The following is a 72,089-nucleotide window of genomic DNA, read 5'->3' as shown; positions in this document are numbered from 1 at the left end:
AACTACCACAAAGAGCAGCATGACAACTGTATCCAGCTGCTAAGTGGTTTTAATCTTTAAAATCTGTGTGATCCTCTCGAAGCAATCACAGATGGGCAATGAAGTCACATCCTTACGATCCTGCGATGCTCAAACAGCTGGTGTCACTTTTCGTTTTGCAGTTTAATTCTTTAAATATTGTGAATTATTTTGGTGGGTCGTTGCTTAATGCTGCATGGAGGGAATCTAACAACTACATTTCTTATTGGCTTCTTCAGTATTAAATACATGTGCTGTGAAAATGTATTTCATTGCCCAAAAAATCATATGTTGAAATTTAGCTTCTGCTGATATTTTAGCAAGAACTTGGCTGGAATGTTTAATTTTGATTCAACCTTTTTTTGCCTAAGAATTCTATCAAACAAGCATACGCAAGACATTTACAGTACATACAATGGGGAACATAAATATTTGATACACTGCCGATTTTGCAAGTTTTCCACTTACAAAGAATTTGAAAAGTCTGTAATTTTATCATAGGTACACTTAAACTGTGAGAGTCGGAATCTAAAAATATTAAACTGAAAATCGCATTGTATGATTTTTGAATAATTAAATTGCATTTTATTTAATTAAATAAGTATTTGATACAATTGAAAAAAGAACTTAACTTCTTAACGACCAGAGGCATTTTTGGTTTTGCATTTTCAATTTTTGCTCCCTTTCTTCCCAGAGCCATAACATTTTTATTTTTTTGGTCAAAATGGCCATGATAGGACTTGCTTTTTGCAGGTCGAGTTGTACTTTTGAACAACACCATTGGTTTTACCAAGTCGTGTACTCGAAAACGGGAAAAAAAATTCCAAGTGCGGTGAAATTTAAAAAAAGTACAGTCCCACAGTTGTTTTTTTCACCATGTTCATTAAATGCTAAAAATAACATGACATTATTATTCTCCAGGTCATTACGAGTTCGTAGACACAAAATAAGTCTAGGTTCTTCTTTATTTAAGTGGCAAAAAAAATTCCAAAGTTTGTTAAAAAAAAAAAATTGCGCCATTTTCCAAGACCTGCAGCGTCTTCAATTTTCATGATCTCAAGTTGGGTGATTTTTTGTTTTTTCACGTGCTGAGTTGACATTTTTAATTATATCATTGTGGTGCAGATACAATCTTTTGATCACCCGTTATTGCATTTTAATGCAATGTTTCAGTTACCAAAAACACCTAATTCTGGCATTTTGAATTTTTTTATCATTACGCTGTTTAGCAATTGGGTTAATTCTTTTTTTATATTGATAGATTGGGCGATTCTGAACGCGGTGACACCAAATATGTGTATGCTTGTATTTTTATTGTTTTATTTTGAATGTGGCAAAAGGGAGGTGATTTGAACTTTTATTTTTTTTTATTTTTTTAAATACTTTTTTCCTTTTAGCATGCTTCATGAGAGACTAGAAGCATTCATAACCCATGATCAGATCACCTGTATGTAGCAGAAATGCTGACTTGCTATGAGTGCCGACCACCGGGCGGCGCTCATAGCAATCCAATATTGACAACCATAGAGGTCTGCAGGAGACACCTGGCCGTCATGCTGACCCATCAGTTACCCACGATCACGTTATGGCATGTTAAATGCCATTGTTAGAGTTTGACAGCGGCATTTAACGGGTTAATAGCTGCGGATGGATCAAAACAGCTGACATGTGCCTGGAAAGATGTGGGATCACCGACGGAGCTCACATCAAAGGGAAGAAATCCAACATTGGCGTACTATTGCGCCTGATGTTGGAAAGGGGTTAATATTTGGTACAGAAACCTTTGTTTGCAATTAAAACTGTTTGTCAGATTTTCTCTAGCACACCTAACAGAAGAAAAAAATGTACCGTACATTCACTTTATAGAAATAATTTACAAATGCGATTCATAAATTTTAACTTAGTGGGATAGGGATGTTTCCACTTAATTGTTCCTTTGTATACCAATTAATACATTGAAAGCAAGAATGAACCTGACCTGCGGTGAACTTACAGCATGAGAAAATGTTTACAAACTTTCCCACGCTAATCAGTTCATCTCCGGTCAGGTGGGGGGGCTGCACAGGCAGCTTTGCCTTCATTGCTCTGTGGTTTCCTGCCAGGCCAGTCGCATTAACACTGCTCCTGGTTGTAAACTATTTAACCCCTTCAGATAGATTGCAGCACGAGACTTGACTGTACGGTGGACAGGTATGGGATATTGTTGCTTTTTTATTTTGGATTTTTTACAGGAGAACGATGGCTTCGATTGGATTGGGAGTCAAATAAAGATGTAAAAAATGTGTGTTTATTTCATTATTTCAGTTTTTTTAACACTTTCAGACTAGTGGATTAAAAATGGATAGGTGTCTTATGGACACCTCTCCATTATTAACCAGGCTTAATGTCACCTTACAATAGCAAGGTGACATTAACCCCTTATTACCCCATATACCACCTGCTACAGGGCAATGGGAAGAGAGAGGGCAAGTGCCAGAATTGGCGCATCTTACAGATGTGCCTTTTCTGGGGTGGTTAGGGACAGATTTTTTTTAGCCGGGGGCCCAAAAACAATCGTCCCTCTCTAGGCTGTTAATTTCTGCCCTCAGTCACTGGCTTGCCCTCTGTGACAGAGAAAATTGTGCTGGAGCCCACACAAGTTTTTTCCATGAATTAATCCTTTAATTTAACACGAACAGCTTCAAAATGCTTCAAGCAAGGTTTGCTGGGTAGTGGTGGCAACATGAAAGGTACTGCTGGTAGATGCTAGGATTGTTGAGGTATTAGTAGCCCAAGAGGAATGAGAAGTAGCATACAAGAAAGTATGTAAGCTGCCCACTGAGTGTAAATTGAGCACCAGAAAATATTTAAGAGATTGAAGATAGTGTGTTACACTCTGAAGCGGTAACTGAAAGAAGTAGGCTGTAAGGTTGTGCAAAGGCCAAAATAAGCTACTGAGGGACCTTGCTACAAGGAGGGCTATGATCACGAGAAGGATTGTGACCAGTACTGTGATTGCCTGCTGAATTGCTGAGGGAAGTGACACGGAGACTGTCCCAGTGTCAATGAGATGCAGCTGAGGAGATTGCCAGATGGTTGTCAGCAAGTTGTTGCTAGTGTAAACTCAATGATGTAAGTGTCAACTTTCTACATCTTTTCAAGTTACCCTTTTGCATGTTGTGAGACTGTTTAAACCATCAAGCTTGTAGTCTCATGTAAGACATGTAAGACTGTAACCATGAAGTTTGTTGTATCCCTGTGTTATTGAATTGACACCAATGTACACATGCATCCTTACATAATCCTTCCATGGGGAAACATTAAAGGCAATTACATCATACTGTATATTAGATAGGTGGAATACTGTCCTTCAACTCTTCTTTGACCTCACACCACCAGCTTGAAAGGCTATGATAATATAGAGCCAGATGGCAATGGAGACTAGAAGAGAGGTCTATTCTCTTCCATAATTAAGGTAACAAGTGTACACTGGCGCTTCCTGGTCTGTACGCTATGGATAATAGGGGAATACCTGCTGCTGGTATATACTGGGTCTGTGCTTACCCAGAAATGCAAAGAAAATAAATGAATAAATGGAAGAAATACCTGCGCAAGTGGAGTTGTCCAGAATATGAATCGGACCACAGTCCTGCCTTACTGGTAGCGATGTAGCGAGCACACCGGGATAAACTGTGTGCGGTGGTGGACGTGCCACAGCGGTGTGATTTGGAGATGTGACGCTAAAGAAAAGTCGCCCCAATAGGCGATATGGTCGGGTAATCTCCAACGCTAACAGCCGCTGGAGATGGAGATGAGAGGCGGCGTGCTTCGGCCGAGAGGCGCCGCCAGTATACAGCAGCTGTGGCGTGGAGGGGAGGGGGGGAGGCGAGGCTGGGTGACGTCACCGGGGAAGAAAGGGAGCGTGTGCAGGCCAAACTAGAAGCCAACGCGTTTCTAAGGTCTACGGACCTTCTTCGTCAGGGCTGTCAGACTCTGCTACATCTATCCCTATATATGGCCCAAAAAAAACCACACACCCCCCCTCCCCACCCACCACCTGAAAGGGAAGAGGATTTCAATGTATGTTACACCTGCTACCAACCAAAATAGGTGGCAAATACATCAAGAGCCCATATATTAAAAGGGTGTAATATAGATTAAAAACAACTTTTATTGAAATAAAAATAAAAACTATTGTAAAACCATATATATAAATTAGGAAATTGGTGAATGTATAAAAGAGTGTACTATCTGTTAGCACAACTAATTCTAAGAGCATATGCCAAATCTATAAAAGATTATTAAAAAACAAAGTATTTGTTGAATTACAAAATCAGATGGATTAAAATAAGTTTGTGGCTGGATGGTAATTTAGGACTTATCATGAGAAAGCATGTAGTTCAACCTCATGGTTGAGGCCCCTAGGAGCCAAACAGTCCAGAGTGAAAATTCACTTTGTTTCAACCCGGGACATTTGCCCCAAGTAGTCACCACCTCTAACATTTCTACGTGCCACTTGGATACCACAAAAAAATACTCCCTTAGTGGATCTATTGTGGCATTCCTTAAAGTGTCTAGAGAGGGGGTGACCAAAAAAACCTTTCTCAATGTTGTTAAAGTGTTCTTTAATCCGGTCCATGAGTCTTCGTTTGGTGCGACCAATGTAGATTTTATCACAAGGGCACCTAATTAGATAAATGACTCCGGTGGTAAAACAGTTGATGGTGTCATTAATCCTGAACACTGACTTATTACGAGGATTGGTGAAGGTAGTCTGTATTGTTTTCCTAAAATTGGTGCGAATACAGCAGGAGCACGTACCACAGGGTGTAAAACCCTTGGTATGCTCCCCTGATAATTTATATACGGATGATTTGATGGTGGGAGCTACTAAATTGCCCACCGTTTGAGCTTTCCTAAACACAAATCTCGGGTGTTTAGGCAAAAAAATCACCTATTGTTTTATCACCCTGAAGAATAAACCAATATTTACGGATAATGTTCGTAAATTCTTTATGTCCGTGATGATATTGGGTGATGATAGGTAGCTGGTTGATTTGGTCGGTTATAGTGAGTGGATTAACACCAGTGAGATCTGTTTTATGGATTAGAGCATGCCTAGATAATACTTCGACCTCTTTTCTCGCTGCATGAAGTTTATCTGCAGGATAACCTTTAGCAAGAAATTGTTCAGTTAAATTCATGGCTTCAGCAGTGTATTCTTGCACCTTGGAGCAGTTACTTCTTAATCGCATAAACTGCCCCTTTGGAATATTTAGGAGCCATGTTGGTAGGTGACAACTGTTGATGTCAATAAAACTATTCGCATCAACTTCTTTGTGGTAGCACTTAGTGTGTAAATTGTGCCCCTCCACATAAATTTCGAGATCTAGAAAGTGAATGTTGGATGTACTGGTGGTAGCGGTAAACTCTAATCCAAAAGCATTGCGGTTTAAATTTAAAATAAAGGCCTCTAGGTCCCCAGGAGGCCCCCTCCAGATAAATAGAACGTCATCAATAAAACGACGCCAGATGAGTAAGTCAGATCGAAGTTGTCCCGATTGGAAAATGGAAGTCTCCTCCCACTTGGCTACATACAAATTTGCGTAGCTGGGCGCAAAACGTGTGCCCATAGCGGTACCCCACGTTTGTAGGTAAAATTGATCCTCATACAAAAAATAATTATGAGTGAGAATGAAAAAGATACTCTCTACAAGAAAGTTGACCTGAATGTCCGTATATTGGGCTGATTTCTCTAGGAAGTGTCTAGCTGCTCCGCAACCTTTTTGATGGTCAATCACTGTGTATAAGGATTTAATGTCAAGAGTCCCAAGAATGTATCCATTTTGCCACTGGATGTTTTCCAAAGTTTGAATTGTGTGGCTAGTATCTTTGAGATAGGCTGGCACCAAGGGCATGCATTTGTGTAGATGCATATCCACATAATGAGATAAATTGGAAGTTAGATAATTGATCCTGGAAATTATGGGTCTTCCTGGGGGATGTAATTTATCTTTGTTTTTTAATAATCTTTTATAGATTTGGCATATGCTCTTAGAATTAGTTGTGCTAACAGATAGTACACTCTTTTATACATTCACCAATTTCCTAATTTATATATATGGTTTTACAATAGTTTTTATTTTTATTTCAATAAAAGTTGTTTTTAATCTATATTACACCCTTTTAATATATGGGCTCTTGATGTATTTGCCACCTATTTTGGTTGGTAGCAGGTGTAACATACATTGAAATCCTCTTCCCTTTCAGGTGGTGGGTGGGGAGGGGGGGGTGTGTGGTTTTTTTGGGCCATATATAGGGATAGATGTAGCAGAGTCTGACAGCCCTGACGTAGAAGGTCCGTAGACCTTAGAAACGCGTTGGCTTCTAGTTTGGCCTGCACACGCTCCCTTCCTTCCCCGGTGACGTCACCCAGCCTCGCCTCCCCCCCTCCCCTCCACACCACAGCTGCTGTATACTGGCGGCGCCTCTCGGCCGGAGCGCGCCGCCACTCATCTCCATCTCCAACGGCTGTTAGTGTTGGAGATTACCCGACCACATCGCCTATTGGGGCGACTTTTCTTTAGCGTCACATCTCCAAATCACACCGCTGTGGCACGTCCACCACCGCACACAGTTTATCCCGGTGTGCTCGCTACATCGCTACCAGTAAGGCAGGACTGTGGTCCGATTCATATTCTGGACAACTCCACTTGCGCAGGTATTTCTTCCATTTATTCATTTATTCTCTTCCATAATTAATTCTACTTTTGTCTTAGATGCACTGATAGCCAGAGATTGGTCCAGAGACCATGTGGTCAAAGACATAAAGAGGCTTTCATGAGAAAGTCACACTGCTCCCACTTCCATTGATATTATTGTGTGGGGTGGCATAATGTATAGCAGCCAGACCACTCTAGTTTTAATTGCAGGTAGTAACCTCATTCCAGGTAAACTAACAGCTCCGCATTACATTGATTTAATCATGGAACCAGTGCATGGGCATTTGTCCAAAATGGGCCACAAGCTGTTTTTCAACATGACAATGCTAGGCTGTATGTTGCTAATGCAACTGTGAGCTGCCTGTGTTGTCTAAACACTTTAACATGGCCTACAGCGACTTGTCTTCCATTGAGCACACCTAGGATTTTACTGTTCGGCAATTGCATAGGGAACTGCCAGAAATGGATGATTATGATTTTGCATGCCCAAATGACAGAAAATTACTCAGACAACCATTATTAATCTCATTGATAGCATGTCAAGCATGAAAGTGCAGCTATTGTGCAATGGAAACTTTGGTTTCCATTTTTCATCATTTGCATAACATTAGCATATATCAAACCAGTGAATTTCCAAATTTCACGATGTTTTCTTGGTGTTACAATTGCAATACTGAGGAGTGTACTTTTAAACAAAAAAAAAGTGGACCAGAAAGCAAAATCCGACAAATTAGCAGATCTGCCATTCTACGTAACATTAAAATCTAATTTATAGCTACTGATAAATTATATAAGACCTTCAAACTCCAGATTATTATTTGATTATCTTTTTTCATCCATTCACCACATATCCGAGAATGATGTAACAGCTTCTCTTGAAACTTAGATACTAACATGTGGAACCGTGTCTAGTTCTATACATATAACCTGACACTAACACTGTTGGAGAAATAACCGGATTGTATCCATATGTAGACCAGATGATTTTCTTCACACCGGACAATCATTTATTTGATGTTTGAAAAATACAATGTGTGCAGAGAAAAAAAATCACACTTTCTCATTTGCCCCTTACCTATAAACTCATCTATTGCCGACATATTTTTCAAATATCGTTCACTGCCACATCTGCCTTTTACAAGAATATAGGATCCAGGTCTATAAAATAAAACATTGTGATGGACTCTTTAAAATTGGAATTGTTTATGGGCATCTGGATGACCTGTTGTTCCTTCCATATGGATACAAACAATGCTAAGTGTTCGTATAAAGTTGATAATCAAAGAATGATAGTGAGACATATATTTGGCAAACACATGAATTGCAATTTTCAGGCCCAATAATGTACATACAGGAAGACATTTTATCTCTGATATTTTGGTTATAAGTGCCATCTTTGTACTCTACTCTGTAGCTACAGCCAATAATTAAGAAACTGTGTTGAAACTCAAAAGTACTCAACAACATACAGCATTAACCTTCAGTTAGTGGAGCCAAAATACTTACACCATTAGTCGCAGGGAGTCCATGTGATCCCCAATTTTATATTGAAAAAAATAAAAAAAAATATATTAAAGATTTTTTTACTTTATTTAGGAACTTGAGGTTCAACACTTTAGCTAAACAATTTTTTAGCAATCAACAAAAATTTAAACATCTACTGTGCAATTAAAAGACAAGTAATTATTTGGTACATGAATTATATATAATATTTTCTTATGGTGCTCATTGCTCATAAATTTCTTGCAATTATCACATTTTGTTTTGGTTTTTCAATAACTTGATCTCACACACAAATGAGTTTGACCCTTGACAAGACTTTGACAGGACCAAAAAGGGACTACACTATTAGTTGTATGGGGTCCTTTGAACCCCAAACACCTCACTGTATCATGGGTGGTTGAAGCTGTGTCTCATGATTAGAGTTGAGCGATACCGTCCGATACTTCAAAGTATCGGATCGGAATGGATCGGCCGATCTTAAAAAAAATTATCGGTATCGCCGATTCCGATACCGGAAGTCCCATTCAAGTCTATGGGACTTCCGGTATCGGAATAAGAAAAATCCTGTTTTTCCCTTGTACAGCCTCTCTGGGGTCTGTACGGGCCTTTCGGGTGGCTGTGCCGGCCTGCCAGGGGGTCTGTGCAGGCTCCGGTGGTCTGTGCCGGCCTGCCGGGGGGCTGTGCCGGCCTGCCAGGGGGGCTGTGCAGGCTCCGGTGGGCTGTGCCGGCCTGCCGGGGGGCTGTGCCGGCCTGCCGGGGGGCTGTGCAGGCTCCGGGGGGCTGTGCCGGCCTGCCGGGGGGGCTGTGCAGGCTTCGGGGGTCCCACGCAGCAATGGCATAAAGTGAGACTAGGGACTTTTTTTTTTTTTAAGTGGCGGAGGAATACAGTGCGGAAGGATACCTACCTTCCGTCATTGGATTCCTGCAGCCCGTAGAGAACGGCAGCAACAGCTGATGCTGCAGTTCTCTACCCAAGATCGTCGTGGGACACACTCGTGGACTGCTTTGGATCGTGGGTGAGTATTTTTGTGGTTTGTTATGTTAATATTTATTCCGTAAAAGACAATGGCTTCGGGGAACAATGTGACAAGTATTGGTAAGTATGTTACTCTATGTTATATGTACTGTATGTCTATGTATGTATTGTATGAATGTATTGTATGTAGTATGTATGTAGTATATATGTGGTATGTATGTAGCATGTAGTATGTATGTAGCATGCATGTAGCATGCAGTATGTATGTAGCATGCATGTAGTATATATGTAGTATGTATGTAGCATGTAGTATGTATGTAGCATGCATGTAGTATATATGTAGTATGATGTATGTAGCATGTAGTATGTATGTAGCATGCATGTAGTATGTATGTAGTATGTATGTAGTATATATGTAGTATGTATGTAGCATGTAGTATGTATGTAGCATGCATGTAGTATATATGTAGTATGTATGTAGCATGTAGTATGTATGTAGCATGCATGTAGTATGTATGTAGTATGTATGTAGTATATATGTAGTATGTATGTAGCATGCATGTAGTATGTATGTAGTATGTATGTAGCATGTAGTATGTATGTAGCATGCATGTAGTATGTATGTAGTATGTATGTAGTATATATGTGTTATGTATGTGGTATGTATGTAGTATATATGTGGTATGTATGTAGTATGTATGTAGTATGTATGTAGCATGTAGTATGTATGTAGCATGTATGTAGTATGTATGTAGCATGTAGTATGTATGTAGCATGCATGTAGTATGTATGTAGTATTTTTTTTTTTTTTTTTTTTTTAACATTTAACACATTAGCCGGATGATGGGACTACTACTGTCCCATCATTGGCTAATGTGTCAATCACTGTCATGGTAGCAGGCATCGCCAGATGGGACTTGTAGTCCCATCGGACGATGCTTGCACAGACCCCCGGACATCAGCACAGCCCCCCGGCAGGCCGGCACAGCCCCCCGGCAGGCCGGTACAGACCCCCACAGGGTGCACAGACCACCGGCAGGCCGACACAGCCCCCCGGCAGGCCGGTACAGACCCCGGGCAGTCCACACAACCCCCCGGCAGGCCGGCACAGCCCCCCGGCAGGCCGGCAGAGACCCCCGGAACGCCCAAAATGACGGCGCATCATGATGCGCACACACCGCGCATCATGATGACGTCAGGCTGTCAATCAACTTTGAACTTCCGATTCCGATGCCGACTTCCGATATTGAAAAAATATCGGAAGTCGGTATCGGAATTCCGATACAGCAAGTATCGGCCGATACCCGATACTTGCGGTATCGGAATGCTCAACACTACTCATGATGTACTGAGGAGGGAGGGGCATCTGAGCTAGGAAACTACTGAAATGGGCAATTACCTATCTTCCATACTTGTAAAATTATGAAGAAAACAAACTAGTTTGCAGTCCAATGGACCCTATACGACTAATTAAAGTTTAAGAAATAGTTAATGAGATTCAACAAGAGTAACGCAAAACAAGTACATGTATATATATTCTCATTTTTATAAAACCCTATGTCAGGGGACGCAACTCTACTGCCCCCAATCATAAGGACAATTGTTATGCCGCGCTCACCAGGAGGCGGGGCTTCGGCCCCGACGTCACTTCCTACGGTACGGCGGTCCTTAGGGGGTCCCCGTCGGGTGCGCACGCGCAGCTCTCGTCCCCGGGTCTCCTCCTCAATGTCACGTTTGCGCTTGCGCGCTCCTGTCAGTGCTGTATAGGGCTCGGTCCTCTCTATGGTAATGGAGGACCTGACCCGGAACCAGAAGTGGTCATGTGCTTTCTGGCTAGGTCCTGACTCGGAACCAGTAGTAGTCATGTGCTATATCAGACTACCTCCCCCTAGGGGAGGTGCCTGATTATTGTTGTGCTTCCTGGCTGGGTCAGCTGGGTCCCTTCCTGGCTGTGCGCTGTTCTCAGGTCCTCTGCTCTGTCTGCTATTCTGTGGTGCTCCTAGCACTTGCTCTGAACCCTTGTTGCTTCATGCTCAGTTGTGCCTCCTGGCACATCCTCTCGTATCCTGTCCCTTGTTTCTTGCTTAGTCGTGCCTCCTGGCATTCACTCTATTCCTGTGTTCTGTTACACCTCCTGGCATGACTGCTGCCTCATTCTGTACCCTGTTGTGCTCCTTGCACGCGTCCTGCTTTGTCTACCTCCGGATGTGTTACTCGCTACACGCCTTATGTGCCCACGTGTACCCGTCTTGCACTATCCGGTATTCAGCGCACTCCCGTGTATTCTCCTGTGTTCCCTAGTATCCTGCACCCTCCAGTCACACAGTCTCGTATCTCCTGTGAGCCGGCCGCCTGGTGCCAGCAGTCGTGGTATCGTATCCCCTGGGGCTTGCTCCTGACACTCCCTGTATAGGGGGTGGTCCTCACTAGGCTAGCTCACCCTGGGAGGGTTGGTGCCATGACCCAGAGGGTCCACTCCAAGAGTCGCTAACACTCTAACACTCTAACAACAATTATGCAATTGACTGACAATTGATGCACAGGGGCTACTAGGACAGTTACTGAGGAACTTACAGTGAGTATATGGTATAAACACCTCCACTTCCAACACACAGACTATATATATATATATATATATATATATATATATATATATATATATATACTGCTCCAAAAAATAAAGGGAACACTATTCCTTGAGTTCCTTACCAGGGGCCTGGGAGTTTGAGGGTTCTGCGCAGGATCTTAGTTGTTCCCAGCATTGCACTTTTCTGGACAGAGTGTTCAGATGTTACTCCTGGGATCTGTTGTAGGCTTGTAGCCATTCTTCCAATTTCGGGGTCACTGCTCCAAGTGCTCCTATCACCACTGGAATCACTGTTGCTTTCACCTTCCACATCTTCTCCAGTTCTCCTTTGAGGCCCTGGTATTTCTCCAGGTACTCATATTCCTTCTTCTGACGTTGCTATCACTTGTACTGCCACATCTATTATCATTGCTGTCTTCTGATCCATGTCTAGTATCACAATGTCTAGTTGGTTAGCCAACACCCGCTTATTTGTCTGGATCTTGAAGTCCCACAGGATTTTAGCTCTTTTATTCTTCACCACTTTCTCTGGGGTCTCCCTTCTGGACTTAGGGGGACTTAGCCCATATGTTGTGCAGATGTTCCTGTATACAATTCCTGCTACTTGGTTGTGGCGTTCGGTCTACGCTGTTCCTGCTTGCATTTTGCATCCTGCCACTATGTGTTGGACTGTTTCTGAGGTTTCTATGCATAGTCTGCACCTTGGGTCTTGTCTTGTGTGGTAGATCCCTACTTGTATGGATCAGGTACTTGCTCTTGTGCCGCTATGATTAGTGCCTCTGCTGTCTTGTAGTCCAACTTTCTTCAGCCATTGGTAGGATTCCTCCATGTCAGCCACCTCCATTATGTCGATGGTACATCCCATGCAGTGCCTTGTCTTGCCATGGTGCTTCATGCTCCTGTTCTTCCTTCCAGATCTGTTGTTGTTGCTGTCTTAGGCATCTCATCTTTTGTTGCCATTTTTCTGATGTATTCCTGGATACTTCTTGTTTCATCCATGATGGCAGCTTGGATGCTTATCAAGCCTTGACCACCCTCCTTTCTGTTGGTATAAAATATTTGCGTGTTAGACTTAGGGTGGAGACCTCCATGCATTGTGAGTAGCTTTTGTGTCTTCACATCTGCAGCTTCCATCTCTTCTTTTGGCCAGCACACTATGCCAGCAGGGTATCTGATAACTGGCAGGGCATATGTATTGATGGTGTTGATTTCATTCTTTCCATTGAGCTGGTTCTTCAGGACCTGTCTTACCCTTTGATGGTATTTGGAGGTTGCTACTTTCCTTGCCTCCTCATCATGGATATCATATCCCTGTGGGATGCTGAGGTAGTTGTAGCATGTCTGTACATCTGCTATCTGCCCTGCTGGTAATTCCACTCCATCAGTCTTGACTACCTTACCTCTCTTTATTACCTTTATTACCTCTTTATTATCTGGGTTTTGGCCGTTGCAGCTGAAAAGAGGAAATCGGAAAACCAGGGGAAGAGTCTTGAGGAGATCATTTGCATATTCCCAGTGCCTTCTGGGATAAGTGAAGAGTCTCCGCGAGCTCAACGATCACTGGGTTTTGGCCGTTGCAGCTGAAAAGAGGAAATCGGAAAAACCGCGCGCCGATAGGCGCGCGAATTTTGGCTCATCTTTCATCGTTTTTAAGAAATCTCAAGATGGAAGAGGCCAGGAGCCATTTGGTGAGCTGCATTTCTTGCTACATGTTCACAGACTTACCAGTGGAAAAGCCAAACTTCACATGCCACAAATGCAAGCTTGTGTCCCTGTTGGAGGAAAAGTTGCAAAATCTCGAAGAGAGGTTGGCTACGTTGAAGATCATTAAGGAAGGTGAAGAGTTCTTGGACAGAGCAGAATTATCTCTTCATGTTACAGAAAGAGAAGAAATTCGAAGTGCACCTGAAGAAACAGAGGAATGGAGACATGTGACCCAGAGAAGCAGGAGGATCAGGAGGCAGTCAGCACCCATACTGCTCAGGAACCAGTACCATGCTCTCACGCAGGAAAATGATGAAGAAATACATCAGGATAAGACTTTGCCAACAAACAGCAACCTTGTACGCCTTCAGAGTCCTCCTGGATGGAGAAAGAAAAATGTTGTGAAGAAGAAACGGAGAGTGGTGGTCATGGGGGATTCCCTGTTGAGAGGAACAGAGGCCGCTATCTGCAGACCGGATATAACTTCAAGAGAAATGTGCTGTCTTCCAGGTGCAAAAATTAAAGATGTGTCTGACAGGATATCAGGACTCTTCAGACCTACAGATGACCACCCATTCCTGCTACTACATGTGGGGACAAATGACACCGCAAGAAACGACCTGGAAACCATCTGCAGAGACTTTGAAGACTTAGGCAAGAAAGTGAAAGAACTGGGAGCGCAGGTGGTCTTCTCTTCCATCCTCCCAGTGGATGGCCATGGAACAAGGAGGTGGAATAAGATTCTGCAGGTGAACAACTGGCTACGTCGATGGTGCCGTCAGCAACGATTTGGATTTCTGGATCACGGAGTGAACTACTTATACGATGGACTACTTGCTAGAGATGGGGTGCACCTTACGAAGACTGGAAAGCATGTATTTGGAAGTCGCCTTGCTACACTTGTAAGGAGAGCTTTAAACTAGAACAACATGGGAAGGGAAGCAAAAGACCAGAAAAAGCCATACACCTGACAAATGCTATTGAGAACTCTGCTAATAGAAGTGGAAAGGAAGAACAAAGACGAAAGGATCTAATTAATAAAAATATTGGAGAAAGAGAAACCAATCACAAACTAAAATGTTTCTATACTAATGCACAAAGCATGGGCAACAAACAAGGAGAATTGGAACTACTAACACAGGAAAAGAAATATGATGTCATTGGAATCACTGAAACTTGGTGGGACGATACACATGATTGGAATACAAGACTAGAAGGATACAACTTATTTGCAAGAAACAGACTTGATAAACGAGGAGGGGGTGTTGCATTGTATGTTAGAAACGCGTATTTCTGCACAGAGATTGAAGCTTCAGAGACTGGGAGTTCTGTGGAAACTGTTTGGGTAAGAATACGAGAACAGAACAATGGAAAGGACACCATTGTAGGCATTTACTACAGGCCGCCTGTGCAAGCTGAAGATATGGATGAACTCTTTATGCATCAAATGGCCAAGTTCTCCAAAAAATATGACATAGTTGTCATGGGAGATTTCAACTATCCAGACATTTGTTGGGAATCTCTCTCAGGCAAAACTAACAGGTCAAGGAAATTCTTATCCTCTCTTGCTGACAACTTTATCTTCCAAAAGGTAGGGGAGAAAACAAGGGGAACTGCTACCTTGGATCTAATCCTTATAAACAGGGAGGAAATGGTTGAGGAGGTAAAAGTGGCTGGAACCCTAGGAGGTAGCGACCATGCTATTTTAGAATTTTGGATAACTAGAGGCGGAAGACCTGTGAAGACTCAGACGTCAAGGTTAGATTTCAGAAAGGCAGATTTTAAGGGATTCAGAAAGATAATTGGAGGGATCCAATGGCTGGATATCCTTAAAGACAAAAATGTCCAGGAAGGATGGGAAATCTTGAAAAATGAAATTCTCAAAGCACAGTTGTTAACAATTCCGAAAAGAGGGAAGAATAGGAAGCATTTAAGGAAACCAGGATGGGTGAACACAGAACTTAAGCACATGCTAAAAAGGAAGAAAAAAATGTTTATAAAATGGAAAGAGGGAGGCATATCTAAAGAAGAATATAATGCTGTCTGCAGAATCTGCAGGGCACAAATCAGATTAGCTAAAGCTGAAAATGAATTGAGGCTTGCAAGAGATGTCAAAAGCAATAATAAAGGATTTTGGGGATATGTCAAAAGTAAAAGAAAAGTCTAAGATGCTATAGGATTTTTACAGGATGAAAATGATGAAATGGTAAGACAGGATGTTGAGAAGGCTGAACTTTTAAATTCCTATTTTGCATCTGTTTTCTCTCAGAAAGGAAATGTAACACCAACTGTTATTCACTGTCCTATTAAGGGAATAGAAGAATCCAGGATATCTATAAACAGAAAGATAGTGAGGAAACACTTAGCTAACCTAAATGAATTCAAGTCTCCAGGTCCAGTTGAATTACACAGCAGAGTACTGAAGGAGATAGCGGAAGAAATTTCTGAACCACTCTCCATAATCTTTGAAAATTCTTGGAGAACAGGAGAAGTGCCAGAAGACTGGAGAAGAGCAAATGTTGTTCCTATCTTCAAAAAGGGGAAGAAGGTGGACCCAGGCAACTATAGGCCGGTGAGTCTGACTTCTATACCAGGAAAGATCTTTGAACAAATTATTAAACAACATGTAAGTCAATACCTGGATAAGAATGAAGTGATCAAACAGAGTCAGCATGGGTTTGTAACTAATAAGTCATGTCAGACTAACTTAATTTCCTTCTATGACGGTATCACTGATTGGGTGGATCAAGGAAATGCTGTAGATATAGTATATCTTGACTTCAGCAAAGCATTTGACAAAGTCTCTCATACAATCCTTATTGAAAAAATGACTAAGTATGGAATGGACAAGGCAACTGTTAGGTGGATTCATAGCTGGCTTAGTGATCGGACCCAAAGAGTGGTCGTAAATGGCTGCACATCCAGTTGGAAGAATGTCTCAAGTGGGGTACCACAGGGCTCTGTCCTGGGCCCTGTATTGTTCAACATCTTTATCAACGATTTAGATGAAGGAATTGAGGGTAAACTGATTAAATTTGCTGATGACACAAAGCTAGGAGGGATAGCTAATACTAGAGAAGAGAGAGAGAGGATTCAAAAAGATTTAAATAAACTGGAGAAGTGGGCAGTAACTAACAGAATGGTTTTTAACAGGGAGAAATGCAAAGTACTACATCTGGGCAATAAAAATGAAAAAAGCATATATAGAATGGGAGGAATAGGGCTAAGTGACAGCACATGTGAAAAAGACTTGGGTATACTAATAGATCACAGACTGAATATGAGTCAACAGTGTGATGCAGCAGCAAAAAAGGCAAATGCAGTTCTAGGATGTATTAACAGAAGCATACAGTCTAGATCACGTGAAGTCATTATTTCCCTCTACTCCTCTTTGGTCAGACCTCATCTGGAATATTGTGTCCAGTTTTGGGCACCACATTTTAAAAAAGACATCAACAAACTGGAGCAAGTTCAGAAAAGAGCGACCAGAATGGTGACCGGTCTGCAAACCCTGTCTTATGAGGAAACGTTGCAGGATTTGGGAATGTTTAGTTTGCAAAAGAGAAGACTGAGAGGAGACTTAATTGCTGTCTACAAATATCTAAAGGGCTGTCACATTGTAGAAGGATCAACTTTATTCTCATTTGCACAAGGAAAGACTAGAAGCAATGGGATGAAACTGAATGGGAGGAGACACAGATTAGATATTAGAAAAAACTTTTTGACAGTTAGAGTGATCAATGAGTGGAACAGGCTGCCACGAGAAGTGGTGAGTTCTCCTTCAATGGAAGTCTTCAAACAGAGGCTGGACAGACATCTGACTGGGATGATTTAGCGAATCCTGCTTTGAGCAGGGAGTTGGACCAGATGGCCCAGGAGGTCCCTTCCAACTCTACGATTCTATGATTCTATGATTACCAACCGGTTGCACTTTTCCAGTCCGTAGGACATCCTGATGTCTTCTTTACTGTAGATCCTTGTCAGGTGGATCAGTGAATTGATGTCTTGTTTGTTTTTTGCATACAGCTTGATGTCATACATGTAGAGGAGGTGGCTGATGGTGCTTCCACTTGTGAACTTGTATCCATAGCCAGACTCTGTAATTATATGACTGACGAGGTTAAAGAACAACAATGGGGACAGTGCATCACCTTGGTATATGCCACATTTGATGGTCACTTGTGCTAGTTGTCTTGAGTTCACTCCCAATGCTGTTCTCCATAGCCCCATTGAGTTTCTGAGGAATGTTATTAATTTCCTGTTGACATTGTAGAGAGCCAAGCATTCACAGATTGAGTCATAGGCTTTCCTGTAGTCAATCCAGGCTGTGCTGAGATTGGGTCTTGAGTCTTGAGCGATTGCTCTATCTACTAGGAGCCGGTGCTTAGAGGCTCTGGTGTTGGTCCCAATGGCTTTCTGAGCTGGATTCATGCACTGTAGCTTGGTGGCTATGATGCCTGACAGGAGTTTCCATGTTGTAAGGCAGGTTTTTGGGCGGTAGTTGGATGGAACTGTTCCTTTGTGCGGATCCACCATGATGGCCTGCTTCTAGCAGTTGGTTAAGCTGCTTTGCCCTGCGTTCATGTACCGCTGTTAATTTCTTTAGCTAGTAGGTGTGGATCATGTCTGGGCCAGGTGCTGTCCAGCTTTCCATGTTCTTGACATGCTGTTGGATGTCTGCTTCTGTAATGGTGACTGATTCTTGCTTTAAGAGGTTGCTGTGTTTCATTCTTGCAGCCACATTGCACTGGTGTTGTGCGCTTTTCCTTCTCCCATATGTTTCTCCAGTATTGTTCAGTCTCTGCTATTGGTGCTGTTACACTGTAGTTGGGAGTACACCTTGGATGGTTCTTTGGAGAACAGGGCATTTATCTTCTTGGCCTCAGCTTCTCTAGTGTATCTCCCTAGTCTTGCAGCGAGTGCTGTGAGCCTTTGTTTAGCTTCAGTTGGTGTCAGGCCTTTGTACTTGTCCAGCTTGGACACCTTTCTGTATTTCTGTTAGTTGGCTGACAACCCTTTGTGTCACCTTGATCTTTGTCTCCAGTCTTCTTTTCCAAGGGGGCACATACGTCTGTTGTCCTTGCTGGGTGATTGCTGAGGCAATAGCATAAATCAGTTTATTAGCTTGCGTTATGGTGGTAGGTATTGATGTAAATGCTTTATAGTCATCTTCTAGCATACAGACAGTGGTGGTGTTTCTTTGCTGAGCCTTGGCAGTTGATCTCTGGTATTTAGTTTATCTATGATCTTCTGTTTCAGATCAGCTGCAGTGCTTTCTAGTTGCAGGATTGGATAAGGATCTTCACATGGTTGCACATGTTGTTCTTCAAGGTCTTCATGCGGAGTTGTTCTGTTGATCCATCTAAGGTTGTGATAATAGCTTTCTCTTTATGATATTGAAACATTGGGTGACTAGTTGTTTCTCAGTCAGTGGAAATGCAGGTCTTGTATCCATCCATATACACTTCATATATCCTCTCTCATTTGGTCTGCTGTTATAGTAACATTTCATCAGATCCAGGTTCTCTTGCCTTGTCCATGTATGTTTTTTTCCAGTAGCCCATTTATCATCAGATTGTCCTGGTTCCTCCACATCTGACATGGACCTTGTTAATCCGGGCAACGTCCGAGTTGGCATGACTTTCTTTGTTCATGACACTCTCATGTTTATTGAGTGTTTGTAGTCTTCCCAAGGACCACTACTGGTATATTGATTCCAGAGCTGGAATTTGAACCCCAGTCTCTCATGTCGTAGGCTGTGCACTTTACCATTACACTATGCCAGCCAATATATATATATAAATATATATATATATATATATTTGATATACTGCCTATTTTGCAAGTTTTCCCACCGACCAATAATGCAAAGGTCTGTAATAGAGATGAGCGACTTTGCCTTTTTTAGGGTCGAGTCGGGTTTCATGTCGAGTCGAACGAAATCGGCCGACTATAGGGAAAAGTCGGAGGCTGACTGAAACACGAAGCCCAATGCAAGTCAATGGGGAAGCAAAGTCAGCAGGGAGTGGAGGACAGTAAACACACCTTCAGTGCCCATTTCAATGCCAAAAACATCAATTCATATTACTGAAGCTTGTCAACCTTAATTTACTTCATATTAATAGTTACGCGTTGAAAACTGGGGGTTATTTGGCTAAAATTGTGGTGGTAGGGCTGGCTCCAGGTTTTCGTGTGCCCTGGGCCAAAGAGTGTCAGTGTGCCCCTTTAACACATACCACAACTCATGATGCTCCTATACGGCACAGAAATATAGGTATAGTACAATGACAAATACTTCACTGCTTACATGACTTGACTGATCTATTTTAAATTGTACAATAGCTCAAAAAAGGACATTATAATACTCCATACAGTATTATGGCCACCACATTGTGCGCCATACAGAATAATGAGCCCCATATATTTCTCCATACAGAATAATTGGCCACATATAATGTTCCATACAGTATCTGATGAGCTCCACATAATGCTACAGTATATGATGGTCCCCATGGATGATGCTCCAGTGTGTTATGGGCCCAAATAATGCTCCACATATAATGAGCTCCATTTCTAATGCTCCAGTGTATCATGTGCCCCATAGATGCTGCTCCAGTGTCTGATCTATTTGGAATGCTCCAGCATATGATGGGCCTCATGGATGATGCTCTAGTGTCTTATGGGCCCTAATAATGCTCAATATATAATGGACCCCATTTCTAATGCTCCAGTGTATCATGTGCCCCATAGATGCTGCTCCAGTGTCTGATCTGCCCCATTTAGAATGCTCCAGTATATGATGGGCCCCATTGTTAATTAACCTAGGCATGGTATGTGAAAAGAGATCCAATCTGAAGTGTGTGCTGCCGCATCCTTCACTTTTGGTGTGGGTGAAGGACACAAGGAAAGTGGTTGCTCCTGACCAGAAGCCCACACTTACGACTCAGTGCTTGCATTTTTTTTAACTTCAGAAGAGGAGGCTATAGAGCTGGAGGCTGTTTCAGCAATGTAAGCCAAAAACAGTACCTGATGCTCCGGCTTTAAAAGCAGTCTACCTACTCCCAGAAAATGGAGCCTTACTGGCCTTCCAGAGCTACACCATGATGCAGACTCAACACCTCCTGCCTTAGCTGCTATAGTGTTTTTGGCACTATCAGCAGATGCACCACCACCATCAGTACCAGGTGGCCCCCCATGCCCACATCCGCATCCTCTTCCACCATACTTCCTCGTGTTTTAGAAAATTGACCCAAAATACCAGCAGATATATATTACTGTATCAGAAGCGTACAGCTCTATACCGTCTAGGGATAACAGTAAATCTCCGTATATATTTCATGAGTCATACACAGACGCTCACAGGCTCAGTATCGATTACCCAATAAAATAAAAAGGTGAAATAGGGTACAGTATCACCAGATACAAGGTATATATAGTATAGTGTAAACATTCTGAATCTCTGAATACATTTCAGGAGGCAGACACAACCGCTCTCAGGCCCAGTATGGATTACACAAGAATATGAAAAGCTGTAAATGGGTAATGTAACACAAGCGTACAGCTGTATACAGTGTTGGCCAAATTTGAAATCTCGGTATATATTTCTGGAGTCACCCTCAGACACTCACTCAGTCTGGGTTTGACTATAATAAAAAATGTTGCATAAAAGGTACTGGATAACAAGATAGCAAGTATATACAGTATATTATAGGGTACCATTGAAATCTCCATATACATAGTCACGTAGTCAGTCTCAGACGCTTACTCATTATGGATTTGACCGTAATACTAAATGTCGAACAAAGGTACTTTATAACAAGATACAAGCTGTATCGAGTATAGGGTAAAAATTGGTATCTCCGATTCACCGTATATATAAAAGGCGTAGACTACACACGCTCACTCACAATGGATGATACCGTAATACAACATTTTGAACAAAGGTACTGTATCAGCACATACCACGTGTATCCAGTCTAGGGGTAATTTTAAATTTCCGTCTATACTTCCGGAGTCAGACACAGACACTCACAGGCTCAGTATGTATTACACAAGAATTTAACAAGTAGAAAAAGGGAAATGTAGCCAAAGCGTACAACAGTATACAGTGTTGTAGTACTTTTAAATCTTCGTATATATTTCAATCTCAGTAAGCCAGTCCAGACTCTCCGCTACTGGAAAGTACATGGATACAAGTACAGACGGAAAGTCGAGTGTTAGCAGAAATTTGGAAATTACTCATCGCGGGAAAACCTCCCGGTACATGTTGCAGAGGCGATGCAGACCCTCAATTACTGTTTCTGTGGAGACAGCGAAAACGGTTCTTTGTGAAGAAAGGATTGCTTTACCGCTGTAGCGTGGATCAGATCACTGTTACTCATCTCCATCAAACTGTGATCACAGGGAGAGATGTAGACATAGTCCTCACAGCCTATCATGATGTGTCTGGTCATTTTGGAGTGCAAAAGACAGAAGCCACAGACCGTAGGCGATTCTATTGGATTGGCATGAGGGAAGACATTGAAAAATGGTGGCAGGAATGTCACATGTCTGTGACTATCACAACTGTGAAAGGTGATCATAAAGCACCTCTGCATCCGCTTGTAAGTTGACGTCCATTTGAAATGGTAGCCACTGATCATCTGAAGGTAGAGGCCAGCAGGAAAGGCCATAGCTACATCTTACCCATCATCGATCAATAAACCAAATTTCTAGTGGCCGTCCCGGTGAAGGATTTAACTGCCCACACTACAAAGCGGTGGAGCAGGGAGAAGTAAGTATTGCAACTTGCAAGTGCTGTGGCCATGACCAAGCAGGGGGGCACACTCGGGTCGACGGTACTGGCACAGGGCCCCTCATAGTGCTCTGGTGTGTGACGGAGAGTGGGCCCCCCACCGTCAGAGACACTGTATTGTACTATGAGGGGCCCTGTGCCAGTGCCACCGGCCATCTGTGGGCCCATCCACCTGTTCAGAGCAATGGCACTTGCCTGGGTGCGCCAGGTGTTGACCTGAGCAATTACAGCCCACTTAGGGAGGTTTAAAAAATGGCATATGTTGATGTGTTGGCTGGACATTCAGCTGCTGCAAAGGGCTGAATTAGGCAAGTCCGAGGACGAGGAGGACAAAAGCGAGGCAGGTTTCTGGCAACCTGTGTGTCATCATGGTAAGGTGGGACAAAATCCTTTGAAACCCATGCATGGTTCATTTTAATGAAGACTAGATCATCAACATTTTGGGTAGACAGACGGGTCATTTTTTCTGTCAGGATTGATCCAGCAGCACTGAAGACTCTTTCAGATAACACATTAGCAGCAGGGCAAGCGAGCTCCTGTAAGGCATATTGTGCCAATTCAGGCCAGGCGTCCAGTTTAGAGGCCCAATAGTCAAAGGGGAATGACCTGTGAGGGAGAACATCGATATGGGAGAAGTAGTTTGTAACCATAGTTGACAACTGCTGCCTCCTGTCACTTTTAATTGATGCAGTATTAGCAGTCGTGTGAGCGGTACTTGAGAAATCATTCCACAACATGGTCATTAAACCCCTGTCTCCAACACCACTTTGGCTGTGTGCAACACTAACACCTCTTACATTGTGCCCACTACGGCTCGTGGGAGAACCATCACCGCTGCTTTGTGCTGGGAAAGCCTCAAACAAACGGTTTACCAGAGTTGCTTGTTTGTTAGCCAATATTATCCCTAGGTTCTCCTGTGGCATGATGTTGTGTAATTTGCCTTTGTAGCGTGGATCGAGGATGCTGGCCAGCCACTAGTCGTCATCCCTCATCATTTTGGCAATGCGGGGGTCCCTTTTTAGGATCCTCAAGGCATAATCACACATGTGGGCCAATGTTCCAGGTGTCAATGATGCACTGCCAGTGGTGGGTGGAGGAGCCCTTTCTGGCAAATCCACATCCCTACAGTCACGCACAAACACTGTACCTGACCTTGGAACGCCAACATTTTCTCTTGCCCCCTGAGAAGCATCCTTCTGCCCAAAATAATCATCCACCTCTTCCTCCTTCTCCTCCTCTTCTTCCTCCACCTCGTCCAGGACAGTTCCCTGACCAGACAATGGCTGACTGTCATCAAGGCTTCCCTCCTCCTCCGCTGCAGATGCCTGATCCTTAATGTGCGTCAAACTTTGCATGAGCAGACACATAAGTGGGATGCTCATGCTTATAATGGTGTCGTCTGCGCTTACCAGCCGTGTGCATTCCTCAAAACACTGAAGGACTTTACAGAGGTCTTTCAGCTTTGACCACTGCACACCCGACAATTCCATGTCTTCCCTCAAACTGCTTGTGTATCCTCCCACAAATGCATTACAGCCTGCCTCTGTTCGCACATCCTCTCAACCATGTGCAGGGTGGAGTTCCACCTTGTTGCAACGTCTATGATTAGCGGTGCTTCGGAAGGTGGAGCAATCGCTGCAGCTTCTGCATACGAGTGGAGTGGACTTTTGAATGATGCATGTGCGAGCACAGTCTTCGCACCTAATGGAGCAGTTATGTTAACTCCATATAATTATTAAGGAAGCACTGCACCACCAGGTTCAAAGTGTGAGCCAGGCAAGGTATGTGTGTGAGTTTTGCACGGGCTATGGCTGCCACAAAATTACGGCTGTTATCACTGACTACCTTGCCTGTCTCAAGATGTAGACTGCCCAGCCATGTAAAATGTAGCAAAAATACCAGCAGAGAGATGGTACTGTATCAGGAGCGTCCAGCTGTGTAAGGTGTATTAAAATAATTAAATCTATGTATATATTTTGTTAGTCACAGACGTTTTTACAGTATGTATTGGACCATAATCCAACAAGCAGATATACGGAACTGTATCAGAAGTGTACAGCTGTATATGTTTTTTGTGTAACTAACAATCTCCGTATATGTATTTACGGAGTGTCACACACACACGCTGACTCTGTATAGAAGTGACTGTAATGCAAACGGCAGATATACAACACTGTTTGAGAATTGGACAGCTCTATACGGTGTCTGTATGGAAAATTGTCAATCTCCGTCTATTTGTATAGGGACTGACACATGCTGTCTCTGTCTAATTTTGACCGTGATCAAACAGCAGATATACAAAACTGTTTGAAAAGCAGACAGCACTCTAAGGTGTAGGTCTGAAAAAATGGAAAAACTCCTCGGCTTTTTTTTTCCAGAGTCACACACAGATAGCTTCTATTTGTACGTGATACAAGGCAGTACACAGTAGTGTGTGAGGAGCGTACACCGCTATACGGTGTCTGTATGGAAAGTTATCAATCTCCATCTATAGGGACTGACACACGCTGTCTCTGTCTAGTTTTGACCGTTATCAAACATCAGATATACGAAACTGTTTGAAAAGCGGACAGCACTCTAAGGTGTAGGTCTGGAAAAATGGAAAAACTCCTTGGCTTTTTCTTCCAGAGTCACACCTAGATAGCATCTATTTGTCCGTGATACCAGCCGGTACACGGTAGTGTGTGGGGAGTGTACACTGCTGTACGGTGTGTGAAAAAATGAACGCTCAGTAACTCACCAGGACAAAATAATAAAAGTTGGAGTGCTTTGAAAAAAGCAGTTTGAACAGCAGTGTGCACACAGCAGTGCAGCTAGCAGGTAGCCTTAAAAGGCAGCCTAATCACCACCAGCGCTGCTGCACACAACAAAAATCCTCCCCTTTCACTGCACACTAACTGTACAGTGAAAAGCTCTATCAGCAGAAGCAGTTTTTTTTTTCTTCCTCCCTGCCTAACGCTCTCCCTGTTCAGAATCAGCAGCAGCACCTCTCCCTATTGTAAGATCGGCAGAAGTAAGATGGCGGTCGGCGGTCACAGCCTTTTATACCCACTGTGATGCCACACAAAGCCAGCCAATCACTTCAATGCCCTTCTCTAAGATGGTGGTGGCCGCTGCCCATGTCATTGTGTTGCCCACAGTGTGCGTCCACCTTCATTGGCTGAGAAAAGGCGCTGGAAGCATTATTTGAAACGCGACTTTGGCACTCTGATCGGCGACCTCATGGCCGACCTCACGCTATGGTCGAGTTTCGATCGGCGAAACCCAACTTTAGCTAAAGTCGGCTATTTTTTAATTTGACCGACCCGTTTCGCTCAACTCTAGTCTGTAATTTTTATGGCAGGTACACTTTACCTGTGAGAGACTGAATCTAAAAATAAAAACTAGAATCAACTCCACTCCCCATGTTTAGAGGAAGAAGAAGGATGAGTACAACCCCAAGAACACAGTCCCAACCGTGAAGCATTTTTAGGGAAAACATCATAATTTGTGGGTGCCTTTCTGCAAATGGGGCACTACAACCGCACCGTATTGAAGGGAGGATGAATAGGGTCATGTATCGCAATATTTGGTCAACATCCTCCTTCCCTCGGTATGAGCATTGAAGATGGGTGCTGGCTGGGTCTTCCAGCATGAAAATGACCAAAAATATAAAGCCATTTCAACTAAGGAGTGGCTTCATAAGAAGCATTTCAAGGTCCTGGAGTGGCCTAGCCAGTCTCCAGACCTGAACTCAATAGAAAATCTTTGGAGGGAGCCGAAACTCAATATTGCCCAGCCACAGCTCTGAAACCTGAAAGAGTTGGATGAGTGGGCCAAAATCCTGGCTGCAGTGTGTGGAAACTTGTTCAAGAACTATAGGAAACATCTGATCTCTGTAATTACAAACAATGGTTTCTGTACCAAATATTCAATTCTGTTTTTCTATTGCATCAAATACTTATTTAATGCAATAAAACGCAAATTATTCATGTAAAAATTAGACAATGTGATTTTCTATTTTTTTAAGATTCTGTCTTGTATAGCTGAAGTGTACCTATGATAAAAATAACAGGCCTCCCCATTCTTTGATGGAGAGAAAACTTGTATCAAATACTTATTTCCCCACTATATAATAAAATTTGGAAATATTTAATCTTTAAAAGTAGGCAGTGTTAATAAAAAATATACAAAAATGTTACAAAATGGGAACAAAACAATAATAATTAAATCACATAAAATAAAAGTGATAACAAAACAAAAGTACTAAACCTATGCCATGGAAATGGCTCAGAGCTTAGTGGAGAGCTTAGTGGAGGGAAGCACACCTTTTAGGAAAATGGACAAAACCAGAACAAGCTGTATCTTCCAGGACTGACAAATGATGAAAACTCAAACTCTGATTTTTATTAGATCAAGGTTATGCCCACATACCTCCCCTTGGTGAGCTCATATTGGGGGGTTGGTCGTGGGATGTGCTAGGTTTTAGAAGAATATGAGATGCTCGACTTTCAGGGTATCTTTGTACCTGGTGGTCCCAGGTGTGAGATAGTGTTCCTATAACAATTTTACAATTGTTATTGTTATTCCTATAATATTTTTACAATTTTTCTTTCAGACACCATGCAAAAATTTAATTCTCCAGTCTGGACAATTTCTACTTGCTAAAAGGTTCCCATGAAAACAAACTGATCAGAAATCTGTCAGTAAGCAAATAATTTCCCTGTGTAACCACAGGGATTGCACAGTGCCCAATCACATGAATGTGCTGCCTGTGTATTGCAGTAAAGGCTCTTGCATTTGCAATGATTCCCCACTCAGGTCAAGAAATGAGGATACTAAACAGAAAATGCCAGTCTATTATCTCAAAATTCACATGAAACTACGTTTTCTAACCTAACTCTCTTAAATCAGTTCTGTCAACAGATTTCACAATGTAAAGTGTATGGATTCATAAATAGATTCTTAGACCTGAGAAGACTGTTGTATGTTGAATGTATTTAAAATTAATTTCAGCTGTGTAATTTTGATATTAAGATGAACATTGTGTGAGTCCAGCTATAGAATTAAACAGCTAAAGTACCATATTTTTCAGATTATAAGATGCACTTTTTTCTCCAAATTTGGGAGGAAAATTGGATGCGTCTTATAATCAAAAGGTAACTTACCTGGGAGTCTGCGATGGTGGATCAGGGTCACAGGTGGCTGGGTCGCTGTTTCTGGAGGCCAGTTGCTGCGGTGCCTGGGCACTCATTAAATGTCCGCTCCAGTGAGCAGAGTCCCCTTTCCCATTCAGTTCCCTGTGGTGGGCTTAGGGAAAATGGTAAAAAGAGATCTTGTCTCCCGAGGTCTCAATGTCATATAATGTCCCATATCCATCAAAACCAATTTACTTTCCCAACTCGTTTGCCCTCCCGTACATGAGGTTCATCAGGAGGACTGAAGGACTGACACATAGCATGGAATTGGATGCCATGTGCTCATGTACTGGAGGAGAAACGCGTTGGAAAAGTATATTAGTTTTGATGGAAATGGGACATAATATGAGATAAGTTTCCACTTTATTGATATATTTTTCATTTTGGCCATCATTTTGATAATTTTTTAGTGCATGCACTTGTACAAGAATTGAATAATATTTCTAGAAATTAGGGTAACCTTTGTGTCCCAACATAACTTTTATAACCATTTTAAGGTTCTGCTTCACCCCCTTCAAACTATTTGACTAATAATTTGGTTGTTGTCTTACCTTTCATTGTTTGATCCTATACTGTAATTTAGTTCATGTGATAAACACACTATCATTGACATTACAATTTTAACTCTATAATTAATAAAAGTTATGTTTTTAAGGGGTTTTCTCATCTAGGTTTACTACATATTACCCCTTCTTTACATTTTTTCATGGTTTTCTTTGCAGGCCTACAGTTTACAAGACGTTAGCATCCCAGCACAGGCAGAACAATGGTTTGGGCCAGATGAAAACAATGAGAAAAGCGAACAATCTCAATCAGAAAGAATATCATATGTAAGTTATCACAATACCATGTTTTCCGAAAAAAAACAGAGTCATACATTATTTTTTGGTACGAAAAATGCGCTACAGCTTATTTTTAGGGGATGTCATATTTTTCCATGAACAACAATCCGCACTTATTGTTTAACAAAATATTATTATTTTTTCAAATATAATCATGTCATCACATTCTGGAGCATCAACATAACTCTCCAATCCCTGAGATCCATCATGAATTTCTTGAGGTCCTACGGTATTTCATTTTTTCATGTACAACAATCTACATTAACCAGTATTCATGAACAAAAATCAACATCATCTTCTGTAATATCATTATAACTATATTTATACACCAAGAAAAGCAAAATCAGTACAAAAGAATCCAAACAGATTACGTTTTAACATAAACTCTCACGTTTTGCTGTATTGCACCACATACAACAAATAAAAAGGGAAACACGTATAAATAAATTACTGCAATAACCATGAGTAGAGTATTCATCAAATGAGATATAGACATTAATAAATTATAAATTAGTCTTTTGGTTTTTAACCTTTTGTGATATTTAATACAATAATAAAGATATCCTCTTATAATGTATTCATGGATATACATAATTTGATGAATACTCCACTCATGGGTATTCCAGCAATTTATATTTTCATATATTTCCCTATTTATTTGTTGTATGTGGTACTATACAGCAAAACTTGAAAGTTGGAGTAGGATTCTGGCAAGGTGGGAGCAATGCCTATTAGACCAGGTATTGCTCCCATCTAGCCAGAATCCTACTCCACACTGATTAGGGGCAACACCCCGAAACAGCTGTCTGTGGATGGATACCTGGCCTTGGTATTTCCCTTGTCATATCTGTAAACTCGTAAAGAGCTGGATATTGACATAAAGGGCCACTTAATATGGTGGTAATGGTGGTTTCTGAAAGGAGCCACTCCTTGGCTGGGTCCTTCCCTGGAGGAAGATCTGACTAGTCCCGTGTTTGAGACTCTTAAATGAGGCTCCATGGACTTTATTTGCATATTCGAATTTCCCAGAGAGCATTTCACCTAGGATTTCACTGATTGAGCGCCTTTGCCGGTTGCCGCAGTGTTTTCTTTGACTGGTCTTCCTGAGGTCAGTGATGGTTTCGTGGTGTTGGTCTACTAGGCATTGCTCCCACCTAGCCAGAATCCTACTCCACACTGATGAAGGGCAACACCCAGAAACTGCTGCCTGTGGATGGATACCTGGCCTTGGTATTTCCCTTGTCATATCTGTAAACTTGTAAAGAGCTGGATATTGACTTAAAGGGCCACTTAATATGGTGGTAATAGTGGTTTCCGAAAGGAGCCACCCCTTGGCTGGGTCCTTCCCTGGAGGAAGATCTGGCTAGTCCCGTGTTTGAGACTCTTAAATGAGGCTCCACGGACTTTATTTGCATATTCATATTTCCCACAATCTCAGATAGTCACAGTAAAGTATCATCAAATATATGCACTTTATTTTTAAATAGATTTTATCAGTAATGCGGATTAATGTGATAACACAATATTTTATCTTAATTAACTAGAGATCTGTTTTCAACAGTCACTGACTATTATCTCCATGTTGACTTTTGAATTTATTTGTTTCTTTTTTGTTGGTAAAGTCTGAAATGTTGACTCTTCTTGTTGGTGAAATTGATATTTATAAAAGGAAGGATGGTTGCTATTTGTGTCTTATTTTACCTCCTACAACTTACTGTCTGCTATCATTGCAAGACAGAGAAGCAGGATAATTGAACAATGATATTTGCGGATGTTTTTTACACATTGTCCAGGCAAGCTAGCTTGTTGACGTGTAAAACCAAGGAGTAGAAACTATGCAAATGATTAGTCAACAATGTGAGTTAACCTCAAAACTTCTTTTACTTGACCTGCAGATGCTGGCTTGAAGGACAACTGTTGTCGACTATGTACAGTGGGGAAAAAAAGTATTTAGTCAGCCACCAATTGTGCAAGTTCTCCCACTTAAAAAGATGAGAGAAGTGTGCAATTGACATCATAGGTAGTCCACAACTATGAGAGTCAAAATGAGAAAACAAATCCAGGCAATCACCTTGTCTGATTTGGCAAGATTTATTTTGCAAATTATGGTGGAAAATAAGTATTTTGTCACCTAAAAACATGCAAGATTTCTGGCTCTCACAGACCTGTAACTTCTTCTTTAAGAGGCTCCTCTGTGCTCTAATCATTACCTGTAGTAATGGCACCTGTTTGAACTTGTTATCAGTATAAAAGACACCTTTCCACATCCTCAAACAGTCATACTGCAAACTCCACTATGGTGAAGACCAAAGAGCTGTCAAAGGACACAAGAAGCAAAATTGTAGCCCTGCACCAGGCTGGGAAGACTGAATCTGCAATAGGCAAGCAGCTTAGTTTGATGAAATCAACTGTGGGAGCAATAACAACAAAATGGAAGACATATAATACTACTGATAATCTCCCTCTATCTGGAGCTCCACGCAAGGTCTCACCCAGTGGGGTCAAAATGATTACAAGAACAGTGAGCAAAAAACCCAGAACCACACTGGGGACCTAGTGAATGACCTGCATAGAGCTGGGTCCACCACAACAAAGGCTACCATCAGTGACACACTATGCCGCCAGGGACTCAGATCCTGCAGTGCCAGAGAGCATTTGGATTATTCAGTAGAGTATTGGGAGAATGTCATATGGTCTGATGAAACCAAAGTAGAACTGTTTGGAAGAAACAAAACTTGTCATGTTTGGAGGAGAGAGAATGCTGAGCTGCATCGAATGAACACCATACCTACTGTAAAGCATGGGGGTGGCAACATGATGCTTTGGGGCTGTTTCACTGCAAAGTGACCAGGACGACTGATCCATGTACATGAAAGAATGAATTGGGCCATGCATCGTGAGATTTTGAGTGTAAACATCAGCAAGAGCATTGAAAATGAAACGTGGATGGGTCTTTCAGTATGATAATGATCCCAAGCACACAGCCAGGGCAATGAAGTCATGGCTTTGTTAGAAGCATATGAAGGTTCTGGAGCGGCCTAGCCAGTCTCCAGATCACAATCCCATAGAAAATCTTTGGAGGGATTTGAAAGTCTGTGTTGCCCAGCGACAGGCTCAAAACATCACTGCTCTAGAGGAGATCTTCATGTAGGATTGGGCCAACATACCACCAACAGTGTATGCCACCTTGTGAAGACTTACAGAAAATGTTTGACCTCTGTCATTGCCAACAAAGGATATATAACAAAATATTGAGATGAACTTTTGTTAATGTCCAAATACTTATTTTCCACCATAATTTGCAAAATAAACCTTGTCAAATCAGACAAGGTGATTTTCTGGATTTTTTTCTCATTTTGACTCTCATAGTTGTGGTCTACCTATGATGTCAATTACAGACCTCTCTCATCTTTTTAAGTGGGAGAACTTGCACAATTGGTGGCTGACTAAATACCTTTTTCCCCACTGTAAGTGGGATATGCCTCTGTAACAGATATATTCATCTAGACATGCAGAGAGCCAAGAGATCCAGAGCTCCAAAGAACCAGAGACTCTTTGCAAGACAGCAGCCAAGACATCTTGGCTCCATCACCAGGGACACAGATTTTAAATTCTACTGATGTCAGCTTAGGGGACCAAGGCCCTGGCTGAAAGAAAATAGATCGGCTTCATTGACCATCACTGAGCCATGGATAAGTTTGGGGTAGTCAAGATTTGGACCCACCGGTCACCTGAGTCCCATGGATAAGTTTGTGAAAGCCAGGAATGGGACCCACTGGTCACCTGGCTACATGGAGATGTTCAGAGAAGCCAGTTTGTGACCTTCCTGTGAACTGGCCTTGTACCTCAATGAACTGTCATCTTCCTAAGCTTGTCAATACCTCCTCTTTGTACATGCCATAGGTGGTGTAGTCAGCCTTAGAAGCTCTGAAGTCACAGCTGCTCTTATCTTGACAAGTAGGCGAAAGGGTGAGACTCTGTAATTTGCACCATCTTGGGTATTTTGCTGGGAATGTTCTACTTGTTATTTAGCTGTTTTGTGGTCCAATAAAGTATTGCCACACTGTTTTACCCTCATCCCTCACCCTGTGTTGTCTGAGTAGTATTACGCACACAGTAAAAGAAGAGCGGGCATTTGGTGGGATGTGCCCTTGTCCATGCGCTTATGGCCACTAGATCACTTGCTAACCCCCCGTGTCTCCACAGTCATATTATGGTGTATCACCAAATGCACTCAGTTTTAGATGGATTTTATCAAGAATGCGGATGTATTATTAATTAATTAATTAAATTGTCTCTTCAGAGAGGAAGAGGACTAGAACTCTAGTGCCACCAGTAAAAAATAGCAATCCTAGAAGTCAATATGAAATCTCTAATGAGTCTTGCCACATGATTTAGGATAAATATAGGTGTCACTAGAAATCTAGTCCTCTTCCTTTCTGAATGTACAATTGTCATATTTCCCAGAGGAGTATTATGGCTTAAAAGTCTCGTCACATCGGCATGTCAGTCTTGACGTGTCACTCTCCACAAGAAGGAACGTTTCCTCTTGGATCCCGGTTAGATACCTCTCACTCAGCCAAACTAAATCTCACACTGTGCACTGATGAGGGGCAGTACCCCAAAACACAGTGTCTGCAATTTGAGATTTTGGCTTTGACTTTTATCCTAGAGTCGATATTGACTTTCAGGATTGATATTTCCTATATGTGGCTTTAGCGTCCTAGTCCTCTTCCTCTCTGAAGAGACAATTTGCATATCTCCCAGAGGAGCATTGTGGCTTAAAAGTCTCCTCACCTCGGCATGTCAGTCTTGATAAGTTGCTCTGCGCAAAGAGAAACGTTATGCCTTGGATCTCGATCAGACGCCTCTCACCCCAGCCAAACCAGATCTCACACTTTGCACTGACGAGGGGCAGTACCCTGAAACATGGTGTATGCAAATTGAGATTTTGGCTTTGGCTTTTTTCCTAAGTCATGTGACAGGACTCATTAGAGAGTCAATATTAACTTTTAGGATTGCTACTTCCTATAGGTGGCACTAGAGTTCTAGTCCTATTCCTCGCTTAAGAGACAATTTACATATTTCCCAGAGCAGCATTGTAGCTTAAAAGTCTTCTCACCTTGTCATATCAGTCTTGACATATCACTCTCCACAAGAAGGAACGTTACCCTCTGGATCCCAATGAAGATTGTCTAAAAGTCATCAGCGTAATCATCGGCAACCAATAGTGGGGCATGGTGAGCTCATGAAAACTTTTTATTTTGCTTTGCTTTAAACTCTCTTGGAGTCAAGTGCCTGAAATGCACATGATTTTCCTATTACGTATAAAAAAGAATATATTTTTGTTGATATCCAAGTGTGAGAGCTTGACCCAGCATCTTTTAAAGCTTTGGATACTTTCCTTAGTTCATCTGCTAAAGTCGGCTTAAACCTTCTCATATTCACGGAAATATTGAGGCTATTGGTGTACTGGAGAAGTAAATAGCTGAAGGTGCTACTACTTGGCTCCAAGTTTTAACACATTTTTACACAGAGGATCTTCACAAGAACTGGCAGGTTTGAAATGTAGATTCCCTCTGGAATCCACAAAGATTCTTCTGCAAAACTTTGCATTCTTATTTTACTATTTCCAGATTAGAGCCAAATATTGTGGTGAACATTTCACACTTTCTTCCAGATTTTGCTTTTTAAATGTGATGGTTGTAAAATCCAAATTCTCATAAAACTAGAGTAAACTTTCAATTTATAGTAAGACTTTTTGGTAAGGAAGGAACACTGACACCCAAAAAGTGAAACTGGCTATAATGCTTAATTTTTATTATAAAAGAGTGCCAAGACCTTACCTGATCAGGTGGAATCTCTAAACTGTAAGTCTGGGTTAGCAGCTTGGACCAGAGGCATTGAGGTGGACTAGCCAGATGGCATATGGAACAGAGAGGACCAGAAGAGCTTGATGTCCTGGACAGGAGAAGGATACAGTGGAATGTAAAACGTTGGGACATCCATGTCCAAAATTACTGATACTCTGAACAGTTAAGCATGTAGAAGATGGAATGATCTCTAAAAGGTCTAAGGGCTCATACTCATGTGAGGGAGGGTCAGGGCCATAGTCATGGCTGAGGACACCGAGTCTTCTGTGCCATGGCCTCCCATCACATGAAAACAATGTCCATTAGTCAGCATACCTGTGACTTCAGGTCCAGCATCATTCGGATCCCTTCTGTGCCAATGAAGGCTGTCTGCAAATGTTTTTGCATGAATTGAGTCACAGTGTATTTCAACTTTCAAAAAGACAACTTTACTGCATTCATTTCTCAGCACATCCAATTGTTTCACAGCATTGATCACATGTTCCACATTACACATCGCTTCCTCTTTCCCTGTACTTCTCTCACTGTCACACAGCAGCTTCCTGGGTCAGACCGCCTCATACGGTTCCTCAGTGTCCTCCCTGTTTAGCTCTTCCATGGTTAGACACACTCCTGTCTGTTTCACCCCAGACATTAGATAATCTGTTCCCAAAGTCAGTTGCCGCAAGGCGAGTGACCTGCCCTTCTGTACTGTCTCCTGTGGTGACATTGCATTTTCCCGGTCCAAACACTGCATTTGGAAGCTCCCTCAGCCATTTCGCCCCGGTTCTGAGGGCATTTTCCCAAGCTATAAGTTGCCACATAAAGGAGCCACCTGTGTCCCTGTGTTACCACAGTTTCTGCCTTAAGCTTCTGTTCCAAGCCTTCTGTGATCCTATGCTGTTCTGGCCTGTAGCTATGGATGGCTGGGCTTCTCCCTTAAACGTTGCATGGTCACTGCTATGATTCTGGATACTTAAGTCCGTTCTATAATCCTGGGCACTTAAGCCCGTGCAGGCGTTATGAGCATCGCGGCCCGTCTCTCTCCTATCAGGAAGTCCTCCCTATCTTAGCTGCAGTTGACCCCTCCTAGATTAACTCGTTCCTAACTCTAAGCATGTACTACTATGTACACTAGTATGTCCTCCATCTAGTGGCCAAACAGGGGCACTACACTTTTCCTATCTAGTAGAATGTACACATATAGCAGCAACAGTAAATACATATAACATGGGACATATTAAAATAGCACAAATCAGCAATAAAACATTATGTTAAACAGAATATATGGTACCGGGATGAGTTAGAAACAGGGACATAATATACCCCCTTACATTCTCCTTTTCCTTATAATTGGTCGTCCCTGACCAAGGCACACGTAAACTTTATTCTGTACAAGGAATACTCCCACAGGGAGGCAAAAACGAGGTAGTTATATAATTGAATTAGCTCAATGTGAGCCCGTTCCACAGTCCTCCAGGTGATTTCCAAGGGCATTAACTCCAGTCCTACAAAGCCAAATGTATATACAAGATGACCTATTAGTGGGGTCCACAGTCTCTGGAGGTGTGGCCCCCCTTCCTTTGGGAAAAGCACGGTCCCGTACATTGGGGCCAAGCATATAATCATATTCTACAGGTTTACAGTCCTTAAGGGGAAAGGCTTCACCCCTTCCTTTCAATATAGTGCTGCCTTTAAACAGGATGTGTTCTTCCTGTCCCGGAAACTGTCTGTTGCTGCAGCACACATAGTCCCAGAGCAAGTTCCTGCTTTCCAGCAGAAAGAGCGCAACAGGCGCAACAAAAGGAGAAAAGAAAAAAGCTCCTTCAATGTTTCCTTGGTGAACCGATCCGGTCACATTACCCCCATCCTTGGGGTGAGTAGAGCTCCTTTCCCTGCAGGGATGCGGAACAGTCCTGGTATATCCATATCATCAGGGTGCAATGAGCACAACTTTTCCTATAGTGAAGAGTTTTTTCACAATTCAACGGCATGCATCCTGTGCCTCGTTGTCCCCTTTAAGACTCTATGCCCGCTTTCGGGCGACCGCTTCTGCAGCCGCAGGCGTCGCTGGTTGCCACGAGGTGACAGAGGTAGTATGGCCAAAAGAGGCATAGGGTTCTGAACATTTACAACCTAGGCCTGTGTGCAGTTCTTTTTCCTACTGCATACACAGGGTTGCTGCCACTGCGAAGTAACCACTGGGACAGTTCTCTTTGTAAAAAGAGACTCAGTCCCCTTCCACCAGGGGTCTCACAAATTTCACAGAGGTGGCATTTACATATATTTTGTCATTTGTCCCAACTTCTCTTATGAAGTCGTACCCCTGGTGGACATTGGTGTAAACCAACTGTCCACAAGAGAAGCGCTCTGCCATAGCACCTTCTCCATATTGCCGCAACTGGGCCCAAATTTCCTTCTCTCACTATTTCTTTTCTTCTGTAATGTCCGCAATTCAGGCAGACTGCCCTGGGGTTGGGAAAGGGCCCTCCACTGAGTGATGGAACCGCAAGGCCCCCAGGGACATGGTCTTGCTGACAGTGGACCCATCCTCTGTGTTATGGGGTCGAGACACAGATCACTCATCGGGGGATCGGGCAACAGCACCCGCAGTGGCAGACTGAGGCAGGGACCATCCATTCAGGGTCAAGAGCCATGGTGCACTCATCCTCTCCTGCTTGCTGTTGCTAACCATGCACGTCCCAGGCCCGCCGTATTCTTCCGCGGTTGCGGCTGAGCACTCTGATCGCACACCAGAGGAGAGAGAAATAGGGTCCCCGTTTCCCCCTCGGTACCTACTGGTGTCCCTTGGTCTCCTGGCTTTCCCTCATGACCGTCGGCGTCTTCTTCTGGTAATAAAATGGCACCCAGCAACAATAGGAAGATTTATCCTATTGGTTCATTTTGGTCACTGTGATAGACCTTATCACAGTGATCAAAATAAAAAAAATAGTAAATAATCTCCCTTTATCACCCCCTTAGATAGGGAAAAATAATGAAATAAAGAAAATATATTTATTTCCGTTAGGGTTGGAATTAGGGTTAGGGTTGGGAATAGGGTTAGAGGTATACTGGAATTAGGGTTAGGGTTGGGATTAGGGTTAAGATTAGGGTTAGAGGTGTGTTGGGGTTAGGGTTGGGATTAGGGTTAGGCTTGTGGTTAGGGTTATGGTTAGGTTTGGGATTAGGTTTAGGGGTGTGTTGGGGCTAGGGTTGTGGTTAGGGTTAGGTGTGTGTTGAGGTTAGGGGTGGAGTTAGAATTGAGGGGTTTCCACTGTTTAGGCAGATCAGGGGCTCTCCAAATGCGACATGGTGCCACCATTGATTCTAGCCAATTATGCTTTCAAAAAGTCAAACGGTGCTCCCTCCCTGCTGTCAGCCCAAACAGTGGTTACCCTCACATATGGTGCATCAGCATACTCAGGACAAATTGCACAACAACTTTGGGGGTCTAATTTCTCTTGTTACCCTTGTGAAAATAAAAAAATTGAGGGCTAAAGAATAATTTTTGAGGAAAAAAATGATTTTTTATTTTCACTGCTCTGCGTTATAAACTTCTGTGAAGCACTTGGGGCTTCAAAGTGCTCACCACACATCTAGAGAAGTTCCTTGGGGGGTCTAGTTTCCAAAATGGGGTCACTTGTGGGGGAGCTCCAATGTTTAAGAACACAGGAACTCTCCATACGCGACATGGTGTCCACTAACGATTGGAGCTAATTTTCCATTCAAAAACTCAAATGGCGCTACTTCCCTTTCGAGTCCTGCCGTGCACCCAAACAGTGGTTTATGACCACATATGAGGTATCGGTGAAGTAACCCAACAAATTTTAGGATCCATTTTATCCTGTTGCCCATGTGAAAATGAAAAAATTGAGGCTAAAGGAAAATTTTTGTGAAAAAAAGTACTTTTTCATTTTTATGGATCAATTTGTGAAGCACCTTGGGGTTCAAAGTGCTCACCACACATCTAGATAAGTTGCTTGGGGGGTCTAGTTTCCCCAATGGGGTCATTTGTGGGGGAGCTCCAATGTTTAGGCACACAGGGGCTCGCCAAACGCGACATGGTGTCCTCTAACGATTGGAGCTAATTTTCCATTCAAAAAGTCAAATGGCATTCCATCCATTCCGAGCCCTGCCATGCGCCCAAACAGTGGTTCTCCCCCAGATATGGGGTTTCAGCGTACTCAGGACAAATTGGAGAAGAACTTTTGGGGTCCACTTTCTTTTTTACCCTTGAGAAAATAAAAAAAAATGTTGCTAAAACATCATTTTTGTGACTAAAAAGTTAAATGTTCATTTTTTCCTTCCATGTTGCTTCTGCTGCTGTGAAACACCTGAAGGGTTAATAAACTTCTTGAATGTGGTTTTGATCAGCTTGAGGGGTGCAGGTTTTCGAATGGTGTCACTTTTGGGTATTTTCAGCCAAATAGACCCCTCAAACTGACTTCAAATGTGAGGTGGCCCCTAAAGAAAAATGGTTTTGTAAATTTTGTTGCAAAAATGAGAAATTGCTGGTCAACTTTTAAACCTTATAACTTCCCCACCAAAAAACATTGTTTCCAAAATTGTGCTAATGTAAAGCAGACATGTGGAAAATGTTATTTATTAACTATTTTGTGTCACATAACTCTCTGGTTTAACAGAATGAAAATTCAAAATTTGAAAATTGTGAAATTTTCAAAATATTTGCCATATTTCCAATTTTTTTCACAAATAAATGCAAGAAAAATTGACCTAAATTTACCACTAACATGAAGCCCAATATGTCAGGAAAAAAACAATCTCAGAATCACTAGGATCCGTTGAAGCGTTCCTGAGTTATTACCTCTTAAAGGGATACTGGTCAAAATTGCAAAACATGGCCAGGTCATTAAGGTCAAAATAGGCTTGGTCATGTTAGATAGGGCATATATATTTGTTAGCACTTTACATTATCTGGTGCTGGACAAAGACCATTGCTGGCTTTTTCAGGCTCCTAAATGAGACTTTTATCTCTTTATAAAACTGTTGCTTCCCTTAAATTTTATACATTTTGGTAAAAAAAAATGGTGGTGGGGTATTAGTCAGTTTCTGCACATTTTAAACTGGTTGAAGAGACTGGTTTAATATATTCCACAGATCCATTCAGGCTGCAGCCTTACACATATTGGAACATGGACATTACCATGCTAAGGTCTTTACCTGAGCTCTGTAGCACTGCCTGTCACATGAGTAATACACTCCACAGACCTCGTCACTCTGTGACATATCTTATAATTACTCCATTGTTGCTCAAAACCATGCAAAAGATAAATTCTGCATGGTTGGGTAGCTTCCAGAAAAAATGCCTAGGCTTGTGCAGATTGGTCAATGACACTCCTGTCTCTTTCCCTTGAGGAGGCTGCTTCCAAATATTATGAGACTTCTACATGTTCCTGACATAAGTTTCAGGCCTGACAGACTGATACAATACAAGTCCTCACTTTCAATCTGTATTCAGAATTTAATTCTAATGCCTTTTTTGGGTCTGGTAAAATCCAATTTACAGACATTGATCATACAGCTCCCCCAACTCCTGTGTTATAGTCACCTTACAGAGGCTTCATCCGCTATGACAGTGGCTCCATTGGGATCTCGTGGCCATAATGAACTGTGGAGCTCACAAAACTCAGGTTTCATGGCACCTGCTGGCCCTCTGAAAATGTGAAATGGAGGCCGCATAATGACAAGGCGGTGGACGTGGTGGTGATGGTGGGTGAAGACCAAAATTCAAATGGGCGTGTTTTAGCTGGCATTGCAAAGTGATGAGGAATATATATTCCACTTTCCAGCTAACAATTTTGAGTGAGGAAGGGACCTACCAAATGTAGGAGTGAGAGCACTTTCTTAAATCCAAATATTTCACTATTTGCTCATCATCATTCATCACTAGTCATTTTCAACATCTTCCATGCCAGCATCAGTGTGGGCAGCACAACTAGCAGCCTGACCACCACCAGCCATTTAGGCTTGTGGAGAAGGAACCTTGCGGCAACGTCATGGCGGCTGTCCCTCAGTACTCGGTCCCCAGTCACCACTCTTTCTACCGGTGTGCTGTCCCCGCCTTACACAAGCATGTGTCTCATAGCATCAGCCATGGCCTGACCGACGCTGTGACTGGGAAGATCCACTTAACCATGGACACCACAGACACCTGGACAATTGCTTGTGTATTTACCTCAGTGTTTGGTCAGTATTTTACCTCAGTATTTAATCAATATTTTACCTTAGTGTTTTAGTATTTTACCTCAGCATTTGGTCAGTATATTTTCTCAGTGTTTGATCAGTATTTTACCTCAGTATTTGGCAAGTATTTACCTCAGCATTTGGTCAGTATTTTATCTCAGTATTTGGTCAGTATTTAACCTCATGAAGTAATAAAAATAAACTAGGCACTCAACTTAAAGATGAATTTTTTGACTTTTTAATGAAGTCAAGGCAAAACGTTTCGGCCACATTTGACCTTTATCAATTACTACAGAACAGAAAAAAATAAATAATCATTATTACATTCATAATGAGAGCAACAAAATAAAGTATATACAAAGATGGGTCATATTGGTCTGGGTCAGATAGATATAGTAGTACCAACATATAGAGGTCCAAAATACAATGCTCAACTTTACATGTCATCATATCAGTTAAAGGAGGAAAGAAAAAGAAACATACCAAACTATACTGGCGTGTCAGGGATTCGTGGGAATCCTGTGGATATTTAGTGAGGCACGTCTCTATGGTGGAAAATAGATATAATTGCTGTTATATGGTGAATAAGGGACTAAGTCCCTATAGTGAGAGAGTAAAATATAAGAATGCCTACCGGTACTTTCCCAAGAGTGTGGGGTGTTAAAGAGGAAAAAAACCCAATGGTAAATAAGCCTGGTGGGTAAAATAAAAACCAGTAAAGCAATGTGACATTCGACTTATCACTAAAAAATGAGATGTAAAGTGGAGCATTGTATTTTGGACCTCTATATGTTGGTACTACTATATCTATCTGACCCAGACCAATATGACCCATCTTTGTATATACTTTATTTTGTTGTTCTCATTATGAAAGTAATAATGATTATTTATTATTTTTTTCTGTTCTGTAGTAATTGATAAAGGCCAAATGTGGCCGAAACGTTTTGACTTGACTACATTAAAAAGTCAAAAATTCATCTTTAAGTTGAGTGTCTAGTTTATTTTTATTACTTCATGGTGTTGGATCCTACTACGGCACCTTCCTTAGTAGTGCGCATGGTTCTCAACTAGTATTTAATCTCAGTCTTTGGTCAATGGTTTACCTCAGTGTTTGGTCAGTATTTTACCTCAGTGTTTGGTCAGTGGTTTACCCAAGCCTCCAAATCCAGTGGGACAGTCCCAATTTTAACAGCCTGCCCTGCTGTCCCACCCAGGAGTTTACTTGTCCCGCACTGCACTGATAAGCCGCCACGCCCCCCATGCACCGACCCATCCATTCCTCGCCCTTCCAGAGAGACCAACCACACCCCCTCACTGCTAAAAAAATCCCAGCAATGAAGTCGCTAGGCTGCTCTGTGCGCACAGGACCTGTGATGAGGTTACAGGAGGGGAGGAGTCAGGAGTCAAATGATCAGGGGCCTCAGTGTATGCAGGACTCTGCTGTGCTGGTTGTCATGGTGCTGGATGAGGGGAAGTTTATGTGTGGGGTCAGGAGGGGTTTACAGTGTGGATGTAGCAGAGCTGTGTGTGTACATGGTGTACAGAGCGGAGCCGTGTGTGCACGAGGTGTACAAAGCGGAGCCGTGTGTGTGCAAGGTGTGCGGAGCAGAGCCGCTTGTTTACGAGGTGTACGGAGTGGAGCTGTGCATGTACAAGGTGTACAGAGTGAAGCCGTATGTGTATAGGGTATACAAAATGGAGCCCTGTGTGTACGAAGTGTACGGAGCAGAGAGCGGAGCCGTGTGTGTTTGAGGTTTACAGAGTGGAGCCATGTGTGTACTGAGTGGAGCCGTGTGTGTGCGAGGTGTACAGAGCAGAACCGTGTGTGTACGAGGCATACAAAGTGGAACAGTGTGTGTATGAGGTGTGGCAAGCAGTGTGTATACAAGGTGTATGGTGGGGAGCAGCGGGACAGTCCCATTTTGAGAGTCTACCCCGCTGTCCCGGCCGCAAGCTTATGGAGTGCCCTGCGAGGCCTGGGGGATACTCGGTACTGGGCCCATCGACTTCCATGGGGGACGGAGTCACAGCGGCGGTGACCTGGTCCATGGCCCAGAGGCGTCCAGTAATAAAAATAGGGGAAAGTTGTGTGGTATTTATGTGGTAAAAATGAAGATGATGTTTATAGATGGTGAATTACGTGACGCCACCTGTGGTATTCTGGTCAGAGGTGACCAGCGCTGCGGTGTTGTTCCTCTGGGATAGATGTTGGGCGCAGCTATGATGTTGTAGCCCTCCACAAGTAGGGCTGTAGTCCCAGGGCAAAGATGTTAATTAAATAGTAAAAATGGCTGTAAACGTTGGGGTGCAGATAAATGAGAGAATGACACAGATTGGTGCAGTTTCTTTACCTTTTACTGGTAATAGGTTGCAGTCCGGAGTACCACATACAGGTGATGGAATGAGTCTGGCTCGCCTGGAAGCATTCAGGGGATCCACCTTGCCAGGTGGGGATTTAGCACCTTCCTTTCTGCGCTATGTGTGTGGGTCTCCGCTGTATATAACTATGCTGTGACCCTCTATTCGTGATGGTTTCACTAACCTGTACGGCTGTCAGCGTGAGCCTATTCCACGGGTACCGTTCTCTTCACCATCGGCCCCGGGCTCCTTATCCGCTGACGTGCCCTCAGGTGTTCAATGTGCACAGGAATTTACAATCCCCTGTACTTTCAGATTCGGCTATCAGGGCATGCAGTTCCTGTCAGCCTAGGACTCTGATGTCCCTTTTCTTCTATTAGCGCTTCACTCAGGGGTCTGCTATATGCAGTATTTTAGCTTCCCCAGAGTCTCTCAGTCTCTGCTCGTGTCCTTTCCTTCTTTACCGATCAGCTCTGCCTATTGAGCTCCTCAACGATCAGCTCCCTGTCTTGAACTGACAGGATCTTCCAGAAAGATCTTTTTACCTCACACCCTCACATTTAGCTGTCATCTTTTCCTCACAGCTCTCAGCTGTTTTGTTTCCATGACAACCCCTCAGCTGACTTTTAGCTGACTCATCAACCCCCTCTGCTGGCCAGAATTTATAAGGCATCTCCCTTTTCTGACCTGCTGCAGGAAATTGTGATTAAATCTATTACCTGGCATGGGGTCACTTTCTGCCTCCAAGCATGACTTCACCTCTTAGAGGGAGGCGATGTCACTGTGACAACCGGACTCTGGGGTGTCACACTTACTTTTCCCATGGACACAGGAGTACATGGTGGAGCCCCGAGGAGCACTTTAAAACTCGCACATGACGTTCCACTAGAAGTGACATGCTGAAAGCTGAACGAAAATGAGGTAATTTTGGGAGGAGATTGTGACGGAACCATGGAGGCACTTCAGGGAATGCTTCAGATCCATCACCTTATCCTCCTCCGACAGCATGGACAGTGGGATCGCTTTGGAATTGGGAATGCCGGCCACGTGAGCAGATCATGATATTCCCTGTATCGGGAGGCTCAGGTGGGCACTACAATGGGAGCCGGGCTGCTATAGTGTCTTTATAGAATCTTTCTTTCTCTCTCTGTTCTTTCTTAATTTCTCTCTCTGTTCTTTCTTTCTTTATCTCTGTTCTTTCTTTCCCCTCTTTCTTTCCTTTTTTCTTTTTCTCATTCTTTCTTTCTTTCTCCCTCTCTGTTCTTTCTTTCTCTTTATCTCTTTCTCTCTCTGTTCTTTCTTTCTTTCCCCTCTTTTTTTCTCTCTCTCTCTGTTCTTTCTTTCTTTCTTTCTTTCCCCTCTTTCTTTTTTTCTCTCTCTGTTCTTTCTTTCCCTTCTTTCTTTCTCTCTCCCTCTCTGTTCTTTCTTTCCCCTCTTTCTTTCCCCTCTTTCTTTCTTTCACTTTCTGTTCTTTTTTTCTGTCCCCTCTTTTTTCTCTCTCTGTTATTTCTGTCTTACTCTCTGTTCTTTCTTTCTCTCTCTGTTCTTTATTTCTTTCCCCTTTCTCTCTCTGTTATTTTTCACTCTCTGTTCTTTCTTTCCCATCTTCCTTTCTCTCTCTCTGTTCTTCCTTTCTCTCTCTCTGTTGTTTGCTACTCTCTCTAATCTCTTTCTTTCTCTTTCTGTTCTTTTTTCTCTCTGTTCTTTCTTTCACTCTCTGTTTTTGCTTTCTCTCCCTGTTCTTTCATCCTTTCTCTCAGTTCTTTCTTCCTATCTCTCTGTTCTTTCTTTCTCTCTGTTCGATCTTTCTTTCTTTCTCACCCTGTTCTTTCTCTCTCTGTTCTCTTTATTTCTCTCTGTTCTTTCTTTCTCTCTCTCTGTTCTTTATTTCCCCTCTTTCTTTCTTTATTTCTTTCTTTCCCCTCTTTCTTTCTCTCTATCTCTCTGCTCTCTTTTTTTCTGTCTTTCCCCTCTTCCTTCCTTTCTTTCTTTCTTTCTTTCTTTCTTTCTGCTCTTTTTTCCTGTCCCCTCTTTTTTTCTCTCTCTGTTCTTTCTGTCTTACTCTCTGTTCTTTCTTTCTCTTTTTTCTTTATTTCTTTCCCCTCTCTCTGTTCTTTTTTGCTCTCTGTTCTTTCTTTCTTTCCCATCTTTCCTTCTCTCTCTGTTCTTCCTTTCTCTCTCTGCTGTTTCTTTCTCTCTCTAATCTCTTTCTCTCTCTGTTCTTTCTTTCTCTCTGTTCTTTCCTTCACTCTCTGTTCTTTCTTTCTCTCTCTGTTCTTTCTCTCAGTTCTTTCTTCCTCTCTCTGTTCTTTCTTTCTCCCTGTTCTTTCTTTCTCTCTGTTCCATCTTTCTCTCTCTGTTCGATCTTTCTCTCTCACCCTGTTCTTTCTTTCTCTCTCTGTTCTCTTTCTTTCTCTCTGTTCTTTCTCTCTCTGCTCTTCCTTTCTTTCTCTCTTTCCTTTCTTTCTTTCTCTCTCTGTTTTATTTTTTCTCTGTCTCTGTTCTTTCTTTCTCTTCCTCTGTACCAATCAGTGTGCCCACAGTGCCAGCCACTGTACCCATAATGCCAGCCACTGTGCCCTCAGTACCAGTCAGTGTGATCAGCAGTGCTAAACGGTTGGGGTTGGGGCATGGACATGGGTGTGACTAGTTGTGAAATGGGTGTGGTTGAGGGCGTGACCTAAAATTTGCCATGACACGCTGTGCGCACCACAGCCTTTGTCCCTCTTTCCCTTTTTCACAAGTTGGGAGGTATGGGTTTACCTCAGTGTTTGGTGAATTGTTTACCTCTGTGATTGGACAGTATTTTACCTCAGTATTTGGTCAGTATTTTACCTCAGTGTTTTAGTATTCTTTGAGAACACCTAGTGTGTTTGAAACACGTAAGCTGATACACTTGACCATGTGAACTATGTCCTGTCTCATCTTGTTTTTATCTGTGAACTAATGCATTTTTAAATTTTTTGGAAGCTGGTTTGCTCCCTTTTTTTGAATTGTTGCTAATGAAACTACGTCGATTCCATGCTTCCTCACACCACATTCTGCAGCAGGTGACCTGGTCTTTTCCTCTTTTCATTTTGCTGTTAACGATATGCAAGTGATTGCAGCTCAGATGGCATTCTCTTTAGTTGGAGCTGTGCTGCTGTACCTGTTAAAATTGATCTGATATTAATGGATTCAAACAAAAAGTCATAACAATCATAGGCCTTGATAACACTGAGTATGGCAAAGGGAAGAAAAATGAAGAGTAAACTATCACTTAATTGTGTGACATTGGATCAAGCTACATCCTTGATGCATCACTTAGACATTGACTCTGCAATCTCATCAGCACTGCAGGGGCTGTGTAATGTTGCACAATCTGCTGGAGACCCAGGGAGACAAACATCTGGAAAATACATTCAGAGGAGGCATAGTACATCATAAACATTTTCATTCTAACAGGCACAACACCAACAGCATTCTCTGGGGTTTTTGCACTATTGTTGTGATGGTGAACTTGTGAAAAATGACTTTCACATTTTCTACTATTTCTACTTTTTGTAACTACAGCAAATATATCAACATAATCCTTATGACATTTTAAAAAAGTACTTCCCTTTATCTCCATTTCTCTTTACTGCACATACCTGTTTGACTCTTGGCCATTGGAAGTGATAGGAAATCAGTTATGTCTATTTCATAACATTGCCACCTAGTGGAATAGTTGGCACTTTACAACATAATAAAAAAGTTTGAAAAATGAAGTTTAAAACAAACAGAATATTTGCAAAGTTGAATATGCTACATAAGTTTATGAAATAACCCTTATGAATTACAATTAATCAAATACATTTAATGATATGCATAATAGCACTAATATGTATTCTTTTACAGTGTGATTGTACTGCCTTTTAATAAAACAAATATGCATATAAAGTCTGACATAAATATCTACAGAACTGCTTAGAGATATCATAAATATAAAAATATGCTCTCTATTTATTATATATACACTGTAATTCATTTTACATGATTGCTAGATGCAGAATGTAGAAGAGTAAAAGACAAATAAATAAAAAAACTATAAAACAGGTTATGACCATATTCACATTATGCTTTTAACTTTCAAGGGCACTCTATAGGCATCCACTAGGATAATGAAGCCCTTTGGATACATCTGACATATGCACCAGATACCTTTTTGGGGCATATGCCAAACATAGAGTATTGATGAAATGTGAACAAAGTGTGGTTGCATTTTCCAATACATAGCTCAATACATGGACATCATACAGTTCTACAAAGTCACTATAAGATCACCAACCATAGGTTCCAAAAATGTGTCTGCTTTAAAGGATATTAACACCTTCAAATAGAACTTTTTTATTGTTTATTTATCCCTAAATGGAAAGTTAAGCAATTTTCTAAATAGTCTTAAATGAATATTTTCTACCATTTTGCGCATTAGTGCACATGCGCCGGTGAAATATGTCCCGGAACACAGCAAAATATTTCCGGAACATAGTTCACCGGCGCATGCGCACTAATGCTTTTCAGGTTTGCCTGCAGTTGGGCAAAGCATACCGCTCGTGCGCAAGTCCAGATTGCAATGTGCACGTGTGTAATATGGAGGCCAAGTGCAGAAATTCACAGAAATATTGGCACAGCGGCCAAGGAGGGGTGGAGGAAAGGACCCGAAACACAGTCCATTGGACCAGACCCAGGTCATTTAAATACAAAATGAGGTGGCAGATTCCGTTTAAGACATGTAGTCTGTAAAATTGTGTCACTTATGGAAGATTCTGCTGTTGTGCCAACTCAAGGGCTCTCACAATCTGCACTATAATATGGTGCTCCTTCCTTTCTGAGCTTTGCACTGTGCCTGAAAAATATTTTATGTAGGGTATTGGCACACTCAGGAAAAAATGGACATCAGTTTGTTTTTTTAACCCCTTCCCGACCTGTGGCACAGCGCATGCGTCATGAAAGTCAGTGCCAATCCGACCTGTGATGCATATGCTGTGCAATGGGGGGATCGCGTTCCTGCAGGTTGGGTGACCAGGGTCACCCGACCCCCAGGCACAGGATTCTTTGTACTTCACCCCGGGGGGGTGGCTTAGCCCCCCATGGCTACGATCGCTCGGATTGGCTGTTAAAAGTAAAACAGCCAATCAGAGCAATTGTAATATTTCACCAATGAAATTTGGTGAAATATTACAATCCAGCCATGGCAGATGCTGCAATAGCATCTGCCATGGCTGGAGACCGACATCCGACCCCCCCACCGACTGACAGTGGCAATCTGCCGCCGCAGTCACATCTGCTCCCCTCCCCCTTCTCTCCGTTCCCACCCACCTTCTGATCCTCCCTTCCCCCAGTACCTCCTATGTCTCTCTGGCCATCCTGGTATCCCGCCGTCCCAGATCATGGGCACCGCCATCTTGGAAAATGGCAGGCGCATGCGCAGTGCGCCCGTCGCACTGCAAATTCATTCATTCATTTTGATCACTGTGATAAACTCTCACAGTGATCAAAATAAAAAAGTAAATAACCCCCCCTTTAAAACCCCCACAGGTAGGCACAAATAGTACAATAAAGAAAATATTTTTATTTTTCCATTAGGGTTAGAATTAGGGTTAGGGTTGGAAATAGTGTTAGGGTTGGAAATAGGGTTAGGGTTGGAATTTGGGTTAAGGTTGGAATTAAGGTTAGGGTTGTAATTAGGGTTAGGGTTGGAATTAAGGTTGGGATTAGAGTTAGGGTTGTAATTAGGGTTAGGGTTGGAATTAGGGTTAAGATTAAGGTTAGGGGTGGGTTGGGGTTGGTATTAGGGTTAAGCTTGTGGTTAGAGTTGGGATTAGGGTTAGGGGTTTGTTGGGGTTAGTGTTGTGGTTAGAGTTATGATTAGGGTTGGGATTACGGTTAGAGGTGTGTTGGTATTTGGGTTGGAGTTAGAAATGAGGGGTTTCCACTGTTTAAGCACATCACGGGGTCTCCAAACGCGACATGGCACCGCAATTTATTCCAGCCAATTTTGCATTCAAAAAGTCAAAAAGTGCTCCCTCCATTCCGAGCCCTGACGTGTGCCCAAACAGTGGTTTACCCCCACATATGGGGTATCAGCGTACTCAGGAAAAATTGTATAAGTTTGGGGGTCTAATTTATTCTGTTACCCTTGGGAAAATAAATAATTGGGGGCTATGCGTTATAAACTTCTGTGAAGCACTTGGGGGTTCAAAGTTCTCACCACACATCTAGATAAGTTCCTTGGGTGGTCTAGTTTCCAAAATGGGGTCACTTGTGGCGGGTTTCTACTGTTTGGGCACATCAGGGTCTCTGCAAACATAACATGACGCCTGCAGACATTCCATCAAGTCGGCATTTCAAAACGTCACTACTTCCCTTCCAAGCCCCGACGTGTGCCCAAACAGTGGTTCCCCACACATATGGGGTACCAGCGTACTCAGGACAAACTGTACAACAACTTTTGGGGTCCAATTTCTCCTGTTACCCTTGTAAAAATAAAAAAATTGCGGGCTAAAAAATGATTTTTTGAGGAAAAAAAATGATTTTTTATTTTCACAGCTCAGCGTTTATAAACTTCTGTGAAGCACTTGGGGGTTCAAAGTGCTCACTACACATCTAGATAATCTCCTTGTGGGGTCTAGTTTCCAAAATGGGGTCACTTGTGGGGGTTTCTACTGTTTAGGCACATCAGGGGCTCTGCACACGCAACATGACGTCCGCAGTACATTCCATCAAAGTCTGCATTCCAAAATGGCGCTCCTTCCCTTCTGAGCTCTCCCATGTGCCCAAACAGTGGTTCCTCCCACATATGGGGTATCGGTGTACTCAGGACAAATTGCACAACAACTTTTGTGGTCCAATTTCTCCTGTTAGCCTTGTAAAAATAAAAAATAGCGGGCTAAAAAATCATTTTTGAGGAAAAAAATGATTTTTTATTTTCACTGCTCTTCGTTATAAACTTCTGTGAAGCACTTGGAGGTTCAAAGTGCTCACCACAAATCTAGATAAGTTCCATGGGGGGGGGGTCTAGTTTCCAAAATGGGGTCACTTGTGGGGGAGCTCCAATGCTTAGGCACACAGGCTCTCTCCAAACGCGACATGGTGTCCGCTAACGATTGGAGCTAATTTTCCATTCAAAAAGTCAAATGGTGCTTCTCCGCTTCCGGGCCCTGCCGTGCGCACAAACAGTGGTTTATGACCACATATGAGGTATTGGTGTACTCAGGAGAAATTGCCCAATAAATTTTAGGATCCATTTTATCTGTTGCCCATATGAAAATGAAAAAACTGAGGCTAAAAGAAAATTTTTGTGAAAAAAAAGTACTTTTTTATGGATCAATTTGTGAAGCACTTGGGGGTTCAAAGTGCTCACCACACATCTAGATAAGTTCCTTGGAGGGTCTAGTTTCCAAAATGGGGTCACTTGTGGGGGAGCTCTAATGTTTAGGCACACAGGGACTCTCCAAACGCGAAATGGCAACCGCTAAATATTCCAGCATATTTTCCATTCAAAAAGTCAAATGGCGCTCATTCCCTTCTGAGCCCTGCCATGCGCTCAAACAGTGGTTTATGACCACATATGAGGTATCGGTGTACTCAGGAGAAATTACCCAACAAATTTGAGGATCCATTTTATCCTGTTACTTATGTGAAAATGAAAAAATTGATGCTAAATGAAAATTTTTGTTGGAAAAATTAAAATGTCCATTTTTTCCTTCCACGTTGCTTTAATTCCTGTGAAGCACCTGAAGGGTTAATAAACTTCTTGAATGTGGTTTTGAGTAGCTTGAGGGGTACAGTTTTTAGAATGGTGTCACTTTTGGGTATTTTCTGCCATATAGACCCCTCAAAGTGACTTCAAATGTGAAGTGGTCCCTAAAAAAATGGTTTTGTAAATTTTGTTGTAAAAATGAGAAATCGCTGGTCAACTTTTAACCCTTGTAACTTCCTAACAAAAAAATTTGTTTCCAAATTTGTGCTGATGTAAAGTAGACATGTGAGAAATGTTATTTGTTAGCTATTTTGTGTCACATAGCTCTCTGGTTTAACAGAATAAAAATTCAAAATTTGAAAATTGCGAAATTTTCTAAATTTTCGCCAAATTTCTGTTTTTTTCACAAATAAATGCAAAAATTATTGACCTAAATTTACCATTAACATGAAGCCTATTATGTCATGAAAAAACATTCTCAGAATCGCTAGGATCCTTTGAAGCGTTCCTGACTTATTACCTCATAAAGGGACACTGGTCAGAATTGCAAAATATGGCCAGGTCATTAAGGTCAAAATAGGCTGGGTCATGAAGGGGTTAAAAAAATCCTATTAGCCCTTAGAAACATTAAAAACTTGGGATTACAACAACATTTTAGTGGTAAAAATGTAATTTCTTCTTTCTTCACCACTCAATGGTATAAAATTTTGTGAGGCACATGTGGTGTCAATATGATCACTACACCCATAGATGAATTCATTGGGGAGTGAAGCATGTAAAATGAGTTCACATATAGGGGGTTTCTGTTGTCCTGGTACCTCATGGGGTCTGCCAGTGTGACACGGCACCCTCAAACCATTCCAGCAAAATTTGAACTGGTGCCTCTTCCCTTCTGAGCTTTAACTGTACCTCAAAAGCAGTATTCCCCCACATATGGGGTATACACATACTCATGAGAAATTGCACAACAAAATGTATGATGACATTTCTCATGTTACCTTTATGAAAATGCAAAAATTGGGACTAAATTATCATTTTTGTGGGGAAAATGTGATTTTTTTAACTTTCACGGCTCAACGTTATAAAATTCTGTGAAGCACCTGGGGGTTCAAGGTGCTCACCCCGCATCTAGATACATTCTATAAGGGGTCTAGTTCCAAAATGAGGTCACTTATTAGGGGTTTCCATTTTCTAGGAACATCAGCTGCTCTCCAAACAGGACATGGTGTCCAGTAGTGATTCAAGCAAATTTTACACTCAAAAAGTTAAATGATGCTCCTTCTTTTCCAAGCCCTGCCGTGCTCCTAAGGAGTAGTTTTCGCCCACATATGAGGTATCAGCGTACTCAGGAGAAATTGCCCAACAAATTGCATGGTGCAATTTTACCTGTTACCCTTATGAAAATGCAAAATTTTGGGCTAAAGTAACATTTTTGTGAGGAAAATGTGATTTTTTCATTTTAACGGCTAAACATTACAAACTTCTGTGAAGCATGTGGGGGTTCAAGGTGTTAGGCATTGGGTTCCTGTCACTGAACAGCAGGAATCCCAAGCCTTGCATTCAGCAGTCTCCCATTCCTCTCCGGCTGCAGAGGAGGCTGCCCAGCAGACTCATCTGTCCAGGGGCTCTGCGCAGACCAGCTCTGTAGGTTTGGTTGCTGCTGCCACCTCTGGTCCAGCTATAGCAACGCATGCTGGTCAGCAGCGAGCTACTCCACGGACTAAGTCCTCCTTTCGGTCCACTGAGCATGCTCCCAAGAAGGGAGCAAATCCTAAATTGTGGTCAGAGGAGGTCTCCAAGGCCTTCCTCTCTATTAAGTCTCATTTTGCCAGCGCTCCTATTTTACATCACCCCGATGTAGATAAACCATTTATTTTAGATGTGGATGCCTCATTTGTCGGTGCTGAAGCGGTTGTGTTCCAGAAGGACGCTCAAGGTCGGAAGCACCCTTGCTTCTTCTTTTCTAAGACCTTCTCAACGGCGGAGAGGAACTATTCCATTGGGGACAGGGAGTTGCTGGCCATGAAATTGGCCTTCTCTGAGTGGAGACATCTCCTGGAGGGGGCTCGTTACCCCTTCCAAGTCTTCACTGACCACAAAAATTTAGTGTATTTACAAACCGATCAGCGACTAAATTCTCACCAAGCCCGATGGTCTCTCTTTTTCTCCCGGTTCCACTTCACCCTACATTTTCTTTCTGGTGAGAAGAATGTCCGGGCCGATGCGCTCTCTTGCTGAATGGTGTCAGCAGAGGAGGAGGAGCCTCGGTTATTTGTACCATCTGAGAGCCTGAGGACGGTGGCTCCGGTCGCCCTTGACTCTGTACCCCCGGGCAAGACTTTTGTCCCTGCCCATTTGCATCCAGAGGTCCTCTCTTGGGCTCATGCGTCCAAGGTGGGTGGACACTTTGGTACAAAGCGGACAGTTGAGCTTTTGGCGAGGACGTACTGGTGGCCGCATATGGCCCGTGACGTCAGGGACTATATTCAGGCGTGCGTCTCATGCGCCAGCAACGACCCACTAGGTTACTTTACCCCTTACCCGTGGTGGACAGGCCCTGGGAAATGGTTGGCACGGACTTTGTGGTGGGTCTACCCAAGTCCAGTGGCAGCACATTTATTTGGGTCGTCACCAACCATTTTTCTAAAATGGTGCACTTGGTGCCTCTCTCTCAGCTACCTTCCACACGGGACCTAGCAGTGTTGTTCATTAAACATGTTTTCAGGTTACACAGCATGCCAGACAAGATTGTTAGGCATCCTTGTTGCCATGGGCAGATTTCGCCTTGAACAACACTGTGGCCGATTCCACCAGCCAAACCCCATTCCTCCTTAACTACGGCCAACATCCTCATGTCCTGGTGCCCATGCGCGTGTCTTCCACCGACTCTAGGGTGGTAGACTGGGCGGTGGAGGCACGTGATATTTGGGACCGCACCCAGGATGCTATTCGGGCCTCTAAGGAGAGAATTAGTGTCTCCGCGGATGCACACCGGCATCCTGCTCCAACCTTCTCCCCTGGTGACTTAGTGTGGCTCTCCGCCCATAACATCAGGCTGCGAGTCGAGTCCACTAAGTTCGCACCTCGCTACATTCGTCCCTTTAAGGTCCTCGAGCAGATCAGTTCTGTGGTCTATCGGCTCGCCCTTCCACCACACTTGGCTATCTCTGACACCTTCCACGTGTCCCTTCTTAAGCCGATTCACATGTCTCGGTTCTCTGAGCCATCTGCCGGAACATCAGACCTGTCCTCAGACGAGTTTGAGGTTAATGCCATCATGGGATGAAGGGTGGTACGTGGAAAAAGGTTTTATTTGGTGGACTGGAAGGGTCATGGTCCAGAAGCTCGGACCTGGGAGCCAGTGGAGAACATCCGCGCTCTGCTTCTCATTGTCACATTTGAGCGTAGCGAGGTTCAGAGGGGACGGGGCCCAGGAGGGGGGTAATGTTAGCCGTCTGGTTCCTGTCGCTGCAGAGCAGGAATCCCGAGCCTTTCATTCGGCAGTCTCCCATTCCTTTCCAGCTGCAGAGGAGGCTGCTCAGCAGACTCGTTGATCCAGGCGCTCTGCTCAGACCAGCTCTGTAGGTTTGGTTGCTGCTGCCACCTCTGGTCCAGCTATAGCAATGCATGCTGGTCAGCAGCGAGATACTCCAGGGACTAAGTCCTCCTTTCTGTCCACTGAGCATGCCCATGGAACGATCTCTCATTGGAGATCGGAGGTCACATGCTCAGGTCCTTCTCCAGCTCGGATTGGACCATCAGGAAGGTCAGGAAGGTCCCGGAAGGACGCGGCTATAAAAGGTTCACATGGCCGCTCGGCCATGCACTAATATAGAGAAAGTTTTAGACCATGCGGAGTGAGAGTTGTATGCATGTATGAATGTCTCTGGTGATTGACTCATTGGAAACCCTTACCCTTGGTACGCATGTGTTGTGTAGCCTAGCCTGTTAGCGCCCAGGCTGAGGAGCAAGTAGGAGGCAGAGGCAGAGACTGGCATCAACCCCAAGTGGTGGCTTGGTCTGTACGCCACGGTTCACTTGGTCGACACTCCACAGTCGCCAGCGTCACTTAGTGGTGTCCGCAGTTGCGACGCCGAACGCTTAGTAGGCCTAGAGGGTCTCTGACCCTGTGTCCTTGGGGCTGAGTTCTGTGACCTGATACTGAGCACTTACCTTGCTGAGCTCTGTGAGCTTTAACAAGCTCTGGCATTTATGTTCAGCGGTAGTGCGGCTCTGTGAAGCAACAGAGTCAGCCCCTGTACACACCAGGTGACATTAACCCGCATATTTTCCTCTATTATACCACCATATAGCATCTGCCATTACTGAGCAGCAGTTTACCACCCCTGCATGGAGGACCCCGGGCTGCGAACGCACCTAATTGCCATCTTAATTATTTGGTGCATTCCGCCAGCCCTAACACAATGTGCTCACCAGACATCTAAATACATTCCATGTGGGGTCTTGTTTCCAAAATAGGGTCCCTTGTGGGGGTGTTTCCACTATGTATGCACATCAGAGGCTCTCCAAAGGGGTCATGACGTCTGCTAATGATTGAAGCAAATTTTAAATTAAAAAAGTCAAATGATGATCCTTTCCTTCCGAGCCCTTCTGTGCACACAAACAGTAGTTTTCTCCCTCATGTGGGGTGGGGGTACACTCAGGAGAAATTGCACCAGGAGAAATTGTATGGTGCAATTTCTCATGTTACCCTTATGAAAATGCAAAATTTGGGGCTAAAAAACATTTTTTGGGGTAAAATGTGATTTTTTTTATTTTCACGGCTCAACGTTATAGACTTCTATGAAACACCTGAGAGTTCAATGTGCTAACCACACATCTAGATCAGTTCCCTGAGGGGGTCTAGTTTCCAAAATGGTATCATTTGTAGGGGATTTTCACTGTTTAGGCACATCAGGGGCTCTCCAAATACAACATGGCGTCCGTTAATTGTTCCAGCAAATTTTACATTCAAAAAGTCAAATGGGGCTTCTTCCCTTCCAAGCTCTGCCGTGTGCCCACACAGTTTTGGGTTTTCCCCCACATATTGGGTATAGGCATGCTCAGAAGAAATTTCACAACAAATTGTGAAGTCCAATTTTTCCTGTTACCCTTATGAAAATCAAAAAAAAATTGGGTCTAAACTAAATTGTTGGTGAAAAAAGTTAAATGTTAATTTTTTTTCCCACATACCAAAAATTCCTGTGAAGCACCTGAAGGGTTAATAAACCTCTTGAATGTAGTTTTGAGCACCATGAGGGGTGTAGTTTTTAGAATGGTGTCAATTTTGGGTATTTTCTTTCATATAGACCCCTCAAAGTCATTTCAATTGTGAGGTGGTCCATAAAAAAAGTGGTTTTGTAAATTTTGTTGGAAAAACGAGAAATCGCTGGTCAACGTTTAACCCTTATAACTTCCTAATGAAAAAAAGTTCTTTCAAAAACTGTGCTGATGAAAAGTAAATATAGGGGAAATGTTATTTATTAACAATTTTGTGTGATATAACTCTCTGATTTAAAGGCATAAGAATTCAAAGTGTGAAAATTGCAAAAATTTTCCAAATTTTCGCCAAATATCCTATTTTTTTCATAAATAAATCCAAGTTATATTGAAGAAATATTACCGGTGTCATAAAGTACAATATCTCAAGAAAAAACTATTTCAGAGTCAGTGGTTTCCTTTGAAGCATTCCAGAGTTATTACTTAATAAAGTGACAGTCGCTAGAATTGTAAAAATTGGTCTGGTCATTAATGTGCAAAACACCATCTAACTAGCAAATGGTGATTAATGAAGAACCACAAAGTAGATTTCTTCACAAAGATATCCATGTAATCTGTGTTACTGCGCTATTCTGCCATGTCTTTACTCTTAGGCCGGGGTCACACTAACCTGCGCAAAATACGGTCCATAGTTTACAGTCGAAATACGGATGAATGACCCCTAAATAGTGCTTCGTATGTCATCCTTAAGCAAGGTGCGGTCGCGTATTTTGCGCATGTCTGCATCCGTATGTAATCCATACGGTATCCGTATGGCGAGATTTTCTCGCAGGCTTGCAAAATGGACATATAATGGAGCCATATGACGGTTTCTAAACAGAAACCAAAGAATAGATATAGACACATAGAATGCATATATGTATATATATATATGTGTATTCTATGTGTCTATATCTATTCTTTCGTTTCTTTATTAAACCTGTCAGTGTGAGTTTACTGTATAGCGCACTGAATTGCCGCCTTTGCTAAAAGACACCGGGGGCGTATTTTTCGCAAGTCACATGTGTGGTCCGTGTTTAATCCGTATTTTTTGCGCACCCATAGACTTGCATTGGCGTACTACGGTCGTAGTACGCTGACAATCGTATCATGCTGCGGTTGGCACGGACCGTAGAATACGGATGAGAAATATACGGCTGGTGCAAGGGACCCCATAGAGAATCTTTGGTCCGTGTCTAATGCGTGCTTTTAGCGCCTCTCACTCGGCCGTATTCCTCGCCAATGTGACCCCGGCCTTAATCACAAAATTGAGCTGACAGATTCTCTTTAAGGGTATGTTCACAGAGCATCTTCTTCAGGCAGTTTCCTGAAGCATAGACATGCACAGATGCACTTTGCTGATGACCTGTAATTGAAGTCAGTTAATGCAGATTATCAGATTATAAGATTTTGCTCTGTCATCAGCTAGGTAGAGCGAAGTTCGCCTGCACAGGTCTATGATTTAACTGCACAGGCTTGAGATTTGCAGCACTGGGTGGATAATGTAGGAGACGTCATACACATCCATGAAAACAGGAAGGTTGGCTATTGCATGACCAGCAATGCGCATTGGACTGGACCATGAAGATTAGCATAAAAGCATGGGAGAATTAAATATATTTTCTTTGATCTGTGAGAGAGCCACCATGATAATGGACTGCTGTTTAAAAAGACTTAAGGTGGCGCATTCAGCTTATATGGTAAAAGCCTGGTGACACGTTTCCCTGAAAGACCATTCCCACTTTGCTAATAGAAAAAATGCTTTATCTATAATTAAGTGAAAGTTATATTTTAAGGAAATAGAAAAGTGAGAGACCCACACGGTTAGTACATAACAGAGTGTCTGCATGGCTACCTACTGGCCAAAGATTATTAGAAAAGGAAGAGTAAAAAAAAATGGTATCAGCAGGAACAGTAAAGCACAGAGTGTGTTTCCTGAGAAGAGACTGGTGGATACTCCAGGTCAGGTGATAACTCTGTAGCAGTTAAGAATTATAAAAGGTCAAGGAGAGCAGAGAAGAGAAGAAGTCAAAGACTGAACCTTCATCAGGACAGAAGCATGGAGCTACTTATAGCCACACTCACAAGACCTAGAGAGATTATTGAAGTGAGGCATCAGTCTGGAGTGAGGAAGAGTGATTGAAAGAGAACCATGTGAGCAGAAATACAACTGTAGGAGAAGAATCAGAACTATGTGAGCAGAACCACGAACCTGAGAGCCAACAATGGACAATCGTGTGAGCTGTGAAGTGAGGTGCATATTTTAGTACAGAGGGGATCGGGGACACATTTCAGGGATGGAGGTGGCCAGTGTAACTCATTCCTGAAGTGACTCATCAACAAGAGATTGCGGCCTAATAGAGTGGTATCATGGTATCACTGTATTCCGTTGGGGTCTGTGCTGAGAATATCATAATATTATTGCAGACATAGTGGCAAAGCAACAACTGTGGTGACCACAAGGCAGACTCTAATGTACTATAGACCGGGGTAGTAGACTGAGACATCAATACTTACGGTTATCATCATTTGTTTGCACAGTAAAGTTGAATTGCTACAATAACTCCATTCAGAATTGATATATTCATATTGCAAAATAATTTACCATGTTCCAAACCTTAGCTAACCCCATAACATTGTACTTCTGTCACTCAGTCTGTTTGTGTTACGTAAATAAATACTCTTTAGTTCAAGTTACCACTGCGTCTTCATCTTCTGCACCATTGCACCCAAGCAACTGTTTGCAATAGTAGAAAAACAACAAATGTACAGAACTAATAGACAAGCACAACATGTTATCTCACTTTGGAATTATATTGCTTCACTTCCCCCCATGATAACTGCTCTCATAAATTCACCGCATCCTTCTGAATGTAGACATTGAGGGAGCCTGAGTCATCTATGTCAGCTGGAAGTTTCTTGGAAAGACAATTATGAATTAAGCAGGTCATGTCCACAACCTAACCAGGTGTATACATGCCTCTATAATAATATTGTCATTCCTTTCAGCTTGATTAGTAGTAGCTGCTGTATATAGAAAAAAAGCTAATAGCTTCTCACATCTGGATGAAAGCTGATAAAAGCTGTCATTAACTCATTACAAAAGTCAAAAGTCCTATTTCCAGCTAATGACCACCTGGTTCTAGATACTACAGTACATTTGTATCAGTGCCTGAGGTGCCAAAGGTGTTGAGGGTAGAAAAGTCAACCAGATGAATGAAGAGTGCGTCCTCATGATGTGCACATAGGTAACCTCATTTATACAGCAGTGAAGACATGATCAAAACGGGAGAAGTAATAAAGAATCATACTAATGATTGATTGACGCGAAGAACAAAAAGTATGTAAATGAGCGACCAGATTTTGTGAAGTGAGATATATTTAATTAAAGTACCCAGTGAATATAACTACAGCAACTATCCTTATGAAAGGCTTTGTCTACAAAGTAAAAAAAACAAGACAGCTGCCTCAGGTAGAAGGGTTTAAAAATGAGAAAAATATGTGTACAAAATATCTCACTCCAAACACCTAGTTACAGTTTACACACACATTATATATATATATATATATATATATATACTAGCTGAAGAGCCCGGCGCTGCCCGGGCATAGTAACTAACTGTGGTTAGTTATAACAAATTATAATTATCCTCCATCCCATAGTCCCGTGCCCATATACCCTTCATACATATCCACCATCCCATAGGCCCGTGCCCATTTACCCATCATACATATCCTCCATCCCATAGGCCCGCGCCCATATACCCGTCATACATATCCTCCATCCCATAGTCCAGTGCCCATATACCCATCACACATCCTCCATCCCATAGTCAACCATTATGACATCATAATGAGCGGCGGGGCTTGCAACCTATGATGACATCAGCGTCGCCATGGCAACCATTGTGACATCATAATAAGGGGCGGGGCTTGATACACACACACTGTTTCCCCATTATATAGATAGGGGCATTATGACATCATAATGAGGGGAGGGGCTTGACGCGCACACACTTTTTCCCCATTATGTAGACAGAGGCAAAATTGTTTGGTGAATTGGAACGCGCGGGGTTAAAATTTCACCTCACAACATAGCTTAGGACGCTCTCGGGGTCCAGACGTGTTACTGTGCCAAATTTTGTGGCTGTAGCTGCGACTGTGCGGATGCCTATCCCGGACATACACACACACACACATACACACATACATACATACACACTTTGAGCTTTATATATTAGATATACAGTATATATATATATATATATATATATATATATATATATATTGTGATAAAACACTCCGGGATCGCCTTTGCTGGGGTCAAAGGTCACGTGCGTTCAGCATGAAACTCAGGCGCAGAGCTGGGATTCGGGTGTAACTGACTCTGGGTCAGGTTTATTAACAGTGAAAGCAATGCAAAAGGAAATAAAACATAAAACAAATCCTTGCCTGTCCGGCACTAACTAAACAATGGACAACCTAACTACCAACTGGCGGGCTTCTCCCGTCCAGCCAAACCACAGTTGCAGTGGGCACTGCTTCCACTCACGTGTGTCTCTCACACAGACAGGCACTCTGTGTTCCCAGGCTGAGACACTCACACAACCACCTTGCATCCTTTTATATCCACCTCCCATTATTCATTAGCAGGCAGGTGCGATACTGACCAGACTAGGCCACATAGGAAAGGAATCTGGGCGAGATATACCTGCCCTCATCCACTATTCCCACATGATTCTCACATATCCCCCCCTCTGCTCAGACCACTCCGGTCGAGCAATGACACCCGCCAAACAGTGCACTCGGGACAGGGCATCTGCATTCCCCATCTGTACCCCTGGGCGGTGCTCCACCGTAAAAGTGTAGGCCTGCAGGGCAAGGAACCACCGGGTCACCCGGCTATTCCGTTCCTTGTTCAAGTGCATCCTCCTAACTCTAACATTGCCTTCACTTCCCGGGAAACGGCTTCACGGCGCGCTTCCGGGATTCGGTAGGGCTTTACGTGAACTGTGACACCAGGTTCCGTTACGATGTCATGTTTCATTAGCATAGTCTGCCCGGGTTTTCCTGAGAAAAACTTTTGGTTGTGAAGTAGAAACTGCCTGACCTCAGTCTTTTGCCGCTCCGAGAGAGTCTCTGCAACCCGTACCTCCGGTACGGTATGCGAGCAGACGGGACGGGCCAGCTCCACTGACAAGGCAGACCGATCCTTCCAGGACTTTATCAGATTTACATGATAAATCTGTTCAGGTTTCCGTTTACCTGCCTGGTAAACTTTGTAGTTTACTTCACCAACTCTTTCCTTGATCTCCAAGGGGCCCTGCCACTTTGCCAGGAACTTACTGTCCACCGTGGGGACCAGGATCAACACCCTATCTCCGGGTGCAAACGTACGGAACTTGGCGCCCCTATCATAGATTCTTTTTTGGGCTCCTTGAGCCTGTATCATGTGTTCTTTGACGATAGGCATAACAGCCGCAATACGGTCCTGCATTTGTGTGACATGATCTATCACTGTTTTAAACGGAGTGACCTGACCCTCCCAGGTTTCTTTTGCAACGTCTAACAGTCCGCGAGGACGTCGGGCGTACAATAACTCGAAAGGCGAGAATCCCGTGGAAGACTGGGGTACTTCCCTGATGGAAAAAAGCAAATACGGAAGTAAATAGTCCCAGTTCTTCCCATCCTTGTCTATCACCTTTCTCAGCATCTGCTTCAGAGTTTTATTGAACCGTTCAACCAACCCGTCTGTTTGAGGGTGATACACGGACGTGCGTAACGGTTCGATTTGTAGAAATCGGCAGAGCTCCTTCATTATCCTGGACATAAAGGGGGTCCCCTGGTCGGTGAGTATCTGTTTTGGTATACCGACCCGACTAAACACATGCACCAGCTCCTTGGCAATCGTCTTGGTGGCCGTGTTACTCAAAGGGATGGCCTCCGGGTAACGAGTGGCATAATCCAAGATGACCAGGATATGTTGGTGTCCACATGCAGACCGTGGAAGGGGCCCAACTAAATCCATCCCAATCCTCTCAAACGGGACTTCAATAATAGGTAGGGGTACCAAAGGGCTACAGAAGCGGGGCTTAGGTGCAGAGGCTTGGCAGTTAGGACATGACTCACAATATACACGAATATCGTGATGCATGCCTGGCCAAACAAAACAGTGTAATATCCTTTCGGTGGTTTTCTGGACTCCCAGGTGACCTCCCATCACATGTCCGTGGGCCAGGTCCAGCACCTGCTGCCGGTAGGGTTTTGGCACAACTAATAGTTGCACCGTATCTTCCCCCTTTTTCTCTACCTGATAGAGTAAATCATTCTCCAGAACCATGTAAGGATATGCCAGCCTAGAGCCAGGTTCTACGGGTACCCCATTTATCACTTTTACATTTGTCCTAGCCTGAGAAAGGGTAGGATCATTTATTTGCTCACTTTGGAAGTCATCTTTCTGAACTTCTAAATCCGGCAAACGGGGAGGTGGACGGCTGTCGGCCTCCTCCTCTTCCCCGGTCTCCTCCGAATCACCCGCCATGACTGAAAACGGGAACTGCAGGTCATTTCCCGCAGACTCTTCCCCAGAGTCTTCCGGGGAGACCGCTTCCAGGGGTTCGGGACCCACACGCGCCCTGGGAGAAGAATCATGTACACTATTACCCTGGGGTATCAAATGATTCTCCCACAATTGCCAGAAGTGGGGAAAATCCCGGCCCAGGATAACATCATGCAATAACGCCGAGACAAGTCCCACTTTATGTTGCACAGACCCATAGGAAGTAGTAATGCATATGACCGTGGTGAGGTACGAACAGGTGTCTCCATGCACACACGTTACAGAAAATTTGTCTGATGGTCCAGTCGGGGCTGACACCAGACTGGCCTTCACCAGAGTCACCACACTTCCCGAGTCTAACAATGCCACCACATTTTTGCCATCAACAGTTAAATCACACATGTGTTTTTCCACATCCTTTTGACCGGCATTCACACTCACTACCCGTGCAACCATAGACATGCGGTTTTTAGAGTCTGTGACGTCGCACTGCATGGGTTCAGTAGTGACCGGACAGTTCGCAGCAATATGTCCCACCTCTTGGCAGCGGAAACACCTAACGGGCCCCTTGCTTAGACCATAGTTCGTTACTCTCGGCCTCGCAGTGCAGGCAGTCCCGTTTTCCTCCCCCACTGTCTTAGGGATTTTTCCATCTCCCCTACTCCCTGGAACAGTCTTACCGGTTCCACGTGGAGATGATGAAGAACGAGGTGGCGTAGCGTCGTCTCGGAGTCCTTCCGCCACGGAGTAACGTTCAACCAGATCCACCAGTTGATCTGCCGTCATAGGATTTCCATGGCTTACCCACTTCCTCAGGGCTGGCGGTAGAGCTCTCAGGTACTTGTCCATGACGACTCTCTGGATTATCTCTGGCGCTGTCAGCACCTCGGGTTGTAGCCACTTCTTCGTCACGTGGATCAGGTCGAACATCTGTGACCGCGGTGGTTTATCCGGCTGATAAGTCCATTGATGCACTCTCTGTGCACGGACAGCGGTCGTCACTCCCAGCCGGGCCAAGATCTCAGCTTTCAATTTGTCAAAGTCCTGCGCAGCTTCAGGTTCCAAGTCATAATACGCCTTTTGGACCTCACCGGAAAGAAACGGGGCAATCAGGCCGGCCCATGGTGCCTTCGGCCATTTTTCTCGCACCGCCGTCCGTTCAAACGTGGTCAGGTATGCCTCGACGTCATCTTCGGTCGTCATTTTCTGCCAGTACCGACTCACGTGAATCACTCTCGACTCGGCTTCCAGGTTAAGCTCAGGTAAGCTTGCCAAGTGCTGCGCCACCTGCTGGAGAAGCGAACGATCGGTAACTGTCATGTCCACCAACTCCTTCAGCTGGGCCATCATCACCCGATTAGCTTCTTGCTGGACGGCGGTGGACTGTACCAGCGCTTTCACCACGTCCTCCATGCTCATGCTTGCAACGTGATGCCCGCGTTCTCCACCACAATGTGATAAAACACTCCGGGATCACCTTTGCTGGGGTCAAAGGTCACGTGCGTTCAGCATGAAACTCAGGCGCAGAGCTGGGATTCGGGTGTAACTGACTCTGGGTCAGGTTTATTAACAGTGAAAGCAATGCAAAAGGAAATAAAACATAAAACAAATCCTTGCCTGTCCGGCACTAACTAAACAATGGACAACCTAACTACCAACTGGCGGGCTTCTCCCGTCCGGCCAAACCACAGTTGCAGTGGGCACTGCTTCCACTCACGTGTGTCTCTCACACAGACAGGCACTCTGTGTTCCCATGCTGAGACACTCACACAACCACCTTGCATCCTTTTATATCCACCTCCCATTATTCATTAGCAGGCAGGTGCGATACTGACCAGACTAGGCCACATAGGAAAGGAATCTGGGCGAGATATACCTGCCCTCATCCACTATTCCCACATGATTCTCACTATATATATATATATATATATATATATATATATATAAAATATTCCTACAGACTATAATGAGGTCTAGATCTGTATTCACAATTCTGTCAGCTGTTATTGGAAATAGTGTTGTGAAACACACTTTCCCAAAAGTGTTGCATTCTAAGAAGACTAGATTGCCTTGTCTTTTTTCTTTTTTTAAGGAGTAGTTATTGTTTTCAGATGTGGTTAAAAGCAAGCAGACATAGGCCCAAATTATTAAAATTGCTGTTTTGTATGCCACTTTCCATTTCTTTTGCTTTGCTATAGTTTTCACCTACAGTGGGTAGGGAAAATATTCAGACCCCTTTAAATTTCTCACTCTTTGTTTCACTGCAGCCATTTGGTAAATTCAAAAAAGTTCATTTTTTTCTCATTAATGTACACTCTGCACCCCATCTTGATGGAAAAAAATGAAATGTAGAAATTTGTGCAGATTTTTTTAAAAAAGAAAAGCTGAAATATCACATGGTCATAAGTATTCAGACCCTTTGCTCAGTATTGAGTAGAAGCACGCTTTTGAGCGAGTACAGTTATGAGTCTTCTTGGGAATGATGCAACAAGTTTTTCACACCTGGATTTGGGGATCCTCTGCCATTCTTCCTTGCAGATCATCTCCAGTTCTGTCAGGTTGGATGGTGAACATTGGTGGATAGCCATTTTCAGGTCTCTCCAGAGATGCTTAATTGGGTTTAGGTCAGGTCTCTGGCTGGGCCAGTCAAGAATGGTCACAGAGTTGTTCCGAAGCCACTCCTTTGTTATTTTAGCTGTCTGCTTAGGTTCATTGTCTTGTTGGAAGGTGAACCTTCAGCCAAATCTGAGGTCCAGAATATCTCTGTACTTGTCTGCCTTCAATGGCAACCAGTCATCCTGTCCCTGCAGCTGAAAAACACCCCAATAGCATGATGCTGCCACCACCATGTTTCACTGTTGGGATTGTATTGGGCAGGTAATGAGCAGTGCCTGGTTTTCTCCACACATACTGCTTAGAATTCTCACCAAAAAGGTGTATCTTCATCTCATCAGACCAGTGAATCTTATTTCTCATAGTCTGGGAGTCCTTCATGTGTTTTTTAGCAAACTCTATGCAGGCTTTCATATGTCTTGCACTGAGGAGAGGATTCTGCCGGGCCACTCTACCATTAAGACCCAACTGGTGGAGGGCTGCAGTGATAGTTGACTTTGTGGAACTTTTCCCATCTCCCTACTGCATTACTGGAGCTCAGCCACAGTGATCTAGGGGTTCATCTTTATCTCTCTCACCAAGGCTCTTCTCCCACGATTGCTCAGTTTGGTTGGACGGCCAGGTCTAGGAAGACTCCTGGTGGTCACAAACTTCTTCCATTTAAGGATTATGGAGGCCACTATGCTCTTAGGAACCTTTAGTAATGCAGAAATTATTTTGTAACCTTGGCCACATCTGTCCCTTGCCACAACTCTGTCTCTGAGGTCCTTGCCAGTTCCTTTGACCTCATGATTCTCATTTGGTCGAAATGCACTGTGAGCTGTGAGGTCTTATATAGACAGGTGTGTGCATTTAAAAATCAAGACCTATCAGTTTAATTAAACACAGCTGGACTCCAATGAAGGAGTAGAACCATCTCAAGGAGGAAATGGACAGCATGTAACTTAAATATGAGTGTCTGAGCAATGGGTCTGAATACTTATGACCATGTGATATTTTGTTTTTTCTTTAATACATTTGTAAAAAATTCTACAATTTTGTTTTTTTCATCAAGATGGGGTGCAGAGTGTACATTAATGAGAAAAAAATGAACTTTTTTGAATTTACCAAATGGCTGCAATGAAACAAAGTATAAAAAATTTAAAGGGGTCTGAATACTTTCCGCACCCACTGTATGTTTGGATAGGTGAAGAGTTTAGATCTTAAGACAACCCCTTTAAATTTTCACTTCTCCTGATACACCAGGATATAACCATGATATGAAGCATTATCCACTCTCCAATAAAGTGGGTCATCTACTGTAGATGAAGCAGAGATGGGATATTTCTTCCTGACAAAATGTTACCCTGTTGACGCTGTCCACTTTGGATAACAGAAGAAGGTCCCAAATGAAGGTCTGTTAAAAGGATTTCCTATTACCACTTAAGTTAGTTCATAAATCCATTAATTTCATAGTTAGTGATGAGCGAATACATTCGGCACTATTCGTTACTCTCAGAAATAGTACGATATTCGGGTTATTCGTTACTCCGCGAGTAATTGGGTATTCATCTTGGTATATTTGAGTGACCTGCCCAGCATGTTTAGAGCTTTATTTTCAGCCAATGAACATGATGGGCTGGCTTGCCAATCACAGTAATGCCGGCACCATCTTTGGTGTGGCATTACTGTCATTGGCTAGCCTTCCAGGGTTATAAGAACAATTTAAAGTCTGTCGACGCAAACTTGCGCACATTGCTGCCGGAAACAGCATAGAGAGACCGTAGTTTCAGCGTAGGGACAGTAATAGGAGGTTATAGTGAGGGTTATTTATTCCAAAAAGCTTTTTTAAGAGCTGAAGATTGTCAAGAGATTACTTGTTTGTTAGGTGGGGATTTAAGAAGGGAGAGATTTAATAGGATGGAGGGTGAAAGGCAGACAGCAGGGTGTTCTCATCATTGCAAGTACATGCTGCAGCTCTCTGCTATTTTCCACTTAAAATGTCTAATATTTGTCTAGCAGTTGTGCAACTGGTGCAATCTGGGTACAGATAATCTTACGTGACAATTTAGCAGGGGCAATAATCTTCATTACTCCACATTTGGAGTGTGTCAACAAGACGATTGAAAAAAAAATCATAATTTTCTATTGGTTCAAAAAATTTGTAAGAAAAGGAGGACAAGGGCAATCAGTGGGGAGTATTAATATAAAAAGATAGCTTTGTTAGTCCAAATACAAAGGTTAAAAGATGTTTAAATAGCATGTCACATAATGGCACAATGTTACCAATCCAATGCAGAGAAAAGAATCCATCCTTAACACCCCACAGAATAACCCATAACACCCTATGTGTCCCAGTGGCTAAATGGGAAAATAATGTTCACTGGATAAGCCTACAGTATGTAGAAGTATAAAGTAATGACAAGGCACCAAATTCCTTTAGAAAAATGAATATACACATCATCAAAGGTGCCACAACATGATATAAAAAATAGGCCTACCGGTAGATAGGTGGAAAGACAGGGAGGTCAGATAGGAAACCCCGACGCGCGTTTCGTGGCAACGCAGCATCTCTTTCTCAAGAGGATGAAGATTGGATCGTATCAGGACCTTCAAATACCCCAGCGACCCCAGTCACATTGTCACCAGGAACCAATCACAGTGGCACTTTCTGCACGTGCGCATTGTGATGGACAGATCCAGAGATACAGCAAAGGAGTTAGGCCCAACTCGCACGCGCAGGGTAAATTCCCCAGAGCGTGTGCACAGAGCAGAGCACTCATTTTAATCCCACCCTTTTCCTAATCCCCCTTTCTTGTTCTTGTCGACGGATTTGTTTTTGTTTTTATTTAGTTTTTAAAATGGCTTTGTGTCTAATGCTTTTGCTCTTTCATTATCAGTAACTTTCTGACTTTGGGTCCTATCATGGTCTTCATCTGCTCTCTGTGGATCTGTGAAATTGAACTTTAATGATTTTTCTCATCATAATGGATCAAGAATATGCCATCATTCATCGTGGATGACAGCTGTACAAATTGAATAGACCTTCATGCACCTGATTTTTTGATCTGTGTTATTTTATATATCAAATTTGCCCTTGTTCTATATGAGTGAAAAGGACTATTTATTATATTGCATATTTCTTTTGGCGGTGTTTCTTTTTTATGTGCAGCTATTATATTTACATCTGTGTGTCCTCCTTATTGTGGCCGTGCGTGTCGTGTTGTTGATGACCAGCTCCTGTTTGAGGGTGGGCGTCTTAGTGCTCTGTGCGCCTGCTCTAGGTAATTTCCTCGGCGCACGTGCGATGGGCCTGATGCCTTTGCCTGCATCTCAGGACCTAGCCTTCACAATGCACACACGCTGAAAACGCCACTGTGATTGGCTGCCGGTGACCATGCAACCGCAGTCGCTGGGGTATTTGAAGGTCCTGATATGATCCCATTTTCATCCCCTTGAGAAAGCGGCACTGCATTGCTGTGAAACGCGCGTTGGGGTTACCTTTCCGGCTTCCCTCCCTTTCCACCTATCTACCGCTAAGCCTATTCTTTATATTATGTTGTGGCACCTTTGATGATGTGTATATTCATTTTTCTATAGGAATTTGGTACCTTGTCATTACTTTATGCTTCTACATAGACTTATCCAGTGCACATTATTTTCCCATTTAGCCACTGGGACACATATGGTGCTATGGGTTATTCTGTGGGGTGTTAAGGGTGGATTCTTTTCTCTGCATTGGATTGGTAACATTGTGCCATTATGTGACATGTTATTTAAACATCTTTTAACCTTTGTATTTGGACTAATAAAGCTATCTTTTTATATTAATACTCCCCATTGATGCTCCTTGTCCTCCTTGTCTTACATGAATTTTGTGGAGCGGGTATAGTCATCCTGGGAGTGCCTGACTTTGCATGCTCTTACCTCGGCTCACTAATATGTATTTGGTATTCCTGTTATCATTAACTGGTTCAAAAAATAGCGTATTTTTTCTTGCAGTTGTGGACTGGGGCAATCCGAATTCAGATAATCTTACATGAAAATTTAGCAGGGGCAATAATCTTCATTACTCCATATTTGGAGTGTCAGCATTACGACTGAAAAAAAAATCATAATTTTCTACTGGATCAAAAAATAGTGCATCTTTATCTAGCAGTTGTGCCTGGCACAATCTGGGTACAGATAATCTTATGTGACAATTTAGCAAGGGCAATTATCTTAATCACTCCGCAGTTGAAGTGTGCCAGCAAGGGAATCGATAGGGAGTACAAGTTTCCCTATTGCATAATGTGCCAAGTTTTCACAAAGTACGAAACATTAGCCAATTTCAATTTTAGAAGAGCCTTTCTGCATTTTCAGATGACAGAAATTTGCGCCCATCCACCGTTATGATTGCACCAGCCAAACTAAAAACACACTCAGCTAACACACTTGCAGCAGGGCATGGCAGAACCTCCAAGGTGTAGAAGAGGTCAGGCCAAATGTGGAGCTTGGACAACCAATAGTTAAAGAGCACTGAAGAAGAAGGAAGGACACTGGTATGGTTACTTAAGTAGTCCTTCACCATCTTGGTCAACTTCTCCCTCCTCATCACAGTTATACCCACAGATAGCCCTTGCTGATGTGACGGTCTCATGAAAATGTGTCAGTTGGTGGACATTTCCCCCCCTCAAGTTGCACTTGGTGTGTGTGGCCTTCCCCTGTAATCCTTGTGGATGAAAAGAGCTGGTACCTTTGCCAGAAGAGTTGTGAGAGGGTAATCATTTTAGCAAGTATTCCACAACAGCCCTCTGGCACACATGCCCTGAAAATGACATGTCTGCCTCTGACATGAGAGAAGCAAATATCTCCTTGTATCTTGGGTCAAGAAAGGTGCTCAGCCAGTATTTTATTAGACAAAATGTGTTTCATGCAATGGTCTTGGGAAAGGCATCTGGACATGAACTCTATCATGTGTGGGAAACTACAAAGAGTCAAACGCTCAGTGTCCTCACCAGGAAGAACACTCTCCTCACAACTCATATCCTCCTCCTCCTAATTCTCCTCTTTAGACCATCCATGCTGGACAGGCATGAAGCTGGAATTTTGAGTCGCCTCTGTAGCGCAGACCAAAACTCCTGTTCCGCCTCATCCTCCTCCTCCTGTTTCTCATCATCACCTAATGTGGCTTGAGAATATTGTGTGAGTCTGGGCTGCGTGGTATCAGCCACTGTTAAATCTTGCTCCATAGCCACCTGCTCAGCATTCAAAGCTTCCTCTTTGAGATTCTGCAGCGAACGTTTTAATAGACAAAGCAGCAGGATGGTTATGCTGACAATAGCATCATCAGTGCTCACCATCTTGGTGCAGCACCCAAAGTTTTGAAGAACATCAGAAATGTCATCGATCCACACCCCCTCGGCAGTTGTTATGTGTGGAGGCTGAGTGTTACTCTGACGGTCATTGAGAAGTTGGAATTCATACACTGCTCTCTGATGCTCACTAAGCCTTGCCAAAATATGAACCGCCTACCGCCTCAACACATTTATCTAACTATTCCTGTATTGCCCTTTCAAAATTTTCTTCATAACCAGGATCCTTGTATCTTGTTTTCACACCCTTTATGCATTTAATAGCCCTCTGTGTCTGTACTTTTACACATACTGGTTGGTAACTGGTTCATGCAGTATTACATGAACACCCGATTTATTACATTACTAGCTGAAGAGCCCGGTGTTGCCTGGGCATAGTAACCAACTGTGGTTAGTTATAACAAATTATAATGATTATATTGCACATAAAAACCGGGCATCTAATCCTATCCTGTGTGATACTGACTGCTGAGCCGTGTATCTAATTCTATTCTGTGTGATACTGTCAGCTGAGCCGTGTATCTAATACTATTCTGTGTGATACTGTATGCTGAGCTGCGTATCTAATCCTATCCTGTGTGATACTGACTGCTGAGCTGTGTATCTAATCATATCCTGTGTGATACTGACTGCTGAGCCATGTGTCTAATCCTCTCCTGTGTGATACTGACTGCTGAGCTGCATATCTAATCCTATCCTTTGTGATACGGACTGCTGAACCGTGTATCTAATCCTATCCTGTGCGATACTGGGCTCCCCCTGCAGTCTGTGTCAGAGGGTGGTCTGTGTTGGCACAGTAATAAATTGTGTTATTTCCAGCTTTACAGAAGGACGATAACACCATAGAAATGATAAGAATAATAGGCCTCAGTTGCCACATATGTCTACAAAGAAAACTGTTGCTGATAGCAACCAATCACAGCTCATTTTTCATCTTTGAAACAGCTCTGGGACAGCGTGGTGAGTTTTGAGTGGTGACTTTTGTGTTTTGACTTTTATGTGGTGAGGTTGGCGTATATGTGGTGAAATGTGTGCTGAGGGTGGTATATGTGTTGAAGCACGTGGTAGTGTGTGGCGCATTTTATGTGTGTGTTCATATCCCCGTGTGTGGCGAGTATCCCATGTCAGGGCCCCACCTTGGCAACTGTACGGTATATACTCTTTGGCGCCATCGCTCTCATTCTTTAAGTCCCCCTTGTTCACATCTGGCAGCTATCAATTTGCCTCCAACACTCTTCCTTTCACTTTTTCTCCATTATGTAGATAGGGGCAGATGCCAATACATACATACACTTTTTCCCCATTATGTGGATAGGGGCAAAATTGTTTGGTGAATTGGACCGCGCGGTGTTAAAATTTCGCCTCACAACATAGCCTATGACGCTCTCAGGGTCCAGTCATGTGACTGTGCAAAATTTTGTGGCTGTAGCTACGACGGTGCAAATGCCAATACATACACTTTTTCCCCATTATGTAGATAGGGGCAAAAATGTTTGGTGAATTGGAACACGCGGGGTTAAAATTTTGCCTCACAACATAGTCTATGACGCTCTCGGGGTCCAGACGATAGAGGCAAAATTGTTTGGTGAAAAAAATGTGGTTTGTTTTGATAGGTCTTTTCAAAAATCCGTAAAATCGGCTCAGTAGTTTGACAACATTACTCCCAGATAGCATATGTGAGTCACAAAGGCATGCAGGCATCTTCTCCATGCTGTTCCCATTTAGTTTTAGCACTTTCCCATCCATTTGAGCTTTTTTTCTCATGGCCTCAGACCTGTTTGTTTGATCCAGCAGAAAAATATTCGGTTTTTCCATTAACATACATTCTATTCGTTATTCGGTACGGTAGAAATTATTTGTGTCGATTTTCCCAAATCTGAATATTTCAC

This window comes from Dendrobates tinctorius, unplaced genomic scaffold (genome assembly GCF_039654945.1).
Source record: "Dendrobates tinctorius isolate UK_male_01 unplaced genomic scaffold, ASM3965494v1 ptg000003l, whole genome shotgun sequence".
Classification (NCBI taxonomy): domain Eukaryota; kingdom Metazoa; phylum Chordata; class Amphibia; order Anura; family Dendrobatidae; genus Dendrobates; species Dendrobates tinctorius.
The sequence above is the reverse complement of the archived record's forward strand: the minus strand, read 5'-3'. Positions refer to the sequence as shown.